Source organism: Helobdella robusta, assembly GCF_000326865.2.
Source record: "Helobdella robusta unplaced genomic scaffold HELROscaffold_100, whole genome shotgun sequence".
Taxonomy (NCBI): Eukaryota; Metazoa; Annelida; class Clitellata; order Rhynchobdellida; family Glossiphoniidae; genus Helobdella; species Helobdella robusta.
Window position 1 is genome coordinate 277,027 of NW_008703572.1, and position 64,023 is coordinate 341,049.

The following is a 64,023-nucleotide window of genomic DNA, read 5'->3' on the forward strand; positions in this document are numbered from 1 at the left end:
AATCAAACACATACATTTGCTAAAATGAAATTTAAAAAAACAGAACACGTCGAATCATTTTTTACAGCAAATTCAGTAATATATTGACTTGAAAAATTTTCATAGCCTTATATTTTCAGTTTAACTTTAAACAGTAAAGTGCCTCGTATAAACAACTTCAGAAAATCAAGTATGTTCATTTAATCCTAAACTGAAGAAACACTAGCTTATCGTTATTCAGAGTTTTATCTAACATCCGACAGCAGCGCGCACTGAAAACTCGTGAAGCAACGCTGAATAGTCTTTCAACAGCAGCTGAACTGGGTAGTATAGCGTTGCTTTTATGGAATGCCTCCACAACAGCCGGATATGCCAGCAGGCTGTTGACATTATCAGACTTAGAAGCTAGGTATCTAGAGATCTGCATTGAAAATTAAAATCTGTTGCTTAATATACATGTTTAACATACACAAGTTAAGATTTTATAAATTCTCTTTTATACAAAAATAACATCTTAAAATAAAAATAAATTATTTAATTATTAATGCCACTGCTGTACTAGATTGGTCAGTTGTCTTGAGGAAGCTGTAGAGGTCTTCATTGTCTGAAGCTCCTTCCATTGAGACACTTTCAAATGGTACCTGTGCTTGTACTGATTTTGCTATCTCTTGCTGGATTTGTTGCACAAATATCAGCAACAAGTGCCTTGCTTGCATACGCGTTTGGTCGTCAGTTAAGAATGCCAACTTGAATCATGGATGAAGAATTGTGGCTATGCGGTGCTCATCGCTTTCTACAATACTGTCTGAAATCTTTTTCTAATTCCTTTCGTCAGTGCTGTGGTGAGAAGTTGTGTTTAGGGAGGCAAAAACAGCACAATGCACTAAAATTTGTGCCATCTTTTCCCTTTAGCTGTGCGTCTTCCGTCTTGGTAACACATTTAAATTAGAAAGCTGTTCATTTTTGTTGTAATTGTAATTATTAATAAAACCAGCCATAACATGTCTGTAAATTTAGAAACAATCATACAGTAAATAATACAAATAGCACATTTTACTACAAATATTAAAAATCGTAGGCAAAAAATTAATTATTTAATATTATAAAATTAAAATTGAGAAAAAAATCGTAATATTAGCAATGTAAAACAATAGGTGCGCAAATATCCGATTTTTCCTTTGAGCGCTTTATAACTTTATTTAAAATAAAAAACACTTTTGTTTTTAAAAAATGCAAACTTTAAAGATTGAAAAACACTAACCACTTGTGTCGTCGTATTTTACGAAAAGGACAAGATAACATACAATTAGATGAGTAAAACCAAAAACATTAAATGTAAACATTAAATTGATCTCTCTTTTCAGTAAACAATAGATCGCGACCTGATTTGGCGAATAAATAAAAGCTAACTAACTGGTCACCGAGTTAGCTCAGTCAGTAAGTGCCATGTCTCGAGCTGCCATTACGAGATGGCATGGTTCGAATACTGTCTGTTCAAAACTCAAAAACTATCATACCCGTATGATGCGGTGCTTGCGGGTGCATCCATAATGGTTATGTACGTCGTGTGGATGGTATACAGGCTTTGTGGCACGAAAGTTTAATTATAAGTATAGTAACATGTAAGCAGCTCTGCGTTTGACAGAGTTGCATTATAAAGAATAAAAAAAATATTTTGATTAAACTATGTAGTTGTTAACTGAATTATTTTAGTTAAATTATCATTTTAACTTAACTTTTTTTAGTTAAACTCTGCGGGAAACTAAAAAAACCGTTAGACTATTAGTTTGCAACTACTTAGTTAAACTATGCCCATCACTGCTTAGTTGTGCTCATATATGTAGAATAACATATATACGAAATTCCTTATTATCGTTAAGTATACCATGTAAAAGAGAGCCGTAATAATTTTGGGATTTTTGACCATGTAGATTTTATTTTATATAATTCTTAGATTTTTAAAAATTGGTTAGAAGTTTACGCCTTCATTTTTTTTATTATAATGTATTATTAAACTCTTTTTGTGTTTTCATACATTCTAATTAACGTTAATATAATTTCAGAATTTATATTCTATAAATATGCTATATTAACTTGTAAAAAACGCAACAGTCTATCATTTTGCACAACGTATAAATAGTTAAAATTTAAACACAATGCTATTCACAATTATAGTTCTTAATTATTACGGCCTCCTGGTGTGCATGGTATTTTCGGCTGCTCAATGTTACAAATGGCTGATTTCCTATATATGTATATTTTCTGTTTATGGTTGTGCTATAATCTGATTTAAGTTTAAAGATAACACAAGTTCATTCTATTAAAATCACAGAATAATCAAAGTATTCCTAGCAATTTATCTTCAATAATTCTCAAATAAATAATTAACTTTTATTGATTCTAAAAAAAGATCTTTATTTAAAGTTATTCTAAGTATACGGATCAAATATACTAATTGAATTTTGAGTATGTATCAATAATATTCAATGCAGCAAGTTGGTATAGCAAAATCTTACGCAAAACAATAGAAAATAATATAACGTTTTATGATTCATATCAATTAAACGAGTCGTTTTGTTATAATTATAAAATTGGTCTTGCACGAAAGCTTTCACGAAACACTCACAGAAACTCAAAAAATTATCATAATACGCCGCGCGCGGATGTTGCGGTGCTAGCGCGTGCATTCAAAATGTGTGCGTACGTAGTTTGTTGGGAATAATGGATAGCACAGCATTTCTGGCATGAAAAGTCCAAGTACAAACATGTTCTGAGTTTGAAAGAGCTTTAAGAACGAAAAAATAACATCGCATGCAATATTACGGAAAAACGCTTTTTTAAATGCTTGCAAGTAAGCCTACCTCTTTTTTCACACCAGTTTCCGGTATATCCTGGCAAGCACTCCATTGGCTTGCAAGAATCATTAATCAATTTGTTTTCTTCATTTAAGCAAAAGTTGTGTTTTTTCACAGCACTGTTCAAATCTGGTTTTGAAGTTGCTTAAATATTTGATTTAATTTATTACATTTGTTAATAAATACTGAAAATTATATGAAAAAATTAAAGTCCGTTTAAACTTGAAGAAAACCTACTTGCGTAAACAAGAATATATTGTGAGTTAATATTCTTACATAGCTGTATTGAAATCTGTCCATATAAAGAGACACTGTTTCCGCAATAACATTTTGCATGGCCCTTTTGAATTTCATTCATTTATAACAATTTGTTTAGCATAATTTTTTACATTAATTATAACTTGTATGAATGTTAAAATTTTTTTAACACTTGCACTTTGGTTGGGAAATTGAGTCAATATAAGACAATTAATTGACAAAATTTGTTAAAACTTGCGATTATACTTCGATTCCCATAAAAGCAGACAGATTTTTTTTGCATAACGTCTTACAATCTTCAAATGATGAAATAATTTTCGTGTGTTTGTTATTGAATTTTACTTTCGTGAAGCAACCATACAGTGAAGCTTGGTCAATGTATTCTGTAGTAAAATTTGTTTGCTTGTTCATTTGTTAGTTCAACCGTTTATTTTTTCATTTATTATATAATTTATATTGGACATTACTTGTTTGTTTCTTCATTAGTTTCCTATTTTATTTTCGTTGTGTGTTTGTTGTTTGTTTAAATTATTTTTGTTTTGGAACATTTGGTCAAATAATTTGCATATTAATTGACTAATTTTTGCATGAAATACTACAGTTGTTTATATGTAACTTTTTAAGTATTTGCTTTATTGGTAATATATATTTTGTTATAATTTATAGTGTATATTTTATTTTACAAATAATAAATCATTGTCACAAGGAGTTAGTTATTTGTTTCAGTTTGAGTTGGTTAACTGTTTTTTGATATGTTACTATTTTTTTCATAATATTTTTTACTATATTTATAATTTACTGTCTTTGTTAGCTATTTAATTGCGTTTTTAATATCTTTTTTCAAATCTATAGACTTAAAGGTAAATAGGTTCACGAAATTTTAAAATTTAATTTCATTAACATTAACATATTTTGTATTAACAATTTTAATTTTTATTTAGTTATGTTATTCAGTCATAAAACGTGAACTAATCTAGTTATATTACGTCAAAGGTATTGTCAGAATTATGAAATAATACTGACTAAAAATACTTCAAAGTCCTTCAACACAAAATTAATTCACTCGATAGGTGGCTTGATGCAAAGTTAATTCACTCGATAGGTGGCTAGATGATTTTTGTTCAGGATGAGGTTTTTTTGCATTTAAAAATTATTTTAAAAATTGAATTAGTAGTTTTTGTGATTAATTTGACCTTGGGAAATTCTTATGTTTTAAAAAAACACCTGAAACAAAATTTAATTTTGCTTTGATATAAGGTTTTCTTTATCTTTAATAATGAGAGAGTCCGCCTTGGGTTGACTGGTTAGGCAGCCTTAAATAATCGGTGCCTATTCTGGTATCTAAGAGACTTAATTCGTGACTCTATGCTCATTGGCATAGTTTCAGAAACGTCTTAAATTCTCGAAGAGAGTTCGCCTTGGGTTCACTAGTTAGGCAGCCTCGAGTAATCGGTGCCTATTCTGGTATCTAAGAGACTTAATTCGTGACTCTATGCTCATTGGCATAGTTTCAGAAACGTCTTTGTTTTCAAAGAGACTTGCTGGTTGGTTAGGCAGCCTTGAATAATCGGTGCCTATTCCGCTATCTAAGAGGCTTAGTTCATGATTTTATGCTCATTGGCATAGTTTCAGAAACGTCTTAAGTTCTCAAAAGTGGATTTGGTACGAGACTCTATGCTCATTGGCATAGTTTCGCACGCGTACAAAAGTCACACAATTTGTTCCAAATGTTGTTCTGACTTTTGTTGCTTTGTGTTGGTTCTGCGAAAGCCAACCAGACTCGACGGCCCAGTGAAAATAGGCCAGGGTTGTGCGAAAGCCAACCAGACTCGACGGCCCAGTGAAAACTGGCCAGGGTTGTGCGAAAGCCGACCGACCGACTGACAGGCCCAGTGAAAACAGGCCTTGGATTCTGTGAAAACAAATCCGCCTCGTTGTTTTGTTTTTGTTGTGCTATTTGTGGACCTAGGGTTCTTTGCTGGATTCTATACTCATTGGTATAGTTTCGCACGCAGCTTGGAATTTCCATAGGCTCGGATTTTTGTAATTTTTCTTCATTCATTTCATTTATCTCTCGGAGTTGTATCAATACCACCATCGGTCACACACGTCGAGGTTGTAAGATTGAACGGCAAGAAACATATCACAAGTTGCCCGACTCCAACAAAAAGAAGTTTTAATTTCTGTATTCCAGTTTGTTCATTGACATTATTTTTAACATTATTCTAGAGTTCAGTTAGTTCAATTCCTTTTCATTTATTTTTGTCGATTAATAAAATTGTTATCGAATATTTTACGCGTTCGTGTGTTACTCAGTAAAATCATATAATTCGAAAAAGCCTAGTGCCACACAGGACTGGTCGAACTCACGATGAAAATATACAAAAATAATTTTCGGACCATAAAAAAATTCCCTGAGAAAAATAGACAAAAAGATTACCTCTCTTTCGCACATCACATCACATCCTAATTATTCACCCTTATAATCAGCTAATCGAACCAATCATTTTACTGAAACGCCTTTACTTCTTATCCTTGGTAATGTATTTAATTCATGCAACAATAAAGAAACCACAATTGTTGCTGGACTGAACCTGTCAGCTGTCTTCGACACCATCAATCATGATATATTACTTCGTTGCCTGGAAGTGGAATTTGGTGTCAAGGATTCCGCCCTTTCCTGGCAATCTTCATATCTTCATACTTAACTGGTCGCAATCACTTTGTCAAAATATCCCCACACTCATCTCCAATAATCTATCTGTTTCATGGTGTCCCACAGGGTTCTGTACTTGGACCATTCTTATTTACAGCTTATATCTCAACTATCGCCAGGATTATTGAAAATTATGGCATGCGTTACCATCAGTATGCAGACGATACTCAACTCTATATTTCATCAAACGTTAAAGATCTTCCTTCAAATACCAACATCCTTACCACATGCATCGCATCAATGGAAGAATGGTTTCTACATAACTATCTAGAATTCAACTCCAAAAAACCGAACCCATAACGCTGGGGTCTTTTAACTCAATAAATAATTTACATAACTTAACATCAGTCCAACTAGGAAACACCTTAGTCCCAATATCTGTCACACTAAAGACGCTTGGATTAGTCCTAGATAAAAAATTAAGTTTTTCAAATCACACTACGTCTATAGCATAATCCTGTAATAATCATTTAAGAGAAATACGACATATTAGATATTTTTTTCTACCGCTTTGGCTAGTGATCTGGCACGGTGTTTGATATTGTCCAAATTGGACTACTGTTATATGGAATATCTAAAAGTCAAAAATTACGTCTCCAGAGAATAATGAATAAAGCCGCTAGAGTAGTACTCAATTCAAATACACCGTTACATCGTCTGTCATCAACAACCTCGTCGATTTTAATGAACCTCTATGGCTTCTATTTCTTTTTCGAGTTTTATTTAAAATAGCTGTCATCGTCTTTAAATTTTCAATCTTGCATTTTTTTGTCGTATCTCGGTGATCTTCTACATAGTAATACAAACAATCGTCAACTTCGCTCTGCCATCGCTCAACGTTTTCATCAGCATAAAACAACAAAAAATATTGTTGGTCGTGTGTTCCGACATGATGCTCCTCACGTTTGGAATTTGCTTCCGCCAAAGATTAGGAACTGCAGCTCTGCACAGTTATTCAAGTCGTCATTAAAAACTTTTTATTTTGATAGAACGTTTTTAAACGTCTGACAGAATGTTTTTTGTTTCGAGGGCGCCTCATTCGCTTGCCAGGGCGCTTTATAAGTCAACATTATCTGAACAAATATTTATGATGTATATATGTATTGAATAATAAATTAGAAAAACTATAGTTGAAATTTAATATTGATATTCATTTCAGTTGCAACTTTTCTATAAGGGTCCGGATTTGGTATTTTGCGAAGTTTTCGGTGAAGGCTTTATCCGATCTTGTTTGTTTGTTTATTATCTGCTTCTCCCAATCAGACCATATAAAAAAATATTGAAAATTTTGCCTATATAAAGGTCGTAGACTTAACATTTTTGGTCATCAAAAAAAGGCCATCACTTTGGAATTTAGAAAATTACCGCAGAATTCAGGAATTGCCAATGTGTGAGGCAACTGAAAACTTGTGATTAGTTTAATATTATGACATGTAGCGACTCATGCAGGGTACAGCTGTAAATATAATATCATGTTAATTTTTTTATTTTGTTTTATTTATTTGTTCATTTAAATTTGAAACTTAACTAATAACACAAAATTTATTACTTCAATGCTACACAAAGTACACCGAATCATATAGTTTACTATAAATTTTAAATTAAATAAATTTTAGCTGCGATGACATTTCGATTGATTACAAGCTGTATTTGTTGTACATTTAACTTAGATGGTGTTTCGTATTTTGATTGAACATCTTTGGTAGTAGGCTACTTTCCATGAAGACAAAATAAAAAATCCTCCTTAAACGATCATTTATTAACTTTATTTTATGGATTGCTTTGTTGTTTGATGCACATCTTGACATCTTGGCTTGTTGATGTTCGATTACTGTTAAACAGACACAAACCACACACACACACACACACACACACACACACACACACACACACACACACACACACACTCAAACAAAATTTAAAATTCTTATAACATTATTACAATAAATGGTATATAACCGTAATTTTAAAGTTCTAATAAAACTACAGTTTATTTATATTTTATTTTTTGCTATATCAGTGTGTTTAATTATTGGTTTAAAATATAGGTATTTAAAATATTGGTAAAATTAAGAGTAAAATACTTGAGTAGACGGAATATTTTAACGATCCCCCGCACACGCCATCGCCATCTGCACATGGAATGCTGCACGATGTACTATTAACTGTTGAGCTAGCTTCATTGACACAGTAACAGTTATTATTCTAAATAAAATTTAGCAATAATTTTTGTAAATACAATACAAAATTTTATTATAACTCATTAAATAACAAACAACTAATAACGTTTGTACTTTTATAACTTTGACAAAAATTCTCAAAGTGTTAACAGACACTCTGGAAAATGAGAATCCAAAACCAGTGTATCTAGATTCTAGATGACGCCAGAAAAAATAAATCAATTTAATAATAATCAAAATGAATAAAATTTTCTGAAAAATGAATAAATATTCAGATAATAATAAACTACAAAAATATAAAAGTTGTAAGATTTGATGAATGAAAATTTGATGAATGAATAACTAAAAAAGTTAAGGAGAGACCAGGTGCGTTTGAGAGCCAGTATGGGTATTAGGGTGTGTCAATTTTATACCGGAAATTGATTTTTTTAGATTTTTAAAAAAGATACATTTTTGTATGCTGAATCCAAATTAACCTTCAGATTTTAGATTTGAAAATTTTTAGCTTGGTAAATTTTATGTTGAAATTTCAGCTAAAATGTTTATTTTCGTAATTTAGGAATTAATTATATAAATCATCGAAAAACGAAAACTAATTTTAAGCAACTACAAATTTTATATTTTTATTAAATACTGAAATAGTATTAGCATTATATACAATGTCTAATCAATGTTATGTCAATTACAAAGTAGACAGTTTCACAGCTTACAAATGAAAATTATTTCCAAATTTTACGAGATTGTACAATGTACATGTCCTTCTTGCTCGCATTTCTACTCATTAGATGTCTGCTGACGATCTGTGATCTAATATATCCATCTCTTCTTTTCTGACTGTAGACATGTTCACTTGCCTCTGTAACCATCTTGACACATCTCTCAATAATTTGAATGTGTGAGGGCCAGTCTGAGACTATCATTGGAGTGTGCAAAAATTGTTTGACTTGAGCCGTTGTTAAGCTACAAGTTAGAGGAGATTCATACATTTCAGAATCCCAATGAATGAGTTCAAATAGACTGCTGGCATCAGGATTGATCTCTGGCGTTACCTTTTGTCTTAAACTCATATCCCTCATCTAAACATTCTCATCTGCATTTTCTCTGATTTCAAGAATTTTCTATTGGGTATTCTATTTATATGATATTCATTCTATCAAAATAAACAGATTGCAACAACAGTGTTAATAAGACCATAGCAAACTTATTGGAAGAAGCAAAATTGATCAACGACAAATTAAAAAAACAAAAAAATCAAATGAAAAATATTAAAAGTATTAATTAGTATTTTCATGTGCATCAATTGGTCAATCGAATTTTTGATGAGATTATGTATTTGCCATTTAACTGGAGTGTCGGTGTTGGAGTCGGAAATTTTCGCCGAAGTTGAAATTTTTTGAGGAGCCAATTCTGAACTTTATTCATCCTACTCTGAAAAAATAATAACTTTGAAAAAAAATTTTTCTGAATTTTGTTAAGATCATGTTTTTTTAAGACCGGTTAAAATGTGTACTCCAGGGTAACCCATGTTCGCTATTACTTTTCATCTTATGTTTCAGCCCGCTAATAAAAACTTTTGAAACTCGAGAGTACACTAGTTAAAGATATTTTTCTTTTTTGAGTGAAAGCTAAATCCTGGCTTCAATTTGCTGATGACTCGGCAACTATTACCCACAGTTTGGAAGGCATTCAGAAGGTAATCGATTTGAACTATGCATGGTGCAATTGGTCAGGCATGGTTATGAGAATAGACAAATGCAACTAATGTAGCTAATTTGGCATGAGAGAAAAAGACGGAGCTTAGAAACAATTCTTTCCAAGGCTGACAATCGACAATGATGTTATTCCAAACATCGAAATTGAAAACAGCTTTGTATACTTAGGCAGATTATACGATTTTGAGGGCAGAGACGTGAAGACCAAAAAAGTAATCGTTTTAAAATTGACCAAATTGCTGGAGACCACATCAGTTTTAGATATCAAGCCGCAAAAAAACTTCAAATATTCCAATATTTCATCCCCACACAGCTACAGTTTGAATTTTGCCGCTATAATTTTTCAACAAGATGGATATTGTCCAACTTGGATAACCTGATAATAGCTAAAGTTATCTGCGATACATTTGTTACCAACAAAGCTTGGCGGCAATGACACTTTTTCACTAAGAGAGACTGCTGAAAAACTGAAAATTTGCAGCTATCTAAAACACGCCATCGAGGAAATCTAATGCTTATGGTGCGAAAGTACCTTAAATTCCATTATGTCGGACAGTCTTTCAAACTTTTAAAAGAAACTAGTGCGAACTCATGTCTTAACCACATTAGCAAATTGCAATCTCAAGGAACTAACTAAATCAATTGGCGAATTAATTAAACGTTGGTCCAAAATCACAAGCAAGATATCTGGGTACTTTACAGATATATAAGAAAATATCTGGTTCAACAATTGCTTACAAATTCGAATTTGTTTAAATGGGGTAAAACTACAGCTTCCTTTTGTCCACTTTGCAACGTTCGCCAAACAAATAAACATGTCGTGTCAAATTGTGGTCCAACATCAATTCTGACGAGATACATGAACAGTCACAAAAAAGTGTTAGCGCTGAACGTAAAAGCGTTAAATTCACAAACTCCGACCGACTGCTGCCTATTTGCAGATATTTAAATGGAAAACGTTTGCCCAATGTTGCAGTTGTATAAATAGTTACGTCCCGAAAGTGCCATTTTGCAGAGTAGCAAAGTAGAGGTGTTAGAACTGACGATATGCTAAATCAATTTAAATTACGACTATATCAACTGCTCTATAATTAATTTATTCTAATTATCGCCAATTGGCTTATATAATTACATAAACTTATCTTTGTTTAAAATTTCATGTCTACATTTTTTTGATGTAAAATTTTTAAATTAATAAACACTGTTATAGCTCGTCATATAGTATTTATTGTGACCGAAACAATGCACAATGCTAATTAAATATATTCTGATTCCTATGCACGTTCATTGTCATCGAGCCTAGGAGGATCGTACATTCTAAATTGTTTCAGGTTGTTTTGTTTTTTCCCGCTTGACGGCACTTCAAGCACAAAAATTATTATCAACAGAAATTGAATTATATGGTTGGACAGGGTGTTTGCATTTATTGGGCGGCGTGATGGCTCAGGGCGGCGTGATGGCTTAATGGTTAAAGGAGCTTGGTCTTGCTATTGCAATGACTGGGTTCGAATACAAAGAGATTCCCGCCTATCATATGCAATGTGTATGATGCGTGGTTTGCACGCGTATTCATATACGCTGTGTGTGTTTGTCGTTGAAACCTCTGAAGCTAACGCAAAAGAGAGTGAGAGTAACCTTTAATATTATACCTATCAGCCGCCACCGTAGCCGAATTTTTGGCAGAATAATTTTTTGGCTAGCCGAACTAGCAGCCGAACGTTAATTGGAGACTTATAAAACGCTCAGTTATAACACAAAATAAATTTTCACTATTTTTTAACCTTCTAAAAAAATGTATTATACAGAATTCAAAACATTAAAAATTTCCTACCAGTTTAATCAGTTTTTTATTGCGGCTCTTATCTGCATTGGCAAAAGGTGGTCCCTAATATCAAACAATTTAGAAAAAAATTTCAAAAGCAAGACATGTGTGTGTGTATATATATACATACAGAGCTGTAAATTGTGATAATGATTTAATTTTTGTGTACAATCATAATCATCATCGATATCGCAATTAGATTAAATTAAATGAACAGTCGGCGTTTTCCTTTGTTGTTTTATTGGAATCACAATCACCATCGATATTTCGATAGAACAAAAATCCGAAATTTTTTTTGATGCGTTTCGTTGAAATCGTAGTTATCATTGACATCGCAATGAGGTTAATAAATGTTATTTGTGTTAGAAACATCAAAGAAAGCAGCGCAAATTTTCGTGTGTTTTTTAATAGTGTTATTTCATTGCTATTTCAATATTTCACTATTTGTTTTGGTTTTACAAAGCGGACACCGAAGCCCGAAGCAAAACGCAAGATATGGGGGCAAAATTAAGGAATGTTCCGCCTAACTCGCAACGGTTGGCAACTATGGAATTTTGCATTATTCTAATATCTGTAAAAAAATATAAGCTGGTGAAATCAAATTTACTATTAAATATTTGATAGATATGATGACGATGGAGAGGATGAAGTGATGTAATGATGGAGATGATAGTAATGACTTTGATATTTTGAAAAATATTGAAAATTGTTTTCTGTTTAAAAAGTTAAAATGTTAATCAACTACGCTGTGGGTGCGTTATAAACAGAATTAAACAAGTATTTTGATTGCCAGCCGTTAGCCAAAGATAAGCCGCTGAATTATTCCTCTATTAGATAGACGCCGCCGAATGAAACTCGCCTAGCTGACTTTTCAACCAAAATTTTTTGTTAGTCAAAATTTTTGAAAATATTCGGCTGACTGGTCTAATTAATATTGTCAACCTAACGTAAAACGCAATATCTAAGTGCTAACCAACGTTGATTAACAATTTGGAGATTTAACAAAGTTAGCGGCATAAATAAGTTTACTACAAAAATTAAATGTAATAAAATTATTATATATACATACATCATGGTTCAAACAATTTTGCATGTCAACTAAATCAGTTTTTAAACTCTTTTGGATGATAAAAAAAAGACAAGAATTTATTTATGAATTCTGAACAAAATTGGCCAACCTTTTTGTAACCAATAATTATGATCATAATTATAGCAACAACAAAATTGAATATTGTTATTTTATTTTATCTTATTTCGTTTTGTTTTGTTTATTGACAAAACTTAGCTGAAGATTTCAACCAACCTCCTAAAAATACAAGAACATAAATCGTCTTAAAATCAAATGACGAGTACATAAAATTTAAGCGTAATAAAGAAATAAGAAACTTACAAAATAAATTTGCACCAACACTAGGTCGTATAAAAATTTAAAAAAAAGAAATAATTAAAAATTGAACCTTCTAGGTTATAAAACCGAAAATCAAACAAAAATAGAATATCAGCAAAAATTAGGTACAAGAATTGAAAATCGTCTTTGAGCATAAAGTTAATTTGAAAAACGATTAATTGCAAAATTAAACTACTTAAAGAATGAACATTAGTAAAGTGAAAACGTAAATATAACACATTAGTTGTAATTAATAAAATATTGTTACTCGTTTTTATAAAATAAACATTAAATAAACAATATATAACTTGCCTCCATCAAAGTAAACTGCTATAATTGTTGTAACTAAGTAATTTTAAAATCGGCATCTTTTAAAATCGCAGACCATAGTAGAGCGAGTTACAATAATCAATCGTAGATAAAACTAGTGAAGTAACAAGTAGGAGAAGAAAAGAATCGTCAAAGAAGGCAAAGGTGTTTTGTGAAAATAAATTTTTTTAGCAACACTATTATTTTGAAAGGAAAGAGACAGGCTAGAACTAAAGATAAAGTCTAGACTACGAAACTTATGATGAATATCAAGAAGGTAAGATAATAGAGGGAATAGTGATAAAGTGCTTAGATTTATTAAAATTCAAACTTTGAGGAAATTAGTTTAAAATACACCAAGCGATAATATAAGGGAGACTTGGAGATAAATTACAAAAAACACTATTGAGGTTAGATGGAGTAAAAGAAGTATAATATAAATATAAAAATCGTCAATAGTCGACTAGTAAAAGAAACGTTTCAATAATACGATGTAATTCAGAAGTATAAAGCAAAAATGAAAGAGGGCTTAGGATAGATCTTTAGATAAGTACCCCAAAATTAAGAGTAGAGAAGTTAGAAGTGGTATTATTAAGAGCAGAAGCAAAACGATTACAGAGATCAGAAGAAAACCGAAATATTAAAAAATGTAACATTAAAAAAATGATCTAGCACTTATAAGAAAATAGTATGATCAACAGTATCAAAAGCAGAAGAAAAGTCATGAGCAAGAAGAAGAGTAAAATTACTATTGTCACTAGTTAGAAATTTTTAGTAAAGTTGTTTCAGTACTGTGAAGATAAGTCAAGTTTTCGTTGTTTTGGTTACTCTATCTGTAGATAGATGTCGTGGTCCTTTCTTGATTTTCTTGGCACTTGAAGTATGTGCTTTTCATTAAGTTTACGAGCGAGTTTAAGAATGACCAAGTGGATAGCAAAAATTGGATGTTGTAATATTTGTTGTTGACATTTTTCATGTCGACCAGTAATGGTGGGATGAAAAACTCATCCTCATCAGCAAGGAAACCGTCATTGAAGTAATCATCATCCAGATAGAAGAGGACCAAGTTTCTTATAACTCAAACTATCACCTACCACCAAATCTCTTATCAACGATTCTTTTCTCGGTTTTTCCCTGGAGATTTCTTGGTCTGATGTTTGAAATGAATATTCGCATCAGCATTAACATCACCCCCACTGACATTGTTAATCCTCAAATTAATGCTCTCACCGAGTATCATCTCATCTAAATTTTTTTTAAATAAATTGTTGGTGATTGTTTCATTGAAATTGCTGCTGTTATTGTTGTGATCATTATTGTTACTGCTGCCGTTGTTATCAATGAGAGGTCTGTTAGAAAAAAATGCAAGCAAGTTGTTGGCGCAATATCAGAGTCTGCCATTTAATACTCTATGCCATTATATCATTAAAGACTTGTTGAAGTTGAGTTGGATGAACAAGAATATCATTTTAAAAACACTTATAATAATTAAAATCAGGGTAAGTTCAGGTACAAACTAGAACCTAACTAATTACTGAAAAAGCTGGTTAATTCAGAATCAGAACTATTTGCGAAAGTGCCAACTTAAAATTTTCCAACCGGACAGAAATGCATAAAATTTTAATTTTTAACTAGTTGATATATAGACGGACTTAAAAACATTTTGGAAATTCAGATGAACTGTGTCGATAAGTTTGATTCAAATCAGCAACTAATCTGCAACCAGTCAGAAAAAAATTGCAGTTGATTTAGCAGGCAAAAAATCATGTTGAAAATAAAAACCAACTTGTTTAACAACAAAGATGACAATTTTTATTACCAATTTTTCCCACGAACAAATGAGTGATATAGAATTGTAGTTGTTGGAGTAGTTGGTTCAATTCTTTTTGTAAAATGAATTAATGAGAGCAGGCTTATATTTGCAAAAAGTCAAATTATTTTTGAATTAAGTACCAAAATGAGTAGGATTTGCATATACTGTCCAGTCTCACTAAAATTGTTTTTAATAATTGTGATATAAAAACATCGTATGTAGCTTAAAGTTTTTGGTGATTTTGGTAGTACGACAAGGTAGTGAAAAATTACTTTCACTATCGATTGTAAACATTGCTAAAATGTTTATTAAATTTATTTGCCATTACCGGGCCATGTCAGCAACTTTTTTTCTGTTGCAATTTTTTGAAAGTTTAGCCAACTTTCAATTAAGTTCTATATAAAAATGAAGCAATTTTTAAACACGAAAAATACCTGTTTTAAATACGTAAATAGACACAAAATTATGTGATAAGCTAAAAATAGGTCGCCAAATAATTCTTGGTTTTTGGTCTCTTGTAAAATAAACATTAGTTGTCATTAATTGTCATTGCCTGGTAAGTTGCGGTGAAGCATTTGATTTGAAATGTTTCTCAATTACGATCATGTTTGGATTTGTAGAAATCAGTTAAATTGAAACATTTACGAGACATCTTCACTTTGTAGTTTTCATTTTTGCCAATAGTGAAATTAGACTTTATATGACAGTCGAGGTGGTTTAGAAACAGTATAATTGCACGATACATTTTTACAAAAAAATCGAGAAACAAAAATTAATATATTTACGTTGTTCATATGATTGTCAAAACATATTAACGTGGAAACGTCGGGGAAACAGTTCCAAATGGTTCTTAATTATTCTTATTCTTTAACTTGCAATTTGCTTTTTGTAATCGTTGTTTCTTGAATAACGTTAAGAAACAATTAAGTTATCAGCTACTGATGAGTTTGATGAAGTCAGACAGATTTGTGAACCACCAATGTTCAAAAATAATGACATTATTGGAGGCTGATCAAATAATGTCATTATTCCTCATCTTTTCGCTCTTGGTCCACTCTCAGAGAGCCCTTGCCATTGTTTCAATCGTCGGAGTTTCATTGAGTTTGACATTTGACTTAGTGTAAACACGATGTTTAAAAGTTTGTTCATATAACCCCTTAATGCATCTTACAGCACACTCATAGCCGTAACCGAAGGCCTCAATTTTCATCGCTGTTGATTCAAAAAATTTCTAAATGAGCGAGCGGTTTACGTAAGTTTTAATTAAAATTCTCGCTTATTTCATTAATTAAAAAAGTTGATGAAGCACATACATAACAATAAGTTTCAACAGTAATATTTCAATAAAAAACAAAAATAAATATTAAAATTAACAGTTGTGTGTAATACTTTCATGGCGTACAATTCTGTTGAACAAGCGTTCATGCATTTTATGACCGATGAAGCCAAGGTAGGTTTTGAGCCTTTTATGTATTGAAAGCATCCCAAATATAAGTCTAAAAGGGATTTGGAGAAAAGGTTATAATGGAGATTCTAATAACAATTTGATGATAAATTATTAGCAGTAGAATAGTCAAAATTTTATAATCAATTGTTTTTTCTATGTTGTTTAATAACGTTTAAAAAATATTACTATTTGAAAAGCTGCAACAGTTAAACATAAAACGTTATATAAAAGTTTTGAAAGCTAATGATGACCATAACAAAATATCTTTTGTATCTCAAGTCCCCTATGACTACATCTGACAAAATTGTTGTCGTTGTTTAACCATATCTTGTATAAAAATAAACATAAAAAATAAACATAATGTTTTAAATAATTTTTATAAATTTATTCTTATACCAGATTTTGTATTTTATCTTCGTGTTCTAATAGCAACAAGCATTTACAAATTAAATAAAAATATCTTTACCTATAACTAATCTTACCTAATCTTTTGAATATTTTTTCTTTTAACGTAAAAAATCTGGTTTTATTATTTAATTGTGGTAGAATTTTTTGCAAAAATATTTGTATGTTTGCATTTTAAAATTTCTATTCAGAGTCATACTATTTTTCTGTTTCTTTTGCAATAATTTATCATTTGTTGTAACTTTTATCAAAGAAATGATAAAATATAACTATATTTTTAGCACACCTTATTGCTATTTATAGTTGTTTGGTTTGGAAACATATAAAACACCATTTATATTTATAACTACTAAAAAAAGTGTTAACGACTGAGAAATATTTTAAATTTCACAAAAATATTATTTCGTTGTTGACTAATATATCAATGGCTCTACACATTAATGGTATAGTACATTAATATAATCTGAAAGTTACTCAAATCTCGATATCGTAAAAATAAATAGCAGACAAACGCACATTTTAATTGCTATACTATAATTTAAAAAAAATAGAAAAATGTATACCGTAAATATTTTGGCTGATTGTTAACGTGTGCTGATACGGAACACACTTAGATTCAAAAGCAGATCCATTCACCTCTTCCACACAAATTTCACTACAGTTACCATTGTTTAGTTTACAATCTTTTGTAATCAAATGTTAATATTGAAAATCTATTATAAAAAAGCTAGCAAAAGCTGTTAATACCATAATGATTATTACATGAAGGTCAAAATAAGTGGCAGATCGAAGGTGTCAGGAACTATTTAAAACCAGTCTATCAAATGTTTTTTATTAAAACGCAAATATTTTTGTAGTACCCTTCATAGTGTCAAGAAAACTTTCAAACAACGCGAAAAGATTTAAAGTTTTGTAATATCTTCATTAAACACCTTTTAACTTTACTATTTTGTTTAATTAAAAAATCATCTGCAAACTGTTTAATGATCTGTTCAACAATACTTTTTCTAACAAGAACCACTGAAATATTAATACTATAATTTAGCAAAAAAAGTTAATTTTGTTTCTATTTGAGATACGTTTTAGCAATTAAATTAAAAATATTCACAAGGGACACCATGGTGTCGGATCTGATTCCGACTCCATAATTTAAAATTTTCCAACTCAAACTCTGGGTAAAAATTTCATAATCCCGACTCCAACTTCCAAAAAAATTTCAATTTTAGCTATCCAATTTTACTTAGATACATCAATCATTTAAAATCAATCAATACAATTGTTTTCTTAAAAAACTATTCCATATTCCATTCAACCACTGAAAAATATCTATGAGAGAATAATAATTATAATTACAATAATAATAATATTTACGTTTCCAATTATACTGAAAAATATTATTATAATTTTTTTGCATCTTTGTACATAGTTTATTGTTTGTGGCTGTTCGTTGCAAAGACGTAAATTTCATGGCTGTCAAATTCCAACAGAAACTATTTCACATTTATATTGGCAAAAGTCATTGAATAAAAAACAATATTTCTATGATTTTCATTCAATCCAGAAAATGCTTAGTGGTTATGTTAATTGAAGAAAAAGATGGAAAAACATTCAATAGTTAGTCTAAGAAATTAGAAAACTGAGAAATTTTAAACAGGAATTTATGTTTAGTGTATTAGTTTAAAACAATGAAACAACAAAAAATGAAGGGTCCAAAACAATCTTAAGAAATTGAATCAAAACACAATCATCCTTGAAGATGTATGTTGATCATCAATCAATCAATCAAGTAGCTTGTAGAGCGCTATTTCCGCGATATTCAACAGCGCTTCTCAGTGTATTTTACAAACAGATGGGTCTTTATTCAAATAGAAAAATCAAAAAATCGCCCAAATTATTAAACCACCGAAAAAAAACATGCCGCTATCACTCTAAACATACCACGGATCATTTTAAAAAGCAAGAGCTTCTCAAAGTAACATCTGCTTAATACCACCAGAGTATTGAAAAAAATATTTTGATAAAACCAAAATTTATATTTAAAAAATATGCTTTGCATTATTTTAAAATTGATAAAAAATTTGAACATAACTTTCAAGCGCAAATTATAAAACTACCAATTTGTTTCACTTGATATTTAAATTAAATAAAAATTTAGCCAAGTGTTATAACCGTCACAAATATATTCGCTAAAGGCGCAAGTGTCGCTACTGACGCATACAGTTCAAGGAGGAAATACAACCTTCTAACAGCGAGATATCTAGGACGTTCGAAAATTGTCGATAAAACGTGTAAATAAAGACATGCGAGATATTGAATGGGTTATTGAATATTCGATATTAGAAAGCGATTGATAGTTCAGTTAGTGTTGAAAGCGATATTTGATATTTGACTCTGCGTTAGATTTTTATTGTATTGCGATAAACTTTAGTAAATTGTTATTCGGAAAGCGATAGTTTCTGAACATAATTTGATAGTTTGTGAACATTAACTTCTATTAGTAAAATTAATTAGCGTTGATTATTGACTAATTAATTAATTAAGTATTGTTTTGTAAATAATTAAATCGATAATTTGGAAGTTATTTCCTGTCACTATTTTTCACTGAGATAAAACGGGACAGTTATAACACAACAAACAATATTCAAAAAATAATTATGATGTTAATTTAGAAAAATTTCGTAAAATCATAATTTTCGTTTAGTTTTAGAACAGTTACACGACGCCACACTACCCATACTAAAATATTTGATTATTTGTTTTAACTTGATGTCATTCTGTCTATCTGACTAATGGTTTCCTATCTATTAACCATTTTAAGTGCAAATCAAAATGGTGAGACTGAAAGAGGATGGCGCACATTATTCGACACGACTTGTGGTTTTCTTTTAAATGCAAATTTGCCAATAGAATTATGGTATTTTGCATCGTACATCAGAAATCGTTGTTATAATTCCAGAACAGATTCAACTTCATTTCATCTATTTACGGGTAAAAAACTGATTACAAGCAATATGCACGTTTTTGTAACTGCATATTTTGCCTACAAACAAAATATATCAAAACTAGATACTTGTTCTTATATTTATTGGATGCGATCAAGAAAGTCTAATATACAAGTCTAATGCCTACATAATATAAATGATGACAATTTTAAACTGGTGCAGCGTAGTAAGACCAAACCTAAATTAAGAACTCTTCCTGTAGTTGTCGCTAAATCAGATCCTCATACACATGTTCAACACAAGCAGAAAATAGAGCAGATGAAAAAAGTTATTAGTAAAAAGACAGGTAATTCTTCCAATTTAAAACCAATGAAGGTGGAGCCACGTAAAAAAATAGTTTACGTCGGTAAATTGGATCAATGTACCGTAGAAGATGTCATAAAATATTTAAATTTTTATATAATAAAAGTCAATCGATGTTTCTGCTATATTATATGTCTGTAGGGGATTAGTTATATACAGTTATTTTAAATATTTAACATTTTTAATTAGTTTTATTATTATTATTAATATCTATGTTTTAATTTAATTTATCATTATCACTACAACTACTTGGCTTTACTTTTCCTCTTCCCTTTTTACGTTAGTACCAGATTATTACGTTTGTTTGGTTAATAATATAAAATTATATCTTTTCGTTTTAAATTGTCCGATTTATAATCCGACAACAATAGCGAAATAATATTAAATCAAACGTTCCTCAACAATTGGTTAACCCCGACGTGATTCGAACGAAGAAAATCCTACGTAAAAAGAAATACGAAGATCCACGTGGTTAGATAAAAACAGAAAACAAAATGTTCCAATTAAATGATGACCCGATCGCCATATTACCTCTTTTCAAAAAAAAAGCGTCAACAGATTGGTTCGAGAAATGCAATTTCAATTGCGAAACGTGATATGTAAAACGACAAGGTTCTATCACGTAATAATTTCCCTGCCGTTAGATGTAGTCTCAAATTTGTCATTAAAAGTGCAAAAAAGAACAGATTACGACGCTCTAAAAGCAGAAATATTATTAACGTTCAAACAAACCAAACCAGAGCAATTTTTACAGCAATTTCTACAGCAATTTCTACTGCAATTTCAATTCATCAATTTCACAGGTTATGGCTGCTCAAAAAAATTTTTACCTGCAACTGGGAAATTTAACTGTGGAAAAACATATTAAAAATGATACTGCAAATGACCGCAAAAACACCCTGATGAACGTTGACTGCACCGACCACAAATTAATCGGCTCGATAACCAATGAAACTTGTTCGACAAACGATTTACATCAATGAACCCCCAGTACTCCAGATGATATATCCAGAAAATGAAAAACAAGTCGAAAGTACTTCAACGGTCAAGCACACCATTGACACGGGTGAAAACGAACCAATGTGTGCCAACCAGTTCCAAAAAAAACCTCTTAAAATAAATTTGAATCTGATGAATGTAAACAAAATTGGAAAGAAGCAGCTACCAGAAGAGTCCAATAAAATAAAAGTCGTCCTGAGCAAGAACGAAGATAAAAATGACATCCAACAATCACAACAGCAAAATGCTGAGCAGAATGTTACCATCCCATCACCAAATTCACGCAGGAATGATTCTCTCCTTCCAGTTCTCTCTTTTCCTTCTGTTCAACAGCAACCTCAACAAGATCAGCACAAAAAGAAAAAAGCATAGCATAGTTCATTGTCATCACACACATCTTATTCTAGAAATCGTTTGCAGCTGGACAGAAGGTTGCATGAGAGGCCAGAGCAAAATTCGAACCAGCAACCAAAACGGCAACTGCGTTTTCAGCAACAACGTCATCACCAACAACACCATCAAAATCTCATGTAACAAGACAAATGTCAGCCACAGCAGAACCGTTGACCACATTATCAGCGACAAAAGCAACATCATTACGAGAAACAAGTTCAACGCCAGCGATATCAGTACCAACCACCACATCTTCAAAGAAGAGTGGAAAAATCAAATTCAACACAAAAAACAAACATTTTTTGATTTGAATGGCTCCGCCTCTTCCGGGGGAGTATTGTAGGGGATTAGATATATACAGTTATTATAAACATTTGACATTTTTAATTAGTTTTATTATTAATATTAATATCTATGTTTTAATTTAATTTATTATTACTACTACTTTTTTGCTTTACTTTTCCTCTTCCCTTTTTACTTTAGTACGAGATCGTTACGTTTGTTCGGTTAATAATATAAAATTATTTCTATTCGTTTTAAATTGTCCGATTTGTAATCCGACAACAATAGCGAAATAATATTAGATCGAACATTCCTCAACATGTCCCTCTCAAAATCCGTTTTCAACAAAAAAAGTAACATTAACAATAACACTCTGTAGGGATCAAACATTCACTTATTAACTATTAAAAAAGTTAACTGAACCACATCGTAACCTTTCTACATTCGACAAAGAACTAATTAGCAGCGTACCTTGCCGTCATCCATTTCAAACATCAGATTGAAGGAAAAAATGTAACTCTATTTACAGATCACAAAACATTATGCGCTGCCTACAAAAAGAAAACACCATTAAAGTCAGACGTTCAAAAACGATATCTTTCAATGATATCCGAATACATTGCAGACGTCATTTATATCCGCGGTGAAGAAAACTTTGTTGCAAATTGTCTCTTTTGGCCAGCAAATTCTGTTAAGATAGACGTCTGTGACTAGTCGTCGATAGCCGAGCAACAAGAAATTGATGATGAAATAAAATCATTCAAGAATCAGTTGAAACAATATCCAATTGGCGATAACAAAAACATTTTTTGTGATGTATCAACACCATACCCCAGACCATACATCCCAGTTAATTTGAGAAAAGCCATATTTGACAGTCTTCATAACATCTCACATCCAGGTATCAAAACATCAATACGATTAATCAAATCAAGATATTTGTGGCCAGATATAGACAAACGAATAAGAACATGGTTAAGCTGTCAACAAAACAACATTCACCGACACACGAAATCTACGATATCGTCATTCAATTTACCGTCTTCACGTTTTGAGACTGTTCATATTGATATTGTAGGCCCGTTACCACCAGTCAAGCAAGGAAATGCTATTCAAGTCCATTCAGATATTTACTCACATGCATTAACAGGACAACTGGTTGGATCGAGCAGCTTCAATGACAGACATATCAGTTTCAATAGTTGCTACAACTTTTTTGAACATTTGGATCGCTCGATTCGGTGTCTTTCTTTATGTTGTAACAGACCGAAGTACGCAATTTGAAACCGAATTATTTAACGAACAATCAAAAATAATTGGATTTTACCATCGTACCTTAAAAACAGCAATTATTTGTCGTAAACAAAACTGGTTAGATGCACCAGCTCTCGTTCTTTTAGGACTTAGAACCATACCAGATGAAAATGGAATATCCCCAGCAATAGCAGTAACAGGAACCAACTTATTATTACTGGGAATAAAAATCGACTTGATCAACCACATCGGAACCAACAACCCAACACTCCAGAAAAAGAAGACGAATAACATTCAACAAACGAAAGGAATATTTTTTTAAGCGGCTCCTCCTTTTGTAGGGGAGTACTGTAGGGATCAAACATTCATTTATTAACTTTCTTATATATTAATTATTATTAAAGATTATTGCAATTTTCAATGTTACCTAATCTATTTTAATTTTTATTTCTCTGCTTCTCTCTCGACCTTCTTTCTTTTTTCCTGGGAGCTTGTAAACGAGACGGTTCGAGATTCACGCTAGAATAAAGTTAACATTTTTTTACGCCTGAATTGTGTTTGTTTTGTTTATTTTACTTCACAACAAGGTGTCTTGTTAGTAGCAGAACGCTCGTACCAACAACCCCTTCACTAAATGCAATTCTTAAAACTAGTGCGGCTTTTAGAATTTTATTTTTTGAAAGTGATCTTGATAAGAAAAAAATTGGCTGAGTAATGTGATTTTACACGAATGGTGTTTTTTTTAACGATAATAATCAACAAACTGTTAAAAACTTGCCTGACAATAATGATGTTAAACCTTGTCTGCTTGATGATGTTGATCCTGACAGTAATTTGTTGAATGACTTAAATAATGTGTGTTCTTTTTTACCTCCTGATAAGGTTTATGTATTTATTAATCCGTGTCCATGTCCTCTGTTGATTCGATTGTTTCCCGTTATATACTTTGTATTTATTCAATTTTAAGATGGTTTAATACTTAAATATTTCAATTATTTATATTTTCTTTTTATTTATAGAACTATCATTATTTCATTGTAAATTGTACACGTTTTTTATATTTATAATTTATGGTGCAAATTTTATGGTCATATCTTCGGGTCTCCTAGCTTTTTTGCTGAATAAACTCACTATTGAATATTGAATTGAAAGGTTCTAGCCCCATCTCGAACTGTATGCGTTAGTAGCAACACTAGCCCTATAGTGAATATATTTTTGACGGTTATAACACTTCCCCTCTTTCAGTTTTGTTCGTTGGAACGTTTGTATTGAATAGAGCCAGTCCGTCCAAATGAATAATTTTCATTTTCTCTCGCGGCTTCCGATGTTCTTGAATTCGGTAGGTGATGTCGTTCAATTGCAACTTTAATTACATCCTCCGTCTGCACTCCCTTTTCCATGTTTCAAGAAGTTTCTCCATCAAATGCTGGCGCTTTCAATGTCTTTGCGGTAACGTGGCTTGCAGGTGTGAAATTTATTTTTTTAGTTGTTTCCAGTTCTTTTTTAAGTTTATCCACATTGTTCGAGCCCGATAACCCTTTGATCAAATTTCTGTTCAATTTTTGACGTGATGTCTTCCATTCTCATCATCTGATTTTTTGATTACGGCCAATTGCTGTTCAGCTCTGACATCGAATTGTTCTCTGAGTACTCACAACTGTTGCATAATTTTGGCATCAACCGCGGCCGACTGTTGTTCGATTTTTTCATCAATTTGATCTCCCCTCTGTTTTATTTCTGCTGATTGTTGTTTAATTTTTGCATCAATTTGATTTTTCGTTTGTTCAATTTTCGAATCAATTTGTTAATCTTTTGTCTGTTCAATTTTTGTTGATTGTTGTTTTATTTCTGGTGGTAACGTTCCTCTTCTATTTGAATGATAACTTCAACAACGGCTTTCTTGCTCCAACACTGATTGACAAGGAAGATGCCAACAAAATATATTACAACATGCATCTAAGCTATCCGTCTGGTCATTCTACACATCGTAAACTCAATAAAAAAAAGCATTTGCTTCCAGCGCCAACAAAATCGAGAAAGGACCAAGACATATAAAGGACCTATAGGGTGGCGTGATGGCTCAATGGTTAAAAGCGCCTGGTCTTGCTGCTGCAGTGACTGGGTTCGAATACAAAAAGACCCCCACCTATTTTATGCAATGTATATGATGCGTTTTTTTCACGCGTATTCATATACGCTGTGTGTGTTTGACCTCTGAAGCAAGCCCGAAAGAGGGAGAGAGTAACCTTTAACATTTTAACCTTTATAGCCAAAGTAACCTGAACAACGAAAACCCGTCATGACTCAAAAGCAATGACCTGGTGTGGTTGTGGTCTACAGAAGGCAAGATCATAAAAGACAGCTGGCAAAAATGAAAATTGTCCTTTTGAATAGGTTAGTCTCCTCTTATTCATCGAGGAAAGAAAAGTTTGTGTTAGGGACTAACAGGCTGAGGTGGGGGTAATGTTATAACCGCTGCAATTGTTGATATTCTGTTTTGATAATTGCGCTAAATAATTAATTTGAATTATAGGCTATCGTGCGACAATGAAAATTTTTCTTGGATCAGTGAATAACTAAGTGTTTCTATTACTATTGACATTATAATAAACTTTAAACAATTTTGTGTCTGAAGCAGTTGTTTTTATCTGTCAAAAATCACTGAACCTTCGGAAGGTCGAATAACTTGATGATAGTGCAAGTTACAACAATATTTTATAATATTTTAAAAAGTAAAGGTTATTCGATTGACCAAATTTAATAATTATTTTATTCTGTTGAGTTCAAAAAAATAATTTAAAATTTTATAATTTGTTTTATCAAAAATGAAAATAGTTGCACAGAGCGTTTTCAAACATCTATTATCACTATTATAACGCTTTTTTGAGTCTGATGAAAAATAAAGAATTCCGTCTCCGGCAAAAACCTCCGATTCAGAGTGATTCCTACACCATATAAGTTAAGCTATAAGCAATTTAGCTGAAAAACTTAGTTAATTGAATAAATCATGATTTATATAATATTTTATTTTAACTTATTGAAAAATTTTATTTCAATGAATTTAAAATTCATAATTCGAAAGAAAAATTGTTCCTATATATGAACATTCTAAGTCTATTAAAAAGTTAAAATTTTCAGTATTTGTAACAAAATTTATATTTAGGGTCTACATGCTTTGATTTTTCGTGATTATATTACTTAAGCAAACATGAATTTTTTTCTGTCAAATATAACAATTTATAATAATTGGTTATTGTGGCTGGTTATGACCGTTAAAATAGGAAGTAAAATGAAGCGTTTGGTCTGAACGTTGACCCGGAAGCAATTATATCTGTATACTATATCTTTACGCTGATCTCCTACTGGAGTCCCTCAGCATCTGTGATGTCATTGCTTTTCTTGTTTCTAGTGGAGAGTACTATGGGAGGGATACGATAAGGCAATACAGGTTAAAATTCCCTGGTTACAATTACAATATTTATAATACATCTTCAAAACATAGTTAAAAACTTAAAAAAAATTTAAAAAAAATCTCTTTTGATTTAATGGCGGATAGCTGTAAACAAAACTGTTAGCTTCAAATTGTTTTGTTCTAAGTTACAATACTAGTTTTCATGAATAATTTACGTCATTCTTGTATATAATCACACTATAATTTATTAAGGAAATTTAATTTAAAACTGTTAGTTTCAGCAAATTTCATCTTTTACCATATTCCGCGTTATTGTTACACACGTGATACGTTGTTTGTGTTGTTGCTTCTATGGCTAATAAAACTATTCCCGTTGAGTCACTCAAATACATTGTGACCAAAATTTTAGAACAATCGAACGAGCATACGATGAAATGTTTTGACAAGCTATTGCAAAAATCTAACGACATTGTAAGAAGATTATAACATTATCCGATAGCAGCTTTTGTTTTTATTTATGCACTGCCGCGCTATTTATAAATGGCATAGACAAGCTTACATGTTGGCCACGATTTTATTATATATAAGTATATATGTATGTATATTTGCTTTTTTATCTTTAATTTTTAATCAAGTGAACTTCTGTTACACAACGCACACTTTCGGTTGTATGTGTGTGCGTGGTGTGTGCGTGTACGTTGGTGGTTATATCCAGTTCATAAGTAAATGTATTTGTCTAGTTTTTTCGTATGTTTGTAAGGGTTCGCATTAAGTGAATGTGCGAGCCCATGGTTAAAAACAATAGCCGTTAAAACTATCATTTCGCCCCTGCTCAACAGATAATATTAGTGTACAGGGTCTCGCACAGAAGGGCACTTAGCATAAAAATAGCCATTAAAACTATCATTTCGCCCCTGCTCAACAGATAATATTAGTGTACAGGGTCTCGCACAGAAGGGCACTTAGCAATGTTCTCTAAAATACAAAATGAATTAAACTTTTGCAACAACAAAGATATATTTTGCTTTATATAAATTTTATCATTGGGATCACCGGATTTTTCAACTATTTTAGTACCTATGTTATCAAAAAATAATTGTGTCTGCTTATCAACTGGGCCAAATGTCTCCACACAGATCGGAACGAAAACTCTCGTATTGTCGCTTAGATCTTTGTACTTAGTATTCTTGAAATCAGCAGCCTTCACCGCAGCGGAACCTTGCTCCATAGCCGTGTAATTGATGTACCTTTCGGCTAACGTGTGAGGGAACGTCACATCCCATGATAAACAACCTTGGGACCACGGTACCAGGGTGTAATTATCTGGCCTGAAATTACTTTCAGATAGTAGGCCTGCTGGTTCTTTAATGGTAGGTATATCTGCTTTCTGGAACAATCTGCATATATAATTATTCATGGCAGAGTGTCTTTCTTGTCTTCCTGAACCAAGCCTACACAATAAACCATGGTGACCCAACTGAAAAACATCCGCCCCACACAAGCATCTGTAACCTGACACCACCGGCAACCCAAGTCTTAAGCATAAACTCAGTCTAATAGAACCATTGTAAAGCCTTGAACTACAAGCTGTACTGGGAATGGCCCTTAGCCAAGCAGACCCCAATTCACTTCTAACGGCCATCAACCTGGCTTTATCTGAGGGAAAGTCATTTAATTCATCTAGTTTCGATTTTGAATTATTCAAAGATGGTTCATTCCATTTCTTCCGCAAACACACATTTATGTTCATTATATCCCCGTAAACCATGCACCAGCCTTAAAATGTTTCAAGTCTCAAATCATCCTGGTATGCTACATCCATTGGTAAGATCTTTTCCTAGAGGGCTGCCGTGGCCGCGGCCGATGACAAAAATGCTGATGGTGCCAACCCAAACCCAGTCCACCCATATTGACCGGCAATGTAGCCTGCCTCCAACCTTTATCATCAAAAAACACATTAAATATAGTCTGAAAACCCATGCGCAGTTTGTTGTTGAATTCATCTGACGTTTGCTGAGACGGGCCAGGAGAGGTACGTAAAAAATATGACAGCCTTGGAATGAATGCTGCTTGCATCAACAGGACAAGGGCATCATGCTTGCCAATCTCCGTCATCATTGACATAATATGTTTAAAATCTTCCAGCTTTTTAGACCAAAAATTTTCATAGCGTTTTCCTCTACAAACTATCGAACCCAAAAATTCTAGGTCATTCATCTCAATTCTTTCAATATTTGTTTGGGCGAAAGATAAAGCTGTTGAATTTGCAGTAATTTCACATTTTTTTAAATTCAACTTGAGACCATATTCACGACCATTACTGTTTATCAATTTCACATCATCCATTACGTCCTTTATACATCCACCCAACGCAATATCATCTAAGTATGCGACAACAAATTTAGATCGAAATGCCTTCACCAGTGGATCGATCGACAGCGAAAAAAGCAACGGTCCCAAGGGATCTCCTTGTTGCACACCTTCTGATGAAAAAATGATGCTGTTACCAAGAGACAGAAATGAATCAGCATCGTACGCTAACCAGCAAAAATTGAAAATTTCTGAGAGCCGAGATTTGACGCATTGAAGCATATGGTCACGACGAATCGAATTGAAAGCATTTGAAAAATCAAGTTTTAGAAAGCCTTCATCTTCCTTCATATTATTGACAAATCGCCTGACAGCGTATATCGCTCCTTCTGCTCCACCGCTAATCACAACACCGACCTGCTGAGGTTGGAGAATTGGACCCACCTTGTCCTTGATGACCAATAACGCACATTTTGCAGCCCAGCGTCTCCATACACATCCAATGGCAATAGGTCTGACACCACCGTTCTTCTTTGACAAGGCCACCAATTTCCCGCCCAACAAGTATGGAACCATTTTGGGTGGACAAACGCCGCCCAACAGCAGATTGATAAAACCGGTCAAGGCACTGATGAGTTCTGTTGTTTTTATCTTATCATGTGTTAAATTCCTTAAGTGCTGTGGAGTTAGACCGTCTCTACCTCCTGAGGTTTCTTTTGGAAACTGCCTCAAGCACAACATAATTTGTTAAGGATTAACAGTAACACTTATCGATTCTTCATTGGGACTTGGTTTTCTGTCTAACGGAGAGGGAGGATGCTTGTTCTTTAGGGAGTTGATAGTGTCTGCCGAATCCGGAGCCATCGTATCCGTCGATGCTAAAATCCTCATAGCATTTCTAACGTTTCCCTGTTCTATTTTGCATCTGACTAAAGCACTAAGCTTTGGTTTACCAACTCTTTCACCCTGCTCCTTTACAATTGGTTCGACAGATTTTACCAACTCTTCCAATGAGCATTTGCTAAAGGCATCTAATCTGCTATTAATTTTTGCGCTGATGTTGTTTCGTCCACCACCTCAAAGCTCCTTTCGGATAATCAAGCAAGGAATAAATAGTAACCTGAACCAGAGAGTGGCATTTGATGGGTTATCGCAGATGTTTTTCAAAATATCATTCAGCACCCGGCCAAACTTACCACGCGATTGCTTGGGCACATGGTCAATCAACCGACAGCCAGATGATTTTTTAAAAAAAATTGTCAGCCAGTGACAATTTACTCTTCATATCGACAGCAGTATCAAGAACCCTTGAGTCTTCACTTGTCTTTGAGATGTCTGCGTTGACGACATTGAGCGACCTTCGTTTCCTGTTCAAAGGTGGGTGCTTCAAAGATTTCGAACATTCTGAGCCTCTAACGAGAGTACCATCTTGCCTCAACTTAAAATGTTTATAACACACATGGCACAGAGTGAGAGAAGTCGTGCTGGGTACATGTCCTTGACTCGACATTCAGAAACCAACAACGCAAACTGTTATTATTATTGTAAACTGTACATATGGCTTTTAACATAAAAACTTGTAGAAAAAGAACTTTAAAACCATGTACCTCTGTGCCGCTTATCAATCAATCAATCAATCAATCAATTAGCTTATAAAGCGCTATTTCCGCGATGTTCAACAGCGCTCCTCAATGAATTTTGAAAACAGATGGGTCTTGAGATCCGCTCTGAACTTCGCAAGTGATGGAGAAATAGTTAGAGAAGTAGGTAGAGAGTTCCAGAGAAAAGGAATTAAATTATATTACTTAAAAATATTTTATAACCTAAAATTAAACACAAATGTATAACCTAAGATTAAATACAAATAAATAATTAAAATTAATTAAATTAAAATAAATATGAATATATAACTTTAAATACGAATTTGTAACTTAAAATCTAAATCTGCCAACCTGTGCGGAGACCGGTACAATGTATGTATGTATGTATGTGAATGGATGTATATGTATAAATGTTTCAATTGATGTATTATTGATTACATATATTTACTATTTTAATTAATCTCATTGTTCAAACATTGTTTTGTATTTCTCTTTTTTTAGTATCTTATCTCAGTAATGTCAATTAGCGCTGTATGTATTTCCGTTGTTCCAAACTATTTGTGTCAATGTACATCGCTAAGTCACCTCTTACCGTTGAACTTTATTGTCTATTGACTATTTAACTCTCCGTAGGTATGTAAATTTGTGTGTCAATAATAGAAATTATTGTCACATTTTTTCTCTTTAACGTTTTTGTTTTTTGATTTTATTTGCCATTCAGTATTGTTTAAATAAGTTTGATTTTTTTTCTTGCTGGTAAAGTGGTTCGTTGTGGCTCTCTAGCCAGTTGTATCAAATAAAATATAAATAAATATTAAAAAATAAAGTTATTAAATAATAAATGTATAAAACACCAACTCATTTGCAAAGTTTGTTTCAGCGAAATCTTCAAAAAGGTTGTTGTTAACAGGATCGTTTTCAATGATAAAACAAAAGACATCTTTACTCTTTTTAGATATTATTAAAGTGTGATATAATTATATATCTTAATTTTTATCAGTTTTATTCGAGATCGAATAAACAACAACTACGTAAAAATACTAACGCAGTAAAAAACATTTTTTACAAAGATTTTCATAAAAAATTTGGCCATAATTGAATATTTTTTATGAAAAATATCGACATTTATATATTTTCATGAATTAAATTACATTGGAAAAAATTTTGTCTACACTACATATTAATTCTTACGATTGCTTTTTTTTCATAATTGTTGTCTACAATCATTCGCTGTTCGAATCTGTAACAAAAAATAATTGAAAGAATTAAAGTTAAATAGTGGTATTAAAAGATGGTATCAATGTGAAAAATGAAATGAAACAATAAATAGAACACGAATTTTTTTAAATATTCAATTTTGCTTTATTTAATATTGATTTTTTTCATATTGTGGTGAGGTAAATATTTGACTGATTTTGGATTATGATGCAACTTACTCATATTTTTGTTTCAAATTTTAAAAACAAAATTTAACAAATTTTTAGAAAAATTAAACTTTGGAGTTTTTTTTGTTTTTTCTTTCATATAATATAAACGTAAGACTTATAAGCCACAGCTGATACGAGATACTGTATGAAATAAAAGAAATAAAACCTGTAGACAGAGCTTAAAAGTTATATTTTAATAACAAAGCAAAGCCAGTAATTTTTCAAAAATAAATTAAAAATTAGAAATTTATTTGCTCGCGACAAAAGCCATAATTGTAAGATATATACGTCGAATTAGTATGTTTTAATTAATATAAGGCGCAAGTTTTTAATTTGCAAACTATTTTTAATTCACTCTTAAATGCAAAACTTTCCTTTAGTATATAATTAATTATTATTTAACTTGTAAAAAATTTTTTTACATATAAATTTTGAAATTGAAATTTGCACCGACGAACACAATATTTTGGCGAAAATTTGTGTTTACACCATTTTAAATAATTTAAATAATTTTTTCGTTGTTGACCTTGACAGTAAACAAACAACATTTTTTAAATTTCTAAACAATTTACACCCATGATTACAAATGATGAATCTTGTTTGTACATTTGGATTTGGACGATTGATAGATGCTCAATTCTATCAAAATTAGACTACTGCATTTCTCTTGTATAAAACATCCCGGCTCTTCCAATAAAAAATTATAGACCATCTAGTTTATCCATTCTCCTTCCCATGCTGTACTGGTTTTATTCGTATTATTAAAAAAATTAAAGTTCTAACATTTTAATCTTATTGAAAAAATTCCAGAATACCTATATTTATTCATATCATAACTTTTTCAAGCTGCCCATTTAAATTTCTGAAAGTTTAAAATTCATAGGTAAACAAAATTATCATGGCTACGCTAATGAATATGAACTTATAAGAAACTCATTACCTGAATTGATACTCAAATATATATATACACTATGCCTCTACTCTACTTTGTTGATTCTTTGTTTAACGCTCATTTAATTAGTTTACAATCTTCAACTTCGTTAAATATAACACTTTTACGTGTTTTCATTATCGAGGATTCATCTGTTTCTAAATTTATTTGTAGATAGAATTCCAATTGCACATTCAATCAATCAATCTTTGTTTATCGTCCAGAGACCCAGTTTCCCGAGGTAGGACGTTGTTTTCTTAGCCATCAACTTTAAAATCAGACGATAAGTTGTAAGTTGTAAGTAAGTAAGACGATAAGTTGTAAGTCGATAAGTTGACTCAAAATCAGACGATAAGTTGTATCCATTTCATTTAAATTTAGAGCTTTCATGTCTTGCTCGATTGTTTGCGACCAGGACTTCTTTGGACGGCTTTTGGGACGTGTGCCAGGTACTTCAACATCTGCAAGAAAAGTTATGGCACTGTTTCCACTTCGTTTGACATGACCAAACCGCTGCAAACGGTGTTGCCGGCATTCGTCTAAACCAGCACGACGCAGGATTTCAGACTAATTCGTTGCATCCATCGAAGCATTTTCATGTCGGTTCGTTGAAGTTGTTGTTCCAGTTTGGTTGTCATTGGCCATGTTTCTGCACCATATAACAACACCGGACGTATCACAGATTTATAAAGTCTTGATCGTAATGGTAGTGGGATGTCACGCCGCATCAATATAGAGGCAAGGAGATGCCATTTATTCCAGGCTGCACGTATTCGTGCTCGAACGGCAGCTTCAGCTGTTCCAGTACAATCCAGAACATCCCCTAGATATTGAAACGATGTGACTTTTTCTACCCTAATGGCTTCAAAAACATTGCTATTTCGAATTTGTTGTTGTGGATTAATGCAAGCAGGACAAACAAAATTGGACACTTTAGATAACGTACCAACTATTTTTGAACAACGTTTGTGACACTACTGGTTACACTGCTGACACTTGATTGAATTGCTACCTACACCAGCTTTACAAACTGAACAGGGCCATCGTCCAGTAGCTGTAGATTGTTCATTGCTTTGGTTTTGCTGATGTTCCAATTGCACATTGTTGAATATTTATTATTGGATGTCTTTGTTCTATGGGTATTGATTCGGCTAGTCGTAAATTATAATGGTTGTTTTTATAATGTAAGATTTCAACATTGTGGTCCAAGCTTTGTCTAGTAATTTTACTTTTGTGATTTTCTTTCATGTGATTGTTTATAGCGCCAGTTTGTACATGCATCGTGAGTCTTCTCGATAACTTGTTCGTCGTCATACCAATATATTCAGAATTATGGTGCCCAAACTCACTAATATTACATTTGAACATAGATGACTATGATCCATTATCGATTCTGGTTTACTAGTGCAGTTGTTTTTCATCACAAGAGATGACGTTCTTTTGTTTGGTGTAGTATATTCGCATTTTAATACTATTTTTTCGTTAGTTGCTGGGACATTATTTTTTATGATACTTTTCATGATTTTTTTCATACTGTTTGAAAGCGGTTGACAAACTCGTCAAAATTAAATTTTACAATGGAAAATCCAACTAACAATAAAATATCATTTTTAAACGTACTAATACAAAATGAATTTTAAACCTCAGTATACACCAAAGCAACACAGGTTTATGCCTCAATGGCAATAGTGAATATTCACCATTTTCAATCACACTTGCTTTCAAGTAGGCAATTTTTGACAAGCAGCGCCAAATGGCTAATTTACCTATCAATTGAATCAAAAGCTTTTGTAGGATCAATGAAAACCATGTATAACCCTCATTGTTGCTCATCAGTTTTCTTGCAGTTGTCTTGCAGTGATTATCATATCAGTAGTGCTGCGTCAGGCTCCAAATCCACATTGACCTTTTGGAAAATTTTTAGATCGTTGACACGCCAGAAAGTCAAACGGTTAGCAATCACTTTTGCTAGTATCTTTCCAAGTATAGAGAGTAGAGAGATTTTTCTGGGGTCGTCACAGTTTGATCGATCACCTTTTCTTTTAAATGTATAAACAATCAGAGCATTTTTTATTTCTAAGTAGTCAACCATTTTACTCACATGCATTTAAAAAGCTTTAACAACTTCTGTTTAAACAACTCTGCGGGCAAACTGTCCAAACTGGGCGCTTTTCCAGCTTACAACCTATATATTAATTTATCAACTTCCTGCAAACTAGGAAGAACCTCAAGATCATAATTAGGTTTCCAATCTGGCAGCTCAAAAGAACCGCGTTATCAAAGAAGGTTTTTTAGTTTAGTACTTTGTAGAAATGCTCTGCCTAACAGGCCAAGACGCCAGGGCCATCCTTTATCATGATGTACTATTCCGTAAAAGTAATGGTACACTGCTCAAATCACGTGGACCATATGCCATTTTGAAGCTTTTATAAAACAGTTTAAAATCACCATATTTAGCAGCCACTTGTAATTTATCAGCCTTCGCAGTCCACCATAACTCTATTGTTCTGCGCAGCTTCTTTTACGAAAGACTTTGTGCATGTGATTGTGAGTAGGCTACCTTTTTGCATCATTGCTTTTGTCATTTATCTAAGCAAGATGTATTCTGAGCACAACATTCAGCAATCTACGAACCACAGGAGGTGTCCGATCACGTTTTTTGCAACTTTTTTAATGACCGTTTGGAAATGCGGTCAATCAAAATCAGGATCGTTAGCTATTTCGGTACATAAAGTGCAACTGAGAAATTCTTGAATTGATTTGTTTTTCTAGTGATGACGTAAGTGATCAGGTGCTAGGTCCCTCATGGATGTATCCATATTGTTTACAGCTCATTTGACTGTTAGAAGACCATATTTGTCACCACTAGTATTTACATTACGCCAAACTAAAAAAAACCTATTTTTTTGGAGTTTTCTTTAGCAACCTCATTTTGCTTCAGCACCCCACGCCATATGTCGTGATATACACTCACTCGTGTGTTGATGTCGCCCAGCACAAAACCATGATGTTTTAAGGGCGTCGCGTTTACAGCAATGTTGAGCTGTTTATAGAAACGATCCTTCTCTTCTTCCAATGCTCTCAGTGTGAGCGCATATCAGCTGACCAACGTAGCAATCCGGCACTTTATTCTTTAAATTGGGTAGCATCGTATAGTGTTTTTTCATTCAGTGCAGCAACATCTATTTCAAAACTATCAAACTCACGCGCTAAGATAGTGGTCCTACGTTTATGCCAATCATTGCTCTCCACAAATTTGCGCGAACGTTCCATGACGCAAGATTCAGTATTTTTCTTTTGGATTTATAAATATTTCTGCCTCAGAGAATAAATATCCAATCAGCCGCGGTCAAATAACAAGACAGTTTTGTTAGGCTAGCTTTTTCAGGACACATTTTCAAGTCCCCACTCTAATTGGAAAAAGCAGTGCTTACCTAAATAGGACTGCTTTGTCGTCAAGGCAAGACCAAACGTCACTGTAGCACTCAGTAACGAGCGACCATCACACCAAGGTCGCTACGTGCTCTCCCAGTAGTATCACCAACCTGTGGCCACGTGAAGGCCAGAAGTAGGACTTTATTGACTAAAGTTAGATACCTAGCGCCAATGGGAGCATTTTTTTTTAGAGATGGGAGTTCATTTTTCATCTCTGCCCCCAGCATAGTCAACCCGTTTGAAGCCCGCACCATCATACAATCATACACATTAACACATATTCATATTCACTCACACTCATTTATCCTCACTCATACACATTAATTATTGCATAATAATGACACAGCATGATTAGATAATAACTTAATCGAACGTTTATGATTGCATAATGTTACAGCTTGATCAAATAATCCTATATTTTAAAGTTTCTTACATGTTCAGATGTAATTTAAACGTCGATTAAAATGAAATACTAAATTTCACTTTCTTATCCGTTGAAAAATTAATTAGAATTTTGCTTATAATAAATGTGAGTCACATACACATAACACAAACACATTGCAAACACATCTTACCGCATCAATACATAATAAGAAAAATGTTCATAGTTCTGTAATCAGACACTCAACAAAAACACAACTTACAATACATAATAGAATAGAAATTATTAAAGTTCTGCAAACACACGCGCACCTTGACAAGCTGACACTGAATTTATTAATAAATAATAAGAAAATTTTTATAACTTAACAGTTTGTGATTTTTCGTCTAGAAACTGAAAAGACTTTCTAATAATGCTTAGTTTTCTGTTTGCTTTCCCAAACTGCATAAATAGACATGCTCCTTTTCAGATCATTTGACACATAAATACCCAAGTCTTTTTCAAGTTCAGTTTCATTTTATTTTATTTTTTCTTTCTATCAATATACATATAGTAATTAAATCTAGGGCTATTCCTACCAATATGCATTATTTTACGTTTTTCAGTTTAGAATTTCACCTGCCACTGACCAATTAAACATTTCATCCAAATGATTCTGTAAATTAGTATTAATTTTATCATCTTCTATTAATTTGATAATCTTTGTGTCATCTGCATATAATTTACAATTACTTCTGACGTTCATAGTAAGGTCATTGATGTACACCACAAATAGTAATGCTCCAAGTACCGACCCTTGAGGAACCCCACTTGAATCACTACAATATTTATAAAAGGATTCAAACCGGAAACTCGTGTTGAGGCTAGAGAAATTATTTCTAATTTGAGTTTTCTTGAAACCGGAATTATGATAGAATTGTGGGGTTTTGTTTTAGAATGTCTGAACAAGTCTAACGTCAAACTTCAAAAAGTAGACATTGATCTATCGACTATAATCGAAATTTACGAATCACTTTTAACGTTGTTACGAATCACTCAGAGAAAGATTTGAAGATTATGAAAAAAAGGAAAAGTCCTGTCTTTTGTTGATGACTTCAAGGTACCGCCATTAAGAAAACGGAAGCGGCATTACGACGAATCAGTTGACAATGAAACAGAATTAACCACTCAAGAAAATTTTCGTGTAAACATTTTTTAGGTAATTGTGGATAACTTAAATTTTGAAATGAACAAGAGACGAAACGCTTACGTAGAAAGTAATGAAAATTTCAAAGCAATTGTACAGTTCAAAACATTGTCAAAGGGTGAGTTAGAGATTGCAGCGGATGGATTAAGATCTTTATTTCCAAACGATCTAGACGACACCTTAAATACTGAACTGTTGCATTTAAAGTTTCATTTGGCTACCTTAGACCAAAATGCAGTTCCACACACTCCAATTGATTTGTGTAAATGGATAAGATTCGAGCGATCTTTTTCTTGTTTAAAGCGCGTTAAAAACTATTTGCGTTCGACAATGTCCGAAGAAATGTTAAATTATCTTGCAATTCTATGCATCGAAAAAACAATTTTGCAAGATTTAGACATTAATTTCGTTATTGATGAATTTACGCGCAGGAAGGCACGTCGGAAAGTTTTGAAATAACTTTTATAAACTGCAATGAAAGAAAATTTATTTTTTTAAATTGATAATATTACATTACATGAACATTATTAAAGAAGGTACTTAATAAAAATGTTTTAAAAATATTGCAATTATATGAATTTAATTTGTAAATTTATTATAAAATTTAAAATTGGGGCGGCAAACCACGAGTGCCTTTAGGCGGCAAAAAGGTTAATCCGCCACTGTAGATAAGAAGATATAAAATAAAATAAGGATAACTCCGAGGTTGCCATTTTATATTTATAATTTATTATTATATATAAATTAAAGTATAATATAACTATTCTATAATTATAACGATATATTTAGAATAAACAACTAAATATATTATTACATATTTTTATATCTATATTTGTGTATATATGATCATAAATACAAAAGTATAATAATACGTTATTATTATATATACTTAAAATCGTTTGTATTCTATGTTTTCTTTTGTATTCTAAGAAAGTCCTTTAAGCGTATGTCGTACAGGGGGAGGACTGTCAAGCACGACGATCACACAAGTTAGCCTGGCTATACGAGACTAGGAAAAAGATACTAAATATGCTTAAATATAATTGTATACATTTATAAATATTAATAAAATTGTAAAATAACTACAACTATGTCATCCATCCTCTACTACCACTAATCAAAACTACTGCACACAACCTTTGTCAACGCAAGCATAACTATTAATAACAAGACGTCACACAATGAACATATCAGGATAAGACCTTCATCACAAGGCGCCCGAAATATATATTAGCACTCAAAAAAATATGCATTATTATTCTACATTTATGTATGCAAATGTATAAAATAAATCAATTAAAAATAATCATATTAAATAAATCTTTAAAAATGAATAAATATTTATTAATAAACTATAAAGATGTAAAAATTGTAAAATTTGATAAGTTTGATAAATAGTTGTTCATGGAAACTAAGGAACATGTATATAAGGAATGACTATGGATATGTGCATGGGAATGACGCCAGACTCTAAAGCGCACAGAAAATGTGCGCGGGTGCGTTCAAGAACTTGTATAGGTTTTCTAAGTGTGTGGATATCGTTTGGTCATTTATACACTGAATGATTAAATTCATTTTTAAACAAAACACCGAACACGTATGTGTTCTTGCTTATCACAATCAAACTTTTTTTTCAAATTTAATCTGTTTTTTTGCATTTTAATAGTGTCATAATAATAAAATATATAATCTAAAATTTGAAATCTTTTTTTAAATTTGTTTTTAAAAATATTAAAAAAATATTACATTTTAAATAGTTGTTTTCAAATTTTAATATTTCAAAAAAAGATCAAATATTATATTCAAATTCAAATCAAAAGAAAAGAATGAATTTAAAAAACGTTAAGACCTACAAACTCTCCGCCTTTTTATTTACTCTCGGTGGTACATTCATCATTATCTTTCCTTTTTGGGAAAAAACTTCAAAAGATTTAGATGATATGAATATAAATCTCATCAAGCCGGTTAGTTTTTATAAATTAAACGCCCCCATTTCGATTTCACCAACAACGGCAAAGGAACCTAGTATTAATTTATTCAACAATAAAGTTAACATGGTTAAACCTATGAAAAGAAAAAGTCAAATGAAAAAGAAAATAATTCAAAATAATAGTTTAAATAATTTACAAAAAGAATTTCAGGAATGGATAGCCAGTGGTAAAAAAAAATCACCAATGGTACCACACATAAAAATTGAAGAAGTCAGTTGCAAAGATTTATTTTCAGGAAATCCATTTGAAATAAATGTTGCTCGGCGGCGCCACAAAGACATGTCTTATGAAAGTAATAAGTTACCACCAGAAACTCAAATTCCGCAGTTGCTGTCATCAAATGATGGATGCGAATTTTATAAATCTTACAAAGGATTCATCAAGGAACCATTAAATGATGAAGAAGCCAATTTTCCAATAGCTTATAGCATGTTAATATACAAAGATTATGAACAATTCATTAGATTATTCAGAGCTGTTTACAGACCACAGAATTATTATTGTATACACGTTGATAAGAAAACAGATTCAAATTATAAATCAAATGTTGAAGCTCTTGCTAGGTGTTTTCCCAATGGAAGAGTCTTTGTTGCTCCGATATCTTATGATGTTCAATGGGCCACTTTCACCGTACTACAACCTGAACTTGACTGTATGAGAGAATTGTGGAATAGATTTGCTGTTGAGGATGTCACAAGTTAGTTAATTATTTGATTATTATTTTGGTCATTCATTAAGCATTAAAATATTATCTTTTTTTAAATTTGTATTGTTATTTGTTTTCTGGTCATTAATGTAAATGAGAACTTCAGGCTACTACTTGAATTGCAACAAAAAAAGATGCACTATTATTCAGCTTTTTCTTTTTGTTCAATTGGTTCAGTAATATTTTTGGTTTAAATATCTGCTTATATGTTTATAAAGAGGTGAAAAAACAATGCAATGGTGTCATCTTCTTAATTAAGGTAAGTAATTTCAATAAAAAAGACTCTTCATGCTGGGGTGCACTTCATGCTGGGGTGCACTGGCTATGAGGCGCGACCCCAGATGGTGGATAGGGGAAAGTCCTGGGCAGGGAGACCTTCTAGGATTGCATCGAATAATACAGAATAAGATGCCACGAACCAACTGTACCAAAAGAAAGAAAACAACGGTGAAAGAGGCAGAGGATCCGGATCCTAGGACAACGGCTCCAACATCTTCTATTCTAAATCCACTGACTTGTGGAACGGGACCTTTTACCCAAAGGCTAGGTGCACTGCTGACAACAGTGCTCTCTTGGGCACGAGATAATCTGCAACCGCGCTGCCTTGTGTGCTTTCAGCAAAAAGGCTAGACCCACTGCTTATAACTGGTGGTTGTCGTTATAAGAAAAGTTCAAGTGGCTATGGTACGTTTTGCAAGCGTGTGTATTGTGTACATTCTATTGCAATGATATTCATCAAACGGTTAGTATAGTTTGATGTAGTGATGGTGTATTATAGTGTCCGTTAAACTATATATAACTAATATGACTATATATAATGAAGATGACTGAAATATATAAATGATAGGGAAAAATATTTAAATTTAATGTTTATATTTTAAAATAAAAAATTAGAATTTTAAATATCGTTTCCTTAAGGAAATTAAAATATATAAATTAATAAAATAAATAATTCAGGCTTAATGAAATATAAACCAAATTATTATTGAAAATTTTAAATATTAAAACATTAAAATAAGAGATCAAGTGACGTGACCACCATGGACCGGCAACGCTGCGTCAAGAATTTCGTATTAACTGGCAGGAATTCATTTGTAGTCATTCGAAATTCATGCCGTTGTGGTACGTAGTGATTGATGGGGTTAACAGCATAGGGATCACATCTCAATATTGTGAAAATAACTGTAATGTATGCTCGAAGCTATTAAGTTGTTTATTGATTGAAGGTTTGCGTTTATTGATATACAAGGCCTCTTTGATTTTGAGACGGACTGGATTGGTTTCAAACTCGAGTATTGTCGTATTTGTGTCCAGTATAGCTCTAGTGAGAGGCATACGGTGTTCACTTTCCATGTGATTTTTAATGGCACCGTCTTGTGCGTGTGTGATAAGTCTACGAGAAAGACTAGTTCGCGTGTGACCAATGTAACTTTCCACAACACTGTGTGGCATAGGACATACGAATTGGTACACGAGGTTCGTCTTCTCTAATGTAGAAGAAGGTCGGTTATTGCTGTTTTTTACGTACGATTGGTGTTGTAGTATATTATTAATTTAAGTCGATTGTTGTTGTCGCAGATTGAAATGTTGGATTTAATGATGCGTTTCAGTTGTGCTTCGTCGGCTTTGTAGTTGTCGTGCATTTGATTTGAATAGTACAACGGTATTGTTGTTTTAGTTGTTGTTTGTTGAGAAATAGTAGGAGCTATATTGATTTTGTAAAAATATTTAGAAATTGTGTTGTCAATTATTTTATTAGAATAGTTATTGTTAATTAGAAGTTGTTTAATTCGCTTTAATTCTTCACGAAAAATGTTAATGTCGGATGAAATTTTAAAAGCACGATGGACGAAGTTATACACCACATTATCTTTATAACGATCTGGACAATCTGAATTATTATTAAGGACTTGACCTGATTTCGAAGGCTTGAGATAAACTTTAGTAACAAATTGCTCAACCTTTTGTTCAATCAAGCAGTCCAAAAAGGCAAGTTGTTGTTCAGTGCTAAATTCAACAGTGAATTTTAAATGTGAATTATTTTGAAAGATGTTCTGAAGGTTATATATGTCTGCGATGGATTTAATAACGATGAATATATCATCCACGTAGCGTGTGTATATCAAGGGTTTGTTGTCCGGATGATTAAATATTCTCGCCTCAAGATCGGCCATATAGAATTCGGCAAATATCGGACCAAGAGGAGAACCCATCGCTACGCCATCGATTTGTCGCTACAGTAAGCCATCTGGAGCGGTGAAGGGATTTTCCACGGTACATAATTTCAGAAGCTCTATGAGTAAATTTGGTGGAATATCCAACTGTGGTAGAGTTGGATGATTATATACGTAATTACAGAAGATTTGAATAGTGTAATCTATTAGTACGTTAGTAAATAGGCTTTCGACATCCAATGAGGCCATATGGCCCGCGCATCGTTTGTTGCCGTTAATGATGTCAATGAACTCAAAGCTAGATTTAACGGAGAAGGTACGCGGAACATATGGATCCCAAAGTTTATTGAAATTGATAATTGATAAGTTGGAGTCGGGCACTGTGAAATGATAGGTCGTAGTGGATTGTTTGGTTTGTGCGTTTTGATGTTACCGTAGATGTTTCATTACCGTTGAATTTTCAATTTCAAGGTTTATCTTTAATTCCATTTTGTTTCAATTTGACATTACATTTAACGCATTGATTTTATACAATTACAATTTGATATACATTATTTAATTACCCAAGGCTCCGACGATGGCATCTTTGCCGAAACAGCTGTCAGCCTAGCTATGACACAATTATTGAATAAATATCAATATGATTATGAAAAATTGCGTTCTGTTGAATCGATTGTAAAAAAGTTAATAAATGCTAAACGGGCAACAATTTTTAACGAATATATATATATATATATATATATATATATATATATATATATATATATATATATATATATATATATATACTTATATATATTTAAGGAATTTAAGGAATTGAAAAATATGTATATATATATATATATATATATATATATATATATATATATATATATACTTATATATATTTAAGGAATTTAAGGAATTGAAAAATATGGCTTCCAAAAAATTATTCGTCTCAGAGGTTTTGTGGTATTTTCTGAACAATATGGATAAATTAGACGAAAAAAAGTTTCAAAATAATGTTTCAAATTTTTATAGTCATGAAGAATTGCTTGTTGCTAAAAAAAACATTGAATTCTGAATTGGATAATATAAAAAAAGAAAGAAAAGTAAAAGCTTCAACCAGACAGCGTGTGGCAATACCAAGTTTGATATAATGCTTGATATTGTTGATTTGATAAAATATATGTCGACAAATGATCTTTGTCAACATTTGCCAACATTTGTGATTTTAAATATAAAAAAAATACCTGATTTGATGTCGAATGATATGTTGGAGGCAATAAATGAAAAAGGTGACAAAATGGCCGCCGTGCTGAATGAAATACTGGATAGAAATAAATCGCTGGTAAACAAATTAACAGTTGCGCCTACTTGTACAAATCTCGTTTCAAGTATCGCGCATGATACAAACAAATTAACAGGTGCGCCTACTTGCACAAATCTTGTTTCAAGTATCGCGCATGATACAAACTCTCGCACAAATCTTGCTACGTGTAATGTCTACGATACAAATGTTAATCGTATTAAAAATGAAACAATCGATACTTCATGGTGAAATATTTTAGTGTCAAAAACAAATAAATCGTATGACACTCGTTCAGCGCAATAAGAAAAAAGTCAAATCAATATCTTTACCGCCAATTGCTAAAAAAGTTGAAGAAAATATCAATAAAAAATTACAATCTGACAATAATGTTTCTGACGATCGTATGACACTCGTTCAGCGCAGTAAGAAAAAAGTCAAATCAATATCTTTACCACCAATTGCTAAAAAAGTTGAAGAAAATATCAATAAAAATAAATCTCACAAACCCTCAAAGATTTTGGGATCAATCACAACTAGCCCCCTCTTCACGGCATCTAAATCCATTATTTAAAAAAAAGTTTTCTACATTGGGAATGTCAAACTACCTGACAGTTCCAAAATCGAAAAACACTGTGAGAATAGAGGAATCAATTTGATTTCCTGTTATCCGGCCTCTAAACGTGTAGAAAATGATGATGAAATAAAATACTCCTCATTCAGATTGTGTGTCCCGGCCGAGGGGTATGGCAAGGTGATGACTGCATCAAACTGGCCTGCCTCAGTTATCATTCGTGAATGGATCTTCGATAAAGATAACACCAACTTCTCGAACACTCTGCCCAGTGCCAAGACAAATGCATCTGCAATGAAAGGTGTTAACAACACCAAAAAAAAAACAGCGGCGTCAGCAGATCAGATATCTGACTAACTGATTTTCCTGAAAATAAATAGAATAATGATGAGATATTTGAAGAAATCTAACCTCCGAATATTTCACCGTCGATCAGCTTAGATCCTTGTTGCAATGTAAACGTAATGGTTCATACAATTTTCTCCTCCTTTGAAAATTCTCGAAAATGTCCTGTAAACTTAATTAGTTATTATTATTCCATAATCATGATATTACTTTGATTTTTACTACTATTAGACAATTTGCTACTATTAGATATTACTTTGATTTTTGCTACTATTAGACAATTGCAGAAACGATGTAAAATTTTTATTTTCCAATTTGAATTACTCATTTGAAATTTTTTATTTTTTTTGCTATGACATTCACTCAATTACATTTTAATTAAGGTGGTCTGCACAAGTTATTTTTCTTTTAGATCTCCTGGTGATTTTCTTATTTACCAAATAAATGACTGGAAATAAAAAAAAATAAAATATAAATAAATAAATATATATATATATATATATATATATATATATATTTACAATATTCTATAAATTCTACCGAATGTTTGGCGTTAATATGTTTGTAGTTCGTTTTTTCAATTTTTCTCACTAAAGTTTTTTGGTGAACGTTTAGTTTATTAAAATTCAAAATAAACTTATTTTTCGAATTCATGCTGTAAATAAGGCCATATTTCGATTCCGAATGAATCATCATCAGTGCTTTCTGCTGTTTATATAGGGAAATATTGACTCTGTCAAAATGAACTTAGATGGAGATTGACTTTGTCAAAGTGAATTTAGATGGAAATTAGGTGTCAGGTTTCTTTATTGGCTGATCATCTTCTTTGACCAATCCGTAATTGTACCGCAACATCTTCAAAAGTATACCATGGTTGACACAGTCGAACGCTGACGACATATCCAGGAACGACAGTAATGAAATGTTTTGAACATCCATTGTTGAAAATATGTTTGATAAAACCTGAAGAAACGCTGTCTCAGTTGAGTGGAATCGTCTATATGCGTACTGATGAATCGGCATCAAACCATTTACAGACAAATAGACTAGCAAACTCTTCATAACAACCCTCTCGACAACCTTTGATATGAACGAAAGATTTGATATAGGTCTATAATTTTTAATATTATTTACATCAGTCCTGGTTATGACATTAAACTGACCCTCACTGCCTTGTGAGTGATGTTGGATCATCAAAGGCTAGGCCCACCGCTTATAACTGTGGTTGAGTAAGGAAGGGCGTCCTGCGTAAAAACTAGCCAAAAAATAATACTTATGATGACGGAAATAACAATGGCCCTCAGTAACCGGCAGAAGAGGGTGCGAAGAATCTCCGGAGACCCAGTTCATGGGGTTGTGGTGCAAGGCCCTGTGGATGGTCTGGCTACAGGCACCCCACTCTATAGTGTGGCGGTGCAAGGCAATATAGATGGATGGACTACTTGTAGACCAAGGGGTTGGAGGTTTGGTACCTGGAATGTAGGCACGTTGACAGGAAGAAGTTTGGAAGTGGTAGAGGAGCTGCAGAGGAGAATGGTTGACGTGGCTGCATTACAGGAGATCAGATAGAAGGGTGAGGTTACAAAGTTTGTGGGGGCTAAAGGTGGAAGATATAAGTTGTGGTGGAAGGGGGATGATGGTACTGGAGGAGTTGGTGTGATGGTAAGAGAAGAGTTGGTGGAGAAGGTGTTGGAAGTGAGGCGGAGAAGCAATGGTGTAATTGTGGTGGTGATGGTGTTTGGAAAAGTAATAGTGAGGGTGATATCAGGATATGCTCCGCAACAAAGTAGGAAGAAAGAGGAGAAGGATAGGTTTTATGATGATGTTTCTGACGAGATTGGGCAAGCGGGGTTGGATGAGTTTGTGGTGTTGATGGGTGATTTGAATGGTCATGTGGGGGCGGATGGGAACCAGCGCGATTGATTACTTATAGATCAGGGGAACATAAATCGATGATAGACTATATATTGGTAAGGGCCAAACATAGGAAGTATGTGAAGAATGTGAAGGCGATACCTGGTATGTTGCAGCATAGTATGGTTGTGATGGATGTGACATCAAAAGAAATGGGGAGGAGGAAGAAGGATAAGTTTGTGGCAAAGAGAAAGACAAGGAAGTTGCAAGATGCAGAGGTGAGGAAGGCATTTGAAGTGAAGGTGGCTGAAAATTGGGAGAGTGGTAAGGATGGAGATGTTTGGGAGAGATACAGGGACTGTGTGTTGGCTACGGCAGATAAAGTATGTGGATGGACGAAAGGAAAGTGTAGGCATGGTGAGACGTGGTGGTGGGATGAAGATATAAGAAGGGTTTTGGAAGTCAAGAAGGAGAGGTTTAGGGTATGGAGAAGGGACATGACGGAGGAAGCGGAGTCTGAGTATAGGAAGGCTAAGAAGGTTGCAAAACAGGCAGTGGCAACTGCAATGACGAAAGCATCAGATAGGTTAATGAAGGAAATGGAATTTGATGTGAGTTCGAGGAAAATGTTCAAAGTAGCAAAGCAGTCAATGAGGGATAGGAAAGATGTTATAGGGAATGGATGTGTTTGGGATGGATCTGGCAAGTTGTGCATAGATGAGGAGGAAAAAGCTCAGGTGTGGAAAGCTCATATGGAAAGGTTGATGAATGAAGAGAATGAGTGGGATGGAGATGTGGAATCCGCGGTCACACACGGACCTATAGAGAAGGTGACGATGGAGGAAGTAGAGAAAGCAGTTAGAGAAATGAAACTAGGTAAGGCGATAAGGGTTTCGGAAGTGGCGGCAGAACATATAAAAGCGAGTGGGGTGATAGGAATTGAAGTTATGATGAGAATTGCTAACAGTATGTTTGATGATGAAGGTATACCTGAGGATTGGCGACACAGTGTGTTGGTGCCGTTGTATAAGGGCAAAGAAGATGTGAGAGATTGTGGGTCATATAGGGGTATGAAATTGCTAGAGCACGGAATTAAGGTAGTGGAGAGGGTGCTTGAGAGGAGGTTGAGAAATATGGTGACAGTTAATGAAATGCAGTGTGGGTTTATGCCTGGTAGGGGAACGGTGGATGCGTTGTTCATGGTGAGAATGTTGCAGGAGAATTATAGAAAGAAGAAACGAAGATTGTATATGTGTTTTGTGGATCTAGAAAAGGCTTTTGATCGAGTACCGAGGAAGGTCATTGAATGGGCGTTGAGGAAGAAAGGAGTGAATGAGAGACCTGTTAAAGCTGTGATGCAAAGGTGAGGGTTGGAAGGGGGATGTCGGACGCTTTTAGTGTTAAGGTAGGAGTGCATCAAGGATCAGTGTTATCACCGTCTCTGTTTGCGATTGTGATGGATGCTGTGTGTGGAAACATAATGGAGGGGTTGTTATTTGAGATTTTGTATGCAGATGATTTAGTCTTGATGGCTGATAGCATGGAAGAATTGCAGTTAAAATTTGACAGATGGAAAAGTGTTATTGAAAGGAAAGGGTTAAAAGTTAATATTGGTAAGAGGAAAGTAATGGTGAGTGGGGAAGGTGGGGAGCGAGTGATAAGTAAAATAGACCCCTGTGGGGTATGTGACAGGAGAGTGAAGGCTAACTCGGTGTTGTGTATAGGATGTCAGAAATGGGTGCATAAGAGATGTAGTGGTTTGAGGGGGGCACTGAAAAAGGTGGAAGGCACGTTCAAATGTAAGAAATGTGTTCATGTTGTGATTAATAGGACGGACGCAAGGACGGGATTGAGTGGTAGTATTGAAAGAGTGGAAAGTTTTGTTTACTTAGGGGATAAGCTGAATGCGGATGGAGGATGTTTGAGCGCAGTTACGGCTAGAGTTCGTGTGGGATGGATGAAATTTAGGGAACTGGGTGGGGTATTGTGTGGAAAGAAATGGTCAGTGAAGATGAAAGGGAGGGTATATAAAGCATGTGTGAGAGCAGCGATGGTATATGGTGGTGAAACTTGGGTGTTGAGGAGAGAGGAGGAAAGTGTACTGCAGAGGGCTGAAACAGCTATGGTGAGGATGATGTGTGGGGTTAAAGTGAAGGATAGGAGGAGTAGTACAGAGCTGATGTCAATGATGGGACTGAATGAGGACATTGTGACATTGATAAGGAGATCGAGATTGCGGTGGTATGGAAATGTGTTGAGAAGGGATGAAAGAGTCGGGATTAGGCGAACGTTGGAGTTCGAGGTTGAAGGAGTGGTAGGAAGGGGTCGTCCGCGATTGGGATGGAGAGAGCAGGTGGAGAAGGACAGGGTGAAAGCGGGGTTGCGTGATACTGAGGCGAGTGACAGATGTGGATGGCGTCGAGGGGTATTTCGGTTTCATCATAGGTAGCCAAACGGCAACCCCCGATCTCGGGGAAAATGTTGTCTAAACGTGTGTTGTTGTTGTAACATCAGAGCTTGTTTTCATAAAAATTGGAAAAACTACGGCATGTTTGAAACTAACAGGAAATTTACCCCCTTTCAAACAAAGGTTAATAAAACTGGTGAGAAAGCAAATAAACAAATATGAGTATTTTTTAAGGACATGTGCCGACGCTTCCACTCAACTGAGACAGCGTTTCTTCAGGTTTTATCAAACATATTTTCAACAATGGATGTTCAAAACATTTCATTACTGTCGTTCCTGGATATGTCGTCAGCATTCGACTGTGTCAACCACGGTATATTTTTGAAGATGTTGCGGTACAATTACGGATTGGTCAAAGAAGATGATCAGCCAATAAAAAAACCTGACACCTAATTTCCATCTAAATTCACTTTGACAAAGTCAATCTCCATCTAAGTTCATTTTGACAAAGTCAATATTTCCCTATATAAACAGCAGAAAGCACTGATGATGATTCATTCGGAATCGAAATATGGCCTTATTTGCAGCATGAATTCGGAAAATAAGTTTATTTTGAATTTTAATAAACTAAACGTTCACCAAAAAACTTTAGTGAGAAAAATTGAAAAAACGAACTACAAACATATTAACGCCAAACATTCGGTATATATATATATATATTATAGTTATAAATAACACTTTGAACTCTCGTTACTTCCAACGTCAATGTTATAACATTACAAATCTTTATATTTCCAACACTATGTTCAAGATTTCCGATAGATGAACACAACTGCTTCAAACACAAACTTTGTTGAACGTTTATTTGATTGCCGACAGTAATGGAAACACCAAATTAATCCAAGTAACTACGCATAGATCACAATTACAACTTCGCAACAAACCTCTTTACAAAACCTTCTCTAAAACCTTCCTACATAAAACGTGTCGGTCTTATATATTGCAGCTTTAGCATCGATTCGATATCTTTTTAAAATCCTTTGGCATGAATAGATTCTATGGTTTACAATCGGTGAAAATATTTTGTTAATTTAATAAATAAATAAATTATATAAAATACAAAATATTATTAAAAAATTGATAATTTAATAATTTAATATATTATAATTTAATAATTTAATATATTATATTGTGTGTGCGTGCATGCATGTATAGATATTCGTTTGACGTATATCATTTTACTAATTGACAGTTATCAAGTTAAACAACACTGCAAACAAAATGACCTCATCCTCACCGAGAAGCAAGATGCGACCTCTGTGGAAATATTTTATCAATTTGACCGGCCAGGAATACCCATTAAGAACAAACTGGGAACTAATTCAAATATTAAAAATTTTTGATGGAGCTAATAATGTGGAGGGCACTTTTAAAAGGTAATTTTTTATGGGTCGTTGTTTTTATGTTGGTTCAAAGTCAGATAAACATTTATTAGTTGTTAGAAGCCATTTGCTATTATAAGTTATTATAAATTTTTATAAATATTATAAGCGCCCATTAAAAGTCGTTTCACGGACTCCTTACAAAATTTATGTTAATTTTAATAATTAGAACGAGAAAAAGAAACTAAATGTTCAATGTTAATGTTAACAATTAGAACGAAAAAAATTTTCAATGATAATGTTACTAATCACAACGAAAAAGGCGTGTCTTTAGTTGTTTCTTGGACTGTAGTAGCGATAAGTTAGACTGACGCATAAAATGGGGCAGATCGTTTCAAAGTTTTGGTCCGCATACATTTTGAAAACGTTTTGATACAATGTTCATTCTGTCACTGCAGTGATCAACAGATTTTCTCTATCCGATCTTAATCCTGTGGTCTGAGAAACAGACGACCTGTGAGTTAACATGTTAGATAAATATTGTGGAGCATTCAAGCATCTAAACACCAAATCGCAAATTTAGTAGACTACTCTGTTATCAACCGACATCCAATGGAAATCCTTGAGTACTGGAGTAATATGTTCAAATCGACTAGCACAACTATTCTAGCAGCTCTATTCTGAGCAGGCTGCAGCATTAAGGGTGGTTAATAAAATTTTTCTAAACAGTCACAGTGAAGGCACTAAACGCGAGTTCAATGATCTCAATGCTGGCCAGTTCTTGACTTTCTTTAATGAAAAAATTAAAGTGATATAACAGAGGATTGACACTGAAAATCAATCTTGTTTTAACAGTGATGATCATGGATGTCAGCAGTTGTTTTCGAATTTTTGGGCGGTGTCTGAGGCTGATGTCAGGAAAGAAGTGCTTCATTCACCTACAAAGTCCTGTCAACTAGATATTTTACAAACGCGTTTTTTAAAAAGCATTTTGAATTGTTTTGTCCCTTTATAACCAGTTTGATAAATTTGTGCATGAGGGTAAGTTGCTTCCCCACACCTTGTAAACATGCAACTGTTGTGCCGTTGTTGAAAAAAAGTGATGCAGATCCGGGTGACGTCAGTAATTATCGACCAGTCAGTAATCTGTCATTTATATCAAAACTCATTGAAAGAATGGTGTAGAGACAATTGCTTGCTCATTTGAATGATAATAATCTCATGCCTGCACATCAATCCGGTTTTAGACGATTTCACTCCACTGAAACTACCCTGCTACATGTTCTCTCAGGGGTTTATGCTGAGATGGATGCTCAAAACATTTCCTTGTTGGCATTTTTGGACATGAGCTCGGCTTTCGACTGTGTCAATCATGAAATGTTACTGCTCAGGCTGCATCAAAATTTTGGAATATCTGGGGAAATAATAAATTGGCTCAGAAGCTACTTGATTGGCCGAACACAGCAGGTTTCGTTCAACGGGAGTTTGTCCTACGTCAGTGTGGTTCGCTCTGGTGTGCCGCAGGGATCTGTTTTGGGTCCTTTATTGTTTCTGCTTTATACATCTGATGTGCTGAAGATAATTGATTCATATGATTTTATACGCAGACGACATTCAAATTATGTTATCAGGTAAACCGAAGTTATTTCAAGACGAGATTACGAGATTCATTGAATGTATGTCGGAGGTTAATCTGTGGATGTCGAGAAATGAATTGAAGCTTAACCAGGGTAAAAAAAAATTTTTTCCTATTGGTACCTGGCAGCAGTTGGCAGTTGTTATGAATGATAAAAAAATAGATTTCTGTAAAGCAGTGTCGAATCTAGGTTTTATAACTGATTCAAACCTAACAATGAAATCTCATTTTGAAATGATCTCTATATCATGCTTGGCACAGATTAGAAGAATGAAACAAATTCGAGAATCACTTGATAAAGACGCAGTGCAGACTCTGGCGCATGCGTTGGTGCACTCACGTGTCGATTATTGCAATAGTTTATTTTATGGACTCCCGGCTAGATCCATCAAAATTCTGCAATCGATACAAAACCGTACTGCCTGGATTGTGGCTGGATGTCGATGGTATGATCATGCCACACCGATCCTGAGTGATTTGCATTGGTTGCCCATAAATAAAAGAATTGTTTTTAAAATCCCTGTCACAGTTTTTAAATCACTAAATGGTCTGGCTCCAAAATATTTATCAAATAAACTGAAATTAAAAACGTCGATCGCATCTGGTGTGCGTCTGAGGTGGTTCCTCATAGACAGCTAAAGATTGGATCGCATGATTTTGCTGTCAGGCCCTATCGTATGGATCGGCTTGCCGTCAGCCCTCAGAATGCCTGGAATGAACATTGCTGGATTTAAAAGACAATTGAAGACATACCTTTTTTCATTATAGTTCATCTTTTTTCATTCTTGCTATTTTGTTATTAATATTAGTTATAATTTGATAGCGTTTGTGAAAACTGCTATAACGAACGCTATATTAAGATTTCTCTTAATAATAATAATAATAATAATAATGGCAATTTCATGTCTTGAAACTCCTTACAACAATTCATTGCAGTAGTCCAATCTAGAGTGCACAAACGAATGAATTAGGGTAACTTAGGTTGATCTATTCAAACACGCTTTAATTCTATTTTACTAAAGTATTTGGAAGACGCAAGATTTGACCAGTGATTTAACACGATCACCCATGCGTAAACTTTTATTAATTGTAACAGCCAGTACAATGGCTGATTTTTTAAATCAATAACCTTGTTACATATTTTTAGACAATCAAGATTAAATTTATAAATCTGCTGCCAAGTACCAATAGGTAATATCTTGATTGGTTTTTATGCCATTTGAAGCCATCCATTTATCCACAGCCGCCAAACATTCCAACATTTTCTCTATCAAATCCTTTAATACACCAGAGGTAAAACTTCCAACTAACTGCACATCATCAGCGTACGCAAAACCTTTGAGTGTAAATTCATGAGCTGTGTACAACATGAAGAGCAGTGAACCCAAAACAGACCTTTGTGGAACCCCTAACAAGACTTCTACCACCCTTGATGAGGTATTATTAAAATTAATCTGCTGAGTACAATCAATCAATCTTTGTTTAGCGTCCAGAGACCCAGTTCCCCGAGGTAGGGCGTTGTTTTTTTTGCTATCAATTTTTTGCGCCAAATTAGACAATCAGTTGTATCCATTTCATTTAAATTTAGAGCTTGCATGTCTTGCTCGATTGTTTGCGACCAGGACTTCTTTGGACGGCCTTTGGGACTTGTGCCAGGTACTTCAACGTCTGCAAGAGAAGTTATGACACTGTTTCCACTTCGTTTGACATGACCAAACCACGTGTTGCCGACATTCGTCCTTTATATCATCTAAACCAGCACGACGCAGGATTTCGGTAGATTTGATGTGGTCCTTCAGACTAATTCGTTGCATCCATCGGAGCATTTTCATATCGGTTTGTTGAAGTTGTTGTTCCAGTTTGGTTGTCATTGGCCATGTTTCTGCACCATATAACAACACCGGACGGACGTATCACAGATTTATTAAGTCTTGATTGTAGTTGTAGTGGGATGTCACGCCGCATCAATATAGAGTATATTCATGTATATACGATTCAAATAACTGCAAAACTTCATCAAAGACACCAAAGCTTGATTATTGTCTGAAGCTTTAAAAGGCTCCGACAGCACCTACAACATGGCCATTTCTTAGAGTGACACCTTGGCAATAATAATCATAGTGTGTCATTTATATAGCGTCCTGTGCATAATGTCTGGAGCGCTCCTAATTTTTATAGTGCCCTACTCTGGGGGGGGCGCTTAGTTGGCTAAATTCCTAGATTCATGCTATCACTAAAAATGCCTCCGATGTTTCTCTTAACGTTCGTTGATTAGTTGTTGGTGAATGTATGGAGGTAAAAATGTGTAGATGGAAAAGTATCCCACTAGCAACACACACGAATGGCTCTTTTTACGAGAAGAAACGGTGGAGTTACGGCAGTCACGTTGTTTGTTGTGAGCGATAATAAGCTGGAGTCGATCCGTTGGCTTGAGCATTTGGTCGACGATGAAACTTTAGCAGTGTTGGAAATAGAATTTAATTAACATATTTTTGACGAAAAGCAATCCGAAAAACATTTCCGCAGCCAGGAATTGCCAAAAAGCAACGTCCAAACACGAATGTCAACAAACAAACCATAGACCGTTTCATAAAAGATCGTTCATTTTCAAAGATTGCAAAAACTATTTTGAAACAATTTTTCTACAATCTTAGAAACAAACGATAAATTTGACATCGGACGAAAGTTTTTCAAATTAATCATATCTGCTCTTAACTGTTTTGGGAATGAAGTAACGATCACTTGTGTTTGTATAGCTGTATCTGTTGATTAGCAAAAATCAATTAAGCCTGTAAGATAGGGCAAAAAATAATCGGTGTATTGTTTAAAAACATTAGCTGGCATGCCATCAAGTCTACAATTAGTTAATGACAAACTGAGTACCAGTGCTCTAACTTCAGATTGAGACGCTTGCAAAATTTTCAGAAATTTTACATCAATATTGAATCTACATATGATGGAGGGTTCTTCAGCACCCACAGTATTTTCTTTTTCCTTTATTTTTCCAATTTTGTTGATAATGAAATCTGCAAAATCATAAGCTGTATGAGTCACTGTAAAATCATTTGAATAAAATTTTTTTCAATATTTTCATATTTTTTTAGGGTTTTTATCATTTTCATTAACTAATTTATTCCAAAAAGTTTCCTTCTTTTTAGAAAAATTTTTATTTTTATTAAATCCATTTTTTTTTGTCTTCAGCTCGATTATGCTTTCTGTATTTTCTTTCAGCTTTTCCACATTCCCTTTTCAAGTTTCTACAATCGTTGTTATACCAGTGTGTCATTAACACAATTTTGTTTCAACCATATGAGTTGGGGCAGCATATGAGTTGAAGGACCACATCAAATCTACCGAAATCCTGCGTCGTGCTGGTTTAGATGATATAAAGGACGAATGCCGGCAACACCGTCTGCGGTGGTTTGGTAATGTCAAACGAAGTAGAAACAGTGCCATAACTTCTCTTGCAAATGTTGAAGTACCTGGCATACGTCCCAAAGGCCGTCCAAAGAAGTCCTGGTCGCAAACAATCGAGCAAGACATGAAAGCTCTAAATTTAAATGAAATGGATACAACTGATCGTCTAATTTGGCGCAAAAAGTTGATGGCTAAGAAAACGACGTCCTACCTCGAGGAACCGGGTTTCTGGACGCAAAACGAAGATTGATTGAGTTGGGGCAGCAATCCTCAGCAATTCATTATTAAAAAATTCCGCTGCCTCATTTGCATCATCATAACAACAGTATTTACTGATCATGAACCGTTAATTAATGAAAGGGATTTTTTTTGTCAACCCGAATCCAGGATCGAACGTATTTGTTTACTTTTTTAGTCAACGGTTTATGTATAGACAATTTAACTGTTATCAGACTATGGTCTAAAAATGTCCCACTAATTAACATTGGTAACTAATATAATAACATTATGCACAGAAACAAGCCAAACAAATCATTAAAAGAGATAGTATGTTTATCATCTGACTTCTCAAAATAAATATTGATATCACCTAATAGGATTACGTGATCATTTAATGTTGTTACATATTCTAACATTGACAACTGTTCCTGAAAATAAAGATGGTACTAATTTCGAACCAGGCCGATACAGAGCAAAAAGAGCTATTTTTATTCCATTTATTGTCAAAACAAGACAGAGCTTCAAATAATAATGCTAAAGACAGGTTTAGTTTTTTATATTTATAACAATTTTGGAAAAAAAGTTATCAAACCTCCATGATATCGATCATTAATCCTCAAAAAATTTACAAACATATTGTCAGGGAGGATTGCAATTTTTACCCATTATGATCAGAAGAACAATGTCAAGATTTTACCACAACTAAAATATCCAAGCCATCCATCAGCAACTGGAAAAGTTCATTTGCCTTAGAGATAATCGACCTAATATTTATTAAGCCAAGTTTTTCCTTCTTCATTACAGAACCAGTATTAGAATTGCTATTTGATTTCATTTGTTTTACATCATTGGTTCTTTTTTTGAACCTTATTAACTCCATTGTCCTACTTCCTCACTGACTCTGTATAAAAAATCATTTCGAACATTTACTTGTCTATTCTTTGCTTCAACAATCATTTTACTCAACAGTAATCTTTGTTCTGGCATTATATCATGTCACACAGAAATTTAATTGAACTGTGGCTCTAATGTTTTTATTTTGAATAAGTTTTTAAAAATGGTAGCTTTGGCATTGATATCTCAAACCACAACCAACGAAAGGCGTGGTGCATCACCCATTTTTTCAACTCTCTTCATTTTAAAATCATCAAGTCTACCAATTATATCATTTGACAATTTTTGACATAATTTTAAAGCATCAGTTTTTTAGGCTGTGAAAGAGTCATATTCTTCCAGTCCAAATATTATCCAATTGTTCCGCCTTTTTCTTTGTTTTTTCCCCATCATCTAATTTTGTAGCAATATGGTGCATCTCTATGATATATATAGATATGTATGTTATATTTATTGTATATAATGGTTTTGTTTAATTATCCAATAAATATATTAGATTCTTCTTCAACATATATTAAAAACGCTCATTAAACAGAATGCACTCTGTCATCCGCATGTATCATGCTCAAAATCATCCACCTCGCGGTATCATTATCTGGAAGGGCTCCGTGCATGTTGTGCTCTCAAGAGCATTTGTTGATTTTGCTCTTCATCACCCAATTTCCATTGCTCTGCAGAATTATTTGAAAGATATCTTTGTACCTGACGAATACTTTTTCTCCACACTTAATAATAACCCTAACTTTGGAGTGCCTGGAAGTTACAATGGTTGGCTAATAAATTGATTGATGCTTGTTTTTAAAATTATTGCATTTTTTTATTTGTTGATTTAGCTGATTAGATTTGTGATTATACGTTGTGCTCTGTAGTTAGTTAAATCAGTTAAATTTTCATCAACTTTTCATGACATAACAGTAATATAAAAAATTATCAGATTTTGGTAAATTCAATTTTTAAGCGGTTAAATGCTATATTAGTGAATGCTGTGAAGTGTCAGATCCATTAAAAATTACTGAAAAATTAGATTTGTGATTAAACCTTGTGCTCTGTAGTTAGTCATTAATCAGTTAAATTTTCATCTTTATATATATATTGTATATAATCATAAAATCCTGTTGGACAGACTGAAATATTGTTATGGTTTAAATAAGATTGCGTTAACGTGGTTCGAATCATTTCTTACTGGTCGGACTCAGCAGATTGCTTACTCAGGTGGTCTCTCGGAACCAATGTAATTTACGTCAGGGGTGCCTCAAGGATCTGTTCTTGGACTGATTCTCTTTAATTTGTACGTTGCAGAGATATTAGTTTTACTGAATAAAGGTGGTTATTATTGCCATGGGTACGCAGATGACATGCAGATTTGTGTTTCATGTTTTCCAGATGGGATGCTTACCGTATTAGAGAAACAGACAAAAACTATATCTGATGTCGGCCCGTGGTTGGGTCAAAGTAGGCTAAAGTTGAGGAGACTAAGACTCAGTTCATGTTGGCTGGTCGATGGCAGCAAACATCAGCGGTTGAACCTTCATCGATTAACATCAGTATGACTGATATAAGTATCAGTAAAACGGTCACCAATTTGGGAATAACCAATTTGGACTCCCATATGACAATGGGTCCACAAGTCAGTCTATTGGTTAAAAAATGTATGTTCCAACTACGTCAGTTACGTCAAGTCACAAAATTGGTAGTAGAGATACGATGATGTTATTTGGGTTATCATTAGCTGGGTTTAAAAAACGTCTAAAGACAACGTCTAATGGCAACTTCTAGTGATCTCCACCGATGATTTTTGCTTTCAACATGCTTTACATGAGCGCTGATGAGAAGCAATTATAATTGGCGCTATATAAATACAAATTTTGATTTGATATATATATGGTGTGAAAATTTCCGACTTGCTCCCGCAAGTACGGTCTTAAATTTAAATAATTATTTATAGTGTTGATGTAAGTACTCAAAAAATGTACTTAAGTATAAGTACCAAGCACTCAGTTAAAAATGTACTTAAGTATAAGTATTAAGTACTGTAGACACTTGAGTATATAATAAAGACATAAATTTTATTCAAAATTGAAATGTAATATATATATTTTATAACTAAACCGCTTATATTTTATAATACAAACATTGAGATTAGTTGATATGTTAACCGCACTTAGATATTGAGATATTGTAGCCCTTCTACTTTATGGTTTAAACCTTATTCAGGACTAAGTTCATGGAAACCATAAAAATCAAAATCTCGACTTGTGCACGATGTGGACTTTTTATCCTCCCTAAAAGTTGTGAGGCTATTGATTCGGTTTACTTCCGCCAGAAATCTTCGGCCTGCTGGGGAACTGAAGGTGGCATCCACCTGATCTTAAAAAATGGATGGCTAATTGATGCAACAATTTGTTGTTTTTGTTGTTGTTGTTGCTTTTGTTGTTGATAGTGTTATTATTATTATCGTTATTGTTATTATCATCAATGTTAGATTGCTGGTTGATCCGATTAACGTTATTGTTGTTCTTACTTCGAGTTGGAAGTGTTGTTGGGATTCGTTGTTGAATGCTGATGGAAGGTTTTTCAGATTCGATGATAATAGCTTCTGCAATTCTTAGGTTGTAGTGCTGTTGATTGTTGTATAGAATTTTTGTGTTATTATCTAGAAGGTTCTTAGTTATTGAGGTGTTGTGGAAAGTTTCAAGATGGTTTTTTATTGCACCCTCTCCTTTGTGCATAGTAAGTCTACGCGATAGTGTTGTAGTAGTCACCCCTATATAGGAAGTTTGAAGACGCGAGCAGTCGTCAAGAGGACTAGTGAGAATTTTTAATTTACTAGTAAGAATTTTTAATGGTGAATATTGTGAATTATAAACTGTTTTAGTTATAATATTGATAGTATCTTTAACAGAAACATTTGTAAATAGGGATTCGACATCAAGGGATGCAATTTGTTCGGATGATGGATTGATATATGTATATGATATATATATATATATATATATATATATATATATATATATATATATTTGTTTATTTATCTTTATATTTATATATGGACTCTCGCAAGTACGGTATATATATATAGGCTCTCGCAAGTACGGTATATTTATATATATATATATATAATATATATAAGAAATCAATACGAGTCAGTACAAAAGTTGGCCAGTACGAGTACATAAAGTACACCATCTCTCACCACGACCAAAGGTGCGTTTCTGTGGACACCCAACTCGTTTTAGACTAGACGCGTTTCGTCCCTTATGGGACTCATCAGTATCCCGAGTTTAAACACCAACTTAGTGCAATTATTATCTTAGTAGACAACATTGCAAGCTAAGATGTTTTTTGAACTGTGTTGTTTAAACTCGGGCTACTGATGAATCTCATAATGGCTTGGTTCGAATACTGTCTGTCCGAAACTCAAAGACGCGTGTTTAATAGTTTTTTTTAGACCAGACTCGTTTTGTCCTTTACTGGACGAAATTTACAAAAACATATTTTTGTCGAATAAGTGAAATGATGTGTTAACTTGCACCCACATTTACGTAGTATGTATAAAGGTGAAAATTTTACAAGTACTTAAAATTCTCACTCATTTACGAGCAGATACGAGTACATTACATACACCATTTTCTACCACAAGAAAGTTGTATTAATCTGAACACCTCACTCGTTTTTAATAGTTTAGTCTATTTTCTACTGTCCACTTCAATTTTCCAGGGTCTAGTCCTGAAACAGATCCTGTTAACAACCGCTTCATCGCTCGATTTAAAAACTGGGGGTATCCACCATTTGCTTGGCCATGTAAAGGTAAATGGGTTCGCCAAATTTGCAACTTTGGCGTAGGTGACCTTCCACTTCTTGCTTCCAGAGATGAGTTATTTGCTAATAAATTTGACTACGAATTTGAACCATTGGCTTACAATTGTATGGAAGAATTGTTGTTCAATAGGACCAGGTTAGAATACGCTAATAGACAACATAGTCAAGAAAAGGGGGAAAAAGTTATGAGTGATGATAGAAATGTCGGCGATAAAAAGGGATTTTTGGAGTTGACAACAAGTTTGTATTATGTAATTTTTAATACCCAATAATAATTTTGTTTATTTTATCAAACCTTTGAAAATGTTGGAATTATACGTTGATTTTGTCGTTTTTTTAATATCTCTAAAAGAAATTATATACATTTTCCCAATTAAATGTTTTGAATGAAATATAAAATGTTATTGAAATTGTTTTTTTTTTATTGATAATCTAATACTTTTCATTTTCTACTACAACCCTTCATTCCAGACCATGTCGAACGGCCTGATTGTATTAAAATTGCTTTAGGAAAAGTCAAAGCTATGAGAACTGATGATTGAAGCAGGAATGAAGTAGTAGTAGTAGTAATAGTAATACTGTTCTGGAGGTTATCCAGAGAGCATGCTGTCTGGCATGATTTGTTGATTGATTGTTGTTCATCCAAAAATCAATGCCTGCTTTAAATTTTTTCATTGATTGTGTCTCAACATGTTCATTTGGTAATGTGTTCCAAGTTTTTGCGACTATTGAATAAGTAGTTCTCTCTGCCTCTATGTCTTGTTAACTTTTTAAATTATTTCAAACTGTCAATCAATCTTCGTTTTGCTTCCAGAGACCCGGTTTCCCGAGGTAGGACGTTGTTTTCTTTGCCATCAACTTTTTGCGCCAAATTAGACGATCAGTTGTATCCATTTCATTTAAATTTAGAGCTTTCATGTCTTGCTCGATTGTTTGCGACCAGGACTTCTTTGGACGGCCTTTGGGACGTGTGCCAGGTACTTCAACATCTGCAAGAGAAGTTATGGCACTGTTTCCACTTCGTTTGACATGACCAAACCACCGCAGACGGTGTTGCCGGCATTCGTCCTTTATATCATCTAAACCAGCACGACGCAGGATTTCTGTAGATTTGATGTGGTCCTTTAGACTAATTCGTTGCATCCATCGAAGCATTTTCATGTCGGTTCGTTGAAGTTGTTGTTCCAGTTTGGTTGTCATTGGCCATGTTTCTGCACCATATAACAACACCGGACGTATCACAGATTTATAAAGTCTTGATCGTAGTGGTAGTGGGATGTCACGCCGCATCAATATAGAGGCAAGGAGATGCCATTTATTCCAGGCTGCACGTATGCGTGCTCGAACGGCAGCTTCAGCTGTTCCAGTACAATCCAGAACATCCCCTAGATATTGAAACGATGTGACTTTCTCTATTTTAATAGCTTCAAAAACAGTGCTATTTCGAATTTGTTGTTGTGGATTGATGCAAGCAGGACAAACAAAATTGGACACTTTAGATAAAGTACCAATTATTTTTGAACAACGTTTGTGAAACCACTGGTTACACTGCTAACACTTGATTGAATTGTTACCTACACCAGCTTTACAAACTGAACAGGGCCATCGTCCAGTAGCTGTGGATTGGATGGGTTCACCAGTGTTCATTGCTTTGGTTTTGCTGATGTTGACTTTGAATCCATGATCGGTGAGTCTGGTGTTCCAATCTTCAAACATCTGTGCTGCATTCTGCTCAGACGTGGCTGTTAAAACGATATCATCAGCATATACTAGATTCCAAATGTCACCAGTGCGTATCGGTTTTGTGATTTCTTCCATCACAGTTATAAATAACAGTGGACTGAGAATCGAGCCTTGGTGAACTCCAACGCCGATGTCAAATGCATCTGTGTTTCCAACCGTTGTGCTGACAAAAGTCTTAGTATTCGTATACATTTCCATCACAAGTCGAACAAGATATTCTGGAATGAATTGTCGACGTAGACTCCATCTGATTGCTTCACGGGGAACTCGATCAAATGCTTTTTCAAGGTCTACAAAAATGTGTGATAGTTGTTGATGCTTTGCGAAGTACTTCTCTTGCAGTTGCCGAAGGATGTGAATTGCATCAATGGTTGATTTCCCCACTAGAAAACCAAATTGATAATTTCAGATTGTGATGCACGACGTTAATGATGATTTTTTCGACAATTTTCAAGGAGTGTTCTAACAGACGTATACCCCGATATGATGAACAGTTCAATGGATCACCTTTGCCTTTGTATAGCGGGACTGTCATGCTATAGTTCCATTCAGTCGGCATTGAGCAATTTCTCCAGATTTCACGGCAAAGTTGTAGTAATGTTTGGATACCTGCAGTACCAGATGCTTTGATAATGTCATTTGTGAGTCCCGAGGGCCCTGCTGCCTTTCCATCCTTCATAGCTTTCAGAGCTTCTGTAAGCTCCTCTAAAGTGATGTGTGACTATCTTTCAAGCTAAATCCTTCTAAGTTTGAATCAATATATTTTAATAAATCTAAACACTCTATTACTTCTCCTTCTATTATGTTATCTGATTTTAAAACTCTCAATGTTTTTCATAAGTTTTGTAGTTTAGGCTTTATCTTTGATTCTAGCATGTCTCTTCTCAGATTAATACTTCAATAATGTTGTTAAATGCTCTTACTTCCATCTACGTGGAATAAAACAACTTTTGTCATTTCTTGACGATCTTTTCTTCTCCTACTTGCTTCATCATTAGTTTTTTCTTGGATTGATTTTTATAACTCGCTTTACTATGGTCTTCCTGAAATCTGACTATCTTATAAGTGAAGCTTTTAACTCTGCTTGTTTGTGTAGTTGCTCGTGCCCCTATCTTTTATCACATATATCCTTATCTTGTTCTCTTGCACTGGCTACATTTAAAATATAGAATAATTTTTAAAATCTGCAAATCAATGTACAAGTCTCAATCCAAATTATTTCCTAAATCCTTAACCGATTTATTAATTGAACTTAAACGCTCCAGTTCACTATCGTCTTCTTATTCTTATTTTTTCTTAGCTCGTGTTAAACACTGTTATGCTAAATCTGCGTTTTCTTTTTTTGACCTTTTCCTCTGTAAGTCTCTATCTCCTGTAACTACTTCTCCATCAATTACGAAATTTAGAGCGGATCTCAAGACCCATCTGGTTTATTAAATTCACTAGAGAGCGCTGTTGAGCATCGCGGAAATCGCGTCTTACAAGTTAATTGGTTGATTTATTGATTGACTGACTGACTGACTGACTGACTGACCGACCGACCGACCGACCGACCGATTGATTGATTGATTGATTGATTGATTGATTGATTGATTGATTGATTGATTGATTGATTGATTGATTGATTGATTGATTAGTGAGAAATTTAAACATTACTTTTATGCTAACCGAAATCTTCTTAGTGTGACTAATGTTGCCTCTTACACCCAATTAAGCTTGTTATTACATCTGTTAGTTTTTATAAAACAAATTAAAATAGCTTTAAATGTTTTTT

The 64,023-nt window shown here is 33.5% G+C and overlaps 7 protein-coding genes across 7 annotated transcripts; 3 read left to right on the forward strand and 4 right to left on the reverse strand.

Moving 5' to 3' along the window:
• Nucleotides 1–175: 175 nt before the first annotated feature.
• Nucleotides 176–409, reverse strand: HELRODRAFT_91388 (hypothetical protein; the record flags this gene model as incomplete). Its single annotated transcript, XM_009012203.1, has 1 exon — nucleotides 176–409. A coding segment is annotated over one exon (234 nt), but the record flags the coding sequence as incomplete, so codon positions are not given.
• Nucleotides 410–4,523: 4,114 nt separating this feature from the next.
• HELRODRAFT_183166 (hypothetical protein) lies at nucleotides 4,524–5,154 on the reverse strand (the record flags this gene model as incomplete). The annotated part of the gene is made up of 2 exons (XM_009012204.1): nucleotides 4,524–4,678; nucleotides 4,833–5,154. 2 exons carry the CDS (start codon nucleotides 5,152–5,154, stop codon nucleotides 4,524–4,526), a joined length of 477 nt encoding a protein of 158 aa, XP_009010452.1.
• Nucleotides 5,155–18,479: 13,325 nt separating this feature from the next.
• On the forward strand, nucleotides 18,480–21,923 carry HELRODRAFT_183167 (hypothetical protein; the record flags this gene model as incomplete). Its single annotated transcript, XM_009012205.1, has 3 exons — nucleotides 18,480–18,497; nucleotides 20,048–20,171; nucleotides 21,475–21,923. The coding sequence occupies 3 exons, from the start codon at nucleotides 18,480–18,482 to the stop codon at nucleotides 21,921–21,923; spliced, it is 591 nt and encodes a 196-aa protein (XP_009010453.1).
• A 5,536-nt stretch (nucleotides 21,924–27,459) lies between these two features.
• On the reverse strand, nucleotides 27,460–29,414 carry HELRODRAFT_183168 (hypothetical protein; the record flags this gene model as incomplete). Its single annotated transcript, XM_009012206.1, has 3 exons — nucleotides 27,460–28,208; nucleotides 28,466–28,732; nucleotides 29,360–29,414. 3 exons carry the CDS (start codon nucleotides 29,412–29,414, stop codon nucleotides 27,460–27,462), a joined length of 1,071 nt encoding a protein of 356 aa, XP_009010454.1.
• A 171-nt stretch (nucleotides 29,415–29,585) lies between these two features.
• HELRODRAFT_183169 (hypothetical protein) lies at nucleotides 29,586–30,348 on the reverse strand (the record flags this gene model as incomplete). Its single annotated transcript, XM_009012207.1, has 2 exons — nucleotides 29,586–29,892; nucleotides 30,110–30,348. 2 exons carry the CDS (start codon nucleotides 30,346–30,348, stop codon nucleotides 29,586–29,588), a joined length of 546 nt encoding a protein of 181 aa, XP_009010455.1.
• A 7,731-nt stretch (nucleotides 30,349–38,079) lies between these two features.
• Nucleotides 38,080–38,244, forward strand: HELRODRAFT_153420 (hypothetical protein; the record flags this gene model as incomplete). The annotated part of the gene is made up of 1 exon (XM_009012208.1): nucleotides 38,080–38,244. A coding segment is annotated over one exon (165 nt), but the record flags the coding sequence as incomplete, so codon positions are not given.
• A 1,895-nt stretch (nucleotides 38,245–40,139) lies between these two features.
• HELRODRAFT_139499 (hypothetical protein) lies at nucleotides 40,140–60,640 on the forward strand (the record flags this gene model as incomplete). Its single annotated transcript, XM_009012209.1, has 5 exons — nucleotides 40,140–40,456; nucleotides 50,441–50,575; nucleotides 51,961–52,008; nucleotides 57,223–57,455; nucleotides 60,423–60,640. Coding segments are annotated over 5 exons (951 nt in total), but the record flags the coding sequence as incomplete, so codon positions are not given.
• Between the last annotated feature and the right edge of the window lie 3,383 nt (nucleotides 60,641–64,023).